The 60,948-nt window shown below is 47.9% G+C and overlaps 1 protein-coding gene across 4 annotated transcripts; it reads right to left on the bottom strand.

The window, feature by feature from the left end:
• Positions 1-2,077: 2,077 nt before the first annotated feature.
• On the bottom strand, positions 2,078-25,884 carry CBX3 (chromobox 3). 4 transcript variants are annotated; one of them, XM_040352892.1, is made up of 6 exons: positions 25,776-25,883; positions 18,354-18,427; positions 17,350-17,489; positions 12,217-12,382; positions 10,481-10,575; positions 2,078-2,648 (listed from the first exon to the last, which is right to left on the bottom strand). In XM_040352892.1, exons 2-6 carry the CDS (start codon positions 18,378-18,380, stop codon positions 2,522-2,524), a joined length of 555 nt encoding a protein of 184 aa, XP_040208826.1. In that variant the 5' UTR covers positions 18,381-18,427; positions 25,776-25,883; the 3' UTR covers positions 2,078-2,521. The 4 variants fall into 4 exon arrangements, with proteins under 4 accessions (XP_040208826.1, XP_040208828.1, XP_040208829.1 ...); XM_040352894.1 differs by having other exon boundaries at positions 18,357-18,427; XM_040352895.1 differs by lacking the exon at positions 18,354-18,427 and having other exon boundaries at positions 25,776-25,884.
• Positions 25,885-60,948: the final 35,064 nt, after the last annotated feature.

The following is a 60,948-nucleotide window of genomic DNA, read 5'->3' as shown; positions in this document are numbered from 1 at the left end:
GACGTCTTATTGGTAGGGATGAATAGGATCAAAAGAGAAAGCCTTTAAGGTCTTGTGTGCTGATGAACACCATGTAGGACAGGTGACTGATCCTATTCATCCTTTATGAGGTACATCTCTACCAATAAGACATCACCCGAAAGACCCGAGTTCGGGGTATCCCCACATGCTTACTAGACCACACTAGCAATAGTTGGTCCATATTTTGCAGCAAGTGCACATCTATGTGGGGCACCCGGTCTGAGCACCAGTCCATAGGAGATATCTATTGAGCACAAGCACCATATGGAATTACTACACGTTACCATTCAATGTTTAAATACGTATATATTTGTCTGCCAGTTTGTTTAATACCTTAGTGAATGATTTCTAGCGCATTTCTTTTTTCCTCTCCATTGATAAACTTACATTGTAAACAGTTTACTATGCTCAGTTATGAATGGTCAGATTCAGTGATCACTGACTGCATTCAGAAAAGGAAGGAGTCAGCAAATGAAAGATTTACCATCTCCTTCCTCCTCTCTCCATCCTGAAAGAAAGGAGGACCCAGAAAAAAGGGCCCAAGGGGTCAGTCAGGGGTGATCGGTGCAGGGAGTTACAAGCACTGATCTCCCTGTATAGCTTTTAATAAAGCAGCTGAAAGCCACTGGGAAGCGGCTGTCAGTTGCTTTATTGAAATCTATACAGGGAGATCAGTGAGGAAAGGGTTAAGTGTCCTAGGGAGCAATTCTAACTTTGTGGGGGCTGGGCTACCAGCGATACGTTGATCACTGCTCCTGATGACAGGGTGCAGTAGATCAGTGTCCTGTCACAAGACAGAACAGGGAAATGCCTTGTTTACACAGGAATTTCCCTGTTCGGCAGCTGACACGATTGCGGGACACAGCGTCCGCGGATACGGAGCTCGCAGCAGGGGGTGCAAAGTTGCATCCCTTTGCGCAGCTGTGCAATGTTGCCAACATAAATGTTCGTGCAGCAGTTGGCAAGCGGTTATACTTACCTGCTCTGTGCAATTGCTTTGCACAGAGCAGTTCCAACCCTCCTCTTGGGTCCTCTGCCAGCACTGTGGGCCCCTCACTCTTTCCAAGTGCCCCCACAGCAAGCCGCCAGCTCTGTGTTCAAGCCCTGTTTCTGCCCCACTGGCTGCGATTGACAGCAGGGTGAGACAAATCAGAAGCCTTGGCTCATGCACATTGCCAAATCGAGGTTGGGTTTAAGTAATAAAGGGAGCAGCTGGACATTTCGTTTTTTTTTAAACTTCATGCTTAGAATGCATGAAGGCAAACATTTCAGCCTTTACAACTACTTTAAGCTGGACAGTCAGACATGCCCCTTATAAATCCGAGTACAGATTTCCTTTAAAAGAATTGGTCCACCTTCAATAGTTTGAGGCTGCAGCGATTAAATGTATTTCATTTGTTCAGGAATATCTTTACATGTTCACTTGAAGTGGTTATAATCACTTTAACCTACAGGCAAGATTAAGGCTTACCTGTAGGTGCTTGAAATATCTCCTAAACCTACTTGTGGGAGTGACAGCATCACGGCTCTGGCCAATCACAGAGCCGGCACCAGCGATACCCAGGTCCTTTGTCTTGCAGGAGGTGCTCCCCCCCCCCCCTTTCTAGTGGGTTTACTTCTTCCAACTACACCCCCTTTGTTCTGACTTATTGTAACTGAGCCCCGATTCAAAGAATGCTCACCTAGAAATGTTTTTCCGGCAGTAGACACCAGATCAATTACTGTAGTACAGTGCCTGAGAGGAAATACAAATAGCTGAGCAGTCAATATATTAGCCTTCCTCTAGCAACCTCAGCCCTTCAGTGGCTGGAGCAGAAAGACATGCGACTTGTCATTTCTTTGAGCTTCTCATTGGTTTCTCTACCCGATTATATCACACAGCTGGAGACTAAACTGACTGGGAGACTCATGTTTAGACCAAAAAAGTTATGCAATTTAAAGGCATAATTCCTCTTCGCTGCCAAATGATTCAAACATACTGGGATTCCCTTGGATGCACTAGAAAGTGAGGGCAAATTAACACTTTAAATATGTTCATGATAAAAGAATCAGACAATTGAGAATATAAAACTATTTATTGAACACTGCTCACCAGTATTTACATTGAAGTAAACAATATACAGTCAGGAAACATTCCACATACTACAAAGTTCTCCAGACTGCTTACATTGAAGCAGAATCTGGTGCTAATAGCCTATGGTAATGGGAATAAAGCATTAACATGCACATCTTTTGAAGGCTACAAAACGATTGCAAGTTTGCATTAGATGCTCAGACTTCAGTTGTACAGATTTATAAAAAGCCTAGAGCAATACATATGTATCAAAAGCTCTATAGACCATATACATTGTGGGGCCACATTCAGCCGAATTACTGGTGTGGTTTATCAGAAAAATACTAAACACATAACCATAAGTTCAAGAGGCCAAAAGTCAATTAAAAAAAAAAAAAAAAAAAAAAAAAAAAAAGAACACAACAAAAATCCTACATCAGCAATAGTCTATTGCGCTTCATCCTCTGGACAGGAGTGCCATGTTAACCTCTCTTCATAAAAAGCAATTACAACTTGCGGACATTTCACATTTGCTTCTTTTGCTGGAACCAAATCTGCTTCATCAGAGTCTTTCCTGGAAAATAATTTGAGAGTTCAGTCTAAAGCAACAAACTCAAAAAGTTAAACTATCCAGATCTCCGTACTAAGCAAAGGTAAAACCCAACCCATCCATCAAAAGCGGTTGAAACACATGCAATACTACCTTACTCTGTGCAAGGTTATTGCACAGAGCTGCCCGAACCTCTTCTGGAGTTACACCTCCATAGGAAGCTGCTAGCTATGGAGCACACCTGCAGACTTGATCCCAAATCAGGCTGTGCGTATCTATAGTGTGACCCGCATGGCTCAACCCCAAAACCTCACAGGATTTGACAGCAGGAGCCATTGACTCCCACCTGTGTCCTGTAAGGACAGATAGCAGTACAACACTGGATCGAGATTTTTTTTTTACCTTAAAAAATAAAAATGTAGGCTTTAGAACCAATTACTTTTTTATTTCCTTTAATGCATTCTCTTTTTTTTTTATCTCAATGGAGAATGCATTAAAGGAAATAAAGTAATTGGTTCTAAAGCCTAAATTTATTTTATTTTTATCCAAGGTTAAAAAAAATAAATAAAAAAAAAAAATCTCGATCCAGTGTTGTACTGGTATCTGTCCTTACAGGACACAGGTGGGAGTCAATGGCTCCTGCTGTCAATCAAGTCCTGTGAGGGGTTGAGCCATGCGGATCACACTATAGATACGAACAGCCTGATTCGGGAGCAAGTCAAGATTGCCAGCAGTTAACCTTGCACAGAGTAGGTAGTATTAGGCGCTTTTTTTTTTTTTAAAGTCACCAGCAATGCAAGCAATCCACCACATAAAAGTATATGTATAGGAGTCTATTGTTTTTTCCCCCCCCATTGAGGGTAGTCATTGTATAGTAATCCTACTAGATCAGTGATGACGAAACTTGGCACCCCCAGATGTTTTGTAACTACATTTCCTATAATGCTCATGCATTCTGCAGTCATGGGAAATGTAGTTCCAAAACATCTGGGGTGCCAGGGTTTGCCATCACTGTACAAGACCATACTAGTACACAAGCTGAATATATGGGAGCATTTCAGAGACTTCAGGTGGCACAGTTTTTCTGCCTATGCATTTCTTCCTCATTACCAAAAAGCAGCATCACTACCCTTTTTAGGCCCCTTTCACACCGACACATTTTTCAGGTGGTTTAGCGTTAATAGTGCTGCTATACCACCTGAAAAAAAAAATCAGGTCCTGCAGTCTTCAGTGTGAAAGCCGCTCCACAAGTCCTGCTAGCCACATCTTTGGAGCGGTGTGTTTACCGCTCCTTCCCATTGAAATCAATGGGAAACCGCGGTAATAACGCCAGCAACACGTCTCTGCAGAGGTGCATTGCAGGCGGTATTAACCCTTTTTCGGCCGATAGCTGGGGTTAAAACTGCACCGCTAGCGGCCGAATATTGCGGTAAATAAGACGGTATATCAGCGCTAAAAAAATAAAAAAAAATCATTTTCATTTAAAAGATGCTATAGACCCACAATAACCGTGTTGGGAATTAAGATTTACACAGCAAAATGGCAATTACTGCCACTGAGTTAGTCGCTCCCTCCACAGTCCAGCACTCCAGTGAGCACTGGAGGGGCAGAGCACAGAGCCGGTGACAGAGTCAGCGCTCAAAGCAGACCCAAGAACTGAGCGATCTTGGCGTTGAGTTCTCAGCGTAGAGCCAGCAGGAGACTGCTGCAGCAGCCATCTAGGCGAGTGGAAAAATAGGATTTTTGTACTCACCATAAAATCCATTTCTCCGAGTTCATGGACGGACACAGCAGCAATTGACCTTAAGGGTATTATATCCTTCCAGGAGAGACTAGGCAGAAAAAAAACAGCACTTAAAAGTGTTAACACTTTTTAGTACAGCTCCTCCCAGGGGGCGTGGTCTCCCGGGTATAACCCACTCTGACTCAGCAGCTCCAGTTCGTAACAAGCAGTACAAACAAAGAGGGGTGGGTGCTGTGAACTCAGAAATGGATTTTACGGTGAGTACAAAAATCCTATTTTCTCTTCCGTTAATGGACGGACACAGCAGCAATTGAGCTTAGGGACGTCCCCAAGCAGTGTCAAAAAAATTTGAGGGGTGGGGGGGGGAAACAGTTCAACGGAGGAACTTCAACCTGAAACAGCCGCCTGCAAAACCTTGCGGCCAAAGGAGGCATCCGCAGATGCGCCCACATCCACCTTGTAAAACTTGAAAAGGTGTGGATTGACGACCAGATCGCTGTCTTACACACATGTAAAACAGACGCCTGATGGCGGAAAACCCAAGAGGGATCAACCGCCCTAGTCGAATGCGCCGTAAGCAGAAAGGGAGGCACGACCTGTCTGATCCACCTGAAAATGGAGGCCGACGAGCCCGCCAGACCTTTCTCAGTACCATTCACCGACATGAACAGTGAGTCCAATCTCCGGAACGGAGCCGTAGCAGACAAGTACGCCCATAGGACATAAGGATAGTAAAACAATGTCCTCATTATAAAAAGAGCCCTGCAAGACAAGGCTGCCAGATCAAAAACTCGTCTGTCCGAAGGAATGGCTACTAAGAAAGACCACCCTCTGGGACAGAGAAAGAATCTCCCGAATGTCCTCAAACGGAGCCCTTTTGAAGCACCGAGAGGAACGAATTCAAGTCCCATGGAGGCAGTGGAGGACACACAGGAAGGTCACAAGCCTGACCCCCTGTAAAAACGTACGCACCGGGGAGTGCGTCACCAACGGTCGCTAAAAATAAACAGCCAAGGCCGAAATCTGACCCACTCCCCGCTGTAGGAACAGCAGCATCTGGGACAGCACGTATGTGCGGGGGTGTCCTTTCATCTCTGCACACGAAGAGATGTAGGCCTTCCACGTACGATGGCAAATCCTACGTGAAGTAGACTTCTGTGCAAGTAGCATGGTAGAGATCACAGAGTCCGACGGACCTCCAGCTCCTGACTCCCAACAGCCATGCCGTTAAAGCCAGCGACTGTAAAGCAGGGTGAGGAAAAAAAAATCGGACCCTGCGACAGAAGATCTACTCTCAGGGGGAAAATCCAAGAGACGACTGGCACCAGGTCCGCGTACCAGGAAAAGAGCAGCCAATCCGGAGCGACCAGGATTGTTGGCATCCCCTCCGCTTCCACTCTGCGCAACAGGTGAGGGAGAAGCTTCAGAGGAGGGAAAGCGTAGATTTAGGCGATAGTGACCCCACGGTGCCACCAACGCGTCCGCCCAAGGGTCTCTTGAACTGGCCACGAAACGACACCTTCCAATTGAGACGGGACGCCCGAAGGTCCACGCCTGGCGTGCCCCATTTTTGGCACAACTCTGAAAACACTTCCTGGTGCAACGACCATTTTCCCTGGTCCAGTGTTTGTCGACAGGTAGTCGGCTTGCCAACTCTGCACCCCGGAATGTACACGGCCGACAGAGCCGGAGCGTACCTTGTGGCTCACCGAAGGATGTGTGCAACCTCCACCACCGCGGCCGAGCTCCGCTTGCCCCCTTGATGGTAGACATACGCCATGGCTGTGGTGTTGGACTGAATCCTGACCGAACGGTCCTGCAGACCCAGAAACCACTTGGGGAGACGCAGCCCGATAGCCCGGAGCTCCAGGACATTGACTGGCAGACATGACTCCACCTGAGTCCAACGCCCCCAGCCAGAGAGGTTGGCATCCGTCGTGACCACTGTCCGATAGCACGGCAAAAAATAATTTCCCGGTCCGAAGTACCGGAGATGTCAGCCACCATACTAGGGAGGACCTGACCAGGCGACTTCACCCAAATCTGGTAATCCAGAGACAAAGGGAGCTTGTCCCAACGTGACAGAATCTGTCAAACTCGGGTGTGGAATTGGGCATACGGAACCGCTTCGAAAAAGGCTACCATGGGACCCAGAATTCTCTTGTAAAGGCGAAGCGACGACCACTGCTGGGTCGCAAACCGCTGCACCGCAGATTGCAGTGTCTGGAGTTCTTCCGTCGGGGGAGAAAAAAAAAAAAAAAAAAAACGTGCTTCCGAGAATTCCAGGACCAACCCCAGGTATTCCAGTCGCTAGGACGGAACCAACATTGACTCCTGGGCATTCAGTAGCCACCCAAATCTTTTGGAGGGGCTGGCAGGTGATGAACCCATCCTCTCCTAAGTCTGAGCTTAAAGAAGCTCTCAGGAGATCCCACAATAGTGATTCCGCGCTGCCTTAGCACGGCCAGAATCGGAGCGAGCACCATTGTGAAAACTTGTGGTGCCGAAGGGGAGGGCCACAACTTGAAAATAGTCCTCTTCGACTGCAAAACGCAGAAACCTCTGGTGTTTTGCGCGTATGGGAATATGCAGGTACGCGTCCTGAGTACCCAAGGACGCCATAAAGTCCCCCTGATGGAGAGCCGCCACTACCGAGCGAACAATTCTATCCTGAATCTTTGAACTTTGACAAAAAACAGTTAAGGGCCTTGAGGTCCAGGATTGGACGGACCCCCTCCTTTTTTAGGGACAACAGATTGGAGTAAAAAACCCTGAAACCGTTCCCTTGAAGGAACCGGTATAATCACTTCCCTGACCAGCAGATCTTGACCAGCCCCCTGACAGGGCCACCCGGCATACTGGAGGAAGCTGGAAGGAAAAATCTGTTTGGTGGACAAGAGAGAAACCATCTTGTACGCCAAGGAAATTACCTCGCAAACCCAGCGGTCGAAAAGAGGATCTCCACCGAGCCGTGCATCCGCAAAGTCAGCTCCCCACCCGAGTGTCTGGCGGGGGCAGACCTAGAAGCAGGCTTGCGGTACCAAGTGCGCTTTTTGATCTACAACGGGCGCCTTCGCACCCTGGAAACGTTTTCCTGCCGCACATGGGGGCGAAAAAAATAAATAAAAAAATTGCTTGGGGGAGGTAAAGGAGGGACCCTGCTTATGACAAGGCTCCTTACCCTTCCCAGATTGCGGGAGCAGAGTGCCCTTACCCCCTGTAGCATATATAATGATGTCATCCAGGGACGCCCCAAAAGGCCGTACACCCTTCAAGAGCAAGTCCTCCTACGGACCTTTTAGAGGTTTGGTCCGCAGACCAACACGTTAGCCACACAAGGTGGCATAGTACCACCGCGGAGGCCCTGGAGAGCAAGAGGAGCATATCCAGGGCCAATTCACAGACAAACTGCAGGCCCTGCACCAGCCAGGCCCACACAGAGCTCAGGAGCATTATGCGCCTCCAGCTCCTGCAGCAGGGACTTTGCCCGCTCGGTAATTGTGACACTAGAGCTCTGGCCAAAACTGGTCTCACTGCCGACCCCACTACTGTGAACATGGATCAGGCCACAGCCGCAGCTCTCCTAGCTGCGGGGTCCATAAAGGCGAGAGCCCCTTCCACAGGTAACGTGGTAGACTTGTTCAGTCTGGACACAGGGGGGTCCGCTGACGAAGGACCTTTTTTTTTTTTTTTTTTTTTTTTTAAAGTCTTCCTCAAGAGGATAACGGACCGCAAAGTATTTTGGTACATCAAAAACTTTCTGTGGCCGATCCCATTCCTTGTATAATATTTTGTCCAGGTAAGGAACACAAGGAAACACTTTTGCGGTGCGGGGTGGCGTGCAGAACCCAAAAGGGACCGGCATCTGATGTCTCCGCCGTCCTCAAGTTTGAGTATCCCGCACCGCAGTAATAAAAGCTCCAAAAAAAACGCCTTATCAAGCGCTGAAGCAGAGTCATCCTCACTGACCGTGTGGGCTAAGCCTGCAACATCTGACATGACAGAACCAGAGCCAGCAGCAGGGTCTGGTTCCGTGTCAGAGCCGTCCCCAGAAGCAGGCGCTTGTCACTTCAATCCTGGCGATAAACGCCTAAGGGACTGCCGTATGGGCTCTACAGAGACCGCAGGGGCACCAAGGGTTAACTCAGGCATTGTTGGGGTAGAAGCTTCTGTTCAGACTCCATGTTGACCCACCGCTATGCCGCCCTAGTACTGCAAGGCAGAGACCCACAGGTCACCCTCCTGTCCACAAAACGGAGAGCAGGGGACCCCCAGGTAACTCACCGCCAGGCTGTAGTGCTGCTGAAGCGCTGAGAGTGCTGTCTGCTCTGCACCGTCCCTCAGGAAGTAATTTGCGGGCTGCAAAATGGCGGCCATACACGTGTTTAAAGCAACAGTGACACAGCAGAAAACACAGCCCAGAACACTAAGCAACTCCAGTACAACAAATTAATAAGAAGGGAGAAGCTGCTGCTCCAGGTGAGCACACCTGAGCAATCAATGTCCTCTCAGAAACAGGTGGGTGCCTGCAATGCATGAGGCAAAAACTTGAAGGCAGGGTATTGGACAGCCGCACACCAATGAATCTTAAGTAAGCCTTTAAATGGTGAAAAAGGAAAGGCACTACAAAAAATTAATAGCACCACACAGCAGCACAGCCCCCGTAGTAACAGAGCCCCTTACAGCCGCCACCCCAGCATGGGAAAGGAGGGAGAGGGAAGCAGGGCGGACCCTCATTCGACCTCCCCAGGAAAGCACCAGCCATACCACCTTGCCAGGGGGGCCACTACTTAACCTTCCTGCGACCACCGGCTGGAAGCATTCCGGACAGAACCAACATCCGCTAAACGGCATGGCTGTCGAACGAGACACACTGTTCGAAAGCCATAGAGACCGGTCATGTGTGCCCTGAAACATGTAGTTCCCCGGCCACCCCTGGAGCAACGGGGCATGTCGTGGATGACCCAGAGCTGAGCCAAGGGCCGGCACACGCTCGATGGCTGAGCATTGGGGGGGGTGACAGACTACAAGGATCGAGATCCAGCCTGTCACCCAGTCGGCAGTTGATAGTAGAATCTCAGGATTCAAAAATGCAGGAACAAAAAAAAAAAAAAAAAAAAAAGCGAAATTCCAGAGTACATGGACTCCAGAAGGCCATGTCTACTCCTGACGCTAGGCAGAAAAAAACTGGAAGCTGCTGAGTCAGAGAGTGGGTTATACCCGGGGGACCACGCCCCCTGGGAGAAGCTGTACTGAAAAGTGTTTTAACACTTTAAGTGCTGTTTTTTTCTGCCTAGTCTCTCTTGGAAGGAAGGATATAACACCCGAAGGTCAATTGCTGCTGTGTCCGTCCATGAACAGAAGAAAGTTTTTTTTTATTCCATACAACTAACTTGATTAGATATAACATATTGTTTTGGACAGAAAGGGTAAGAATTTGTATCTGCTGTCAGGTCTTAAAGTGGAGTTTCACCTAAAAGTGAAACATCCGATTCCCCCCTGGTGCCACAATTGCCACCTTTCGGGCGGGAGGCGAGGATACCAGTCTGACAGGTATCCTTTCCCACTTCCGGGAGTCCGGGCTGCTGTCCGTGACATCCTCCTCCTCTGGCTAAATGGGAGAGAGGAGCTGGGACTTGCTCATGCGCAGTATGGTTCCCGGCGTGAAGCCGAAAGGCTACAGAGTTCCCTTAACCGCAATGGCAGCACCCAACAGCTGATGGAAACATCAGCTGCGGGTGCCGACATTGCTGGACTACAGGACAGGCAAGTGTTCTATTAAAAGCCAACAGCAGTAGTATGTGTAGCTACTGGCTTTTAATTCTTTTGGGCAGAATACTGCTTTAAAGCCAAACAAAAAGGCAGCAGTAAAATTGACCGTTGCAGCAGAGCCACCCAGTCTAGAGTAGAGGCATAAGCAGCAATACTTGCCCAATTCCACACACATTCGAAAGGTTTTCCTGGACTTCCTGGTCTGTCACACTCCAATTACAGCAAAGTAGTGCATGAAAACAGAGCAAAGACGCAACACAATTTAACCCTTTCCCACTGCATGCAGTTTTGGAAGAGTTGTATTTTAATGTCAACTACAAAATTATCAAATCAATCTCACCATTTCATAAGGAACATCAGCTCTCCACTGCTGTCTGTAGCTCCAATTATCCTCTCTGGTTCCAAACTTCTAGAAAAGCCTCTGGGTTTATCAACCTGAAATAAAATGATCTGGTTAGAGACAGAACAGAAAAAACACCTCCACTTCACAATGCTGCCTTTAGACCATTTTCAATACAATCTGGGCACAAGACTAGAAGCAACACCTTCAATCATATTATGCCTATATAGTCTACCCCTCCCCTTCTGCCACCTCACTCTCCCATAGAGCCCTAACAAATAAAGCCTTCTGCAGCTTTCAGGTCAGAACCCTCACATGAGAGCACTTTGTGTTAATAAATCAGCAAGCACTTGTGTAAAATAATTTTATATAGGTGTGTGGACACCCCTTGACCACACATATCATGTGGCTGTGCAGGCAAGTATAAGTTATGAAGACCATCAGGTAAATTGGTTACTTTTACCTGAATGTGCAGTGCGTCTGCTCACGCAAGCCCCATACACACCATTAGATTTTCTGCAGATTTTTGTCTTCAGATTTACCAAAACTATGTAGTGCAAGAGCCTGCCCGATTGCATACAAATTGAAACTCTTAAGGTCCGACCTCATATGCCTTTGGTAAATCTGAAGACAAAAATCTGCAGAAAATCCAAGTGTGTATGGCTACTTTTACATTGTACAATCAGGGGAAAAGACATCGCTGGACAGACACATACAAAATCCTGGAGGTATGAAGCAAAAACTATTTTATAAAAAGTGATGGTAATCACCAAGGTTTACAGCAGTCTATATATAGAAGGTCATGCAGAGACTGAGATAAGGAGCTTGGAGACCATTACTGGACATTTAGTACTTTCACACTGAAAGTGCCCGGCGTTAGCTAAAACGACAGTAAATCGCCATTATGCGTTTCGGCTGCTAGCGCGCCACTTTTAACCCCCACTAGCAGCCAAAGCACTTTTCAGGCACTTCCCATTCATTTCAGGAGCATTGTATACAGCGCACCAGAACCGCCACAAAAATGCTGCTTGCAGGACTTTTTCCAACGTCCTGCAAGCGCACCGCCCCAGTGTGAAAGCACTCAGGCTTTGACATGTGCCATTTCTAGCACTAAAATGCCTGAAAAAAATTTGTGTGAAAGTAGCCTAACCATTTCCAACTGAAGCAATGTTAACCTTTACAATGCTTCCGATATATGAGCTTTTATATCAGGAATATGGCTTACTGAGATTCCAGGTTAGACATTTACTTTATCACCAAGAACCCCATTTACAAAATAATCTAACGAAAAGCTGTTCAAATTGGTCTGTTGCAGTTCAACCCAAGCACAAAACTACAGCTACCCTGACAGAGGTTCTTGCCAGCTCACTCCCCTCATGTAGAAAGCTAGCCTTCTTGGCCACTAAGCCTCCATATTAGCTTAGGACTATGATGGGCAAAAGTACTGGCTATGGGGGATGGGCTGGAACCCAAGCAGCTAGCCTTTCATGTAAATCAGAAGTCATGACATGCAGATAGTGGCGTCAAGGATCTACTTTCTCAATTTTCAAGTTGTGGCGGGTTTAAATGTTAAAAAGGTACACTGATCATATAAAAATAGATAGTGTGCCGATTAGGCTTAAAAAGTTTAAATTGGTTACAACATTTGGCATTCTTAATGCTGCCATCTTATAAAATCTGTTTTTGTACCATATGCTTTCACAATGCCACCCCCAGCACGTTCCCTATAATTATACCGATTCTCGCTTTTTCTTCGCTTTGCTTTCTTCAGATTCGCTGTCTGAAATGGACTTCCTTTTTCCCTCTGCGGGCTTTTCTTTGCCAGCCTTTTGTGAGTTGAGAAATGCTTCAATCAATTCTGGACAATCCAAGTTCTCTTCTGGTTCCCATGTGTTGTCTGCACTGAAAATATCAATACAAAATGTCAGCACACAAAAAAAAAAAAAAAAAAAATTTAGGGCTCATACACACCAGTCTCTGCATTGCAGCACATCAGCTGGTAGTGTGCAGAGATTACATAGTTGGTGAGGTGGGGAATAAATAAATATAAAAAAAAAAAAAAACACAAGTTTATCAAGTCCAACCTGCGTGTGCATTTTTATGTTAGGACATGTATATCCCGGTATGGTGGTAGTTTAGGTGCCCAATAGTTTGAAGTTATATATCAGGGATATGCAATTAGCGGACCTCCAGCTGTTGCAGAACTACAAGTCCCATTAAGCATAGCAAGACTCTGATAGCCACAAACATGACACCCAAAGGCAGAGGCATGATGGGACTTGTAGTTTTGCAACAGCTGGAGGTCCGCTAATTGCATATCCCTGTTATAGATGCTCCCAGCACAGCTTGTGGAAAAGAATTCCACATCCTCACTGCTCTTTCAGTAAAGAACCCTCTACGCAGTTTCCCTCCCCCCAAAGTCAGCAGCAACAGATGACTTTTAAAATAAGGACACTTACCTGTCCAGGGCACATGCAATGTCGGCACCCAAAGCCGAGCCATCGCTTAGCTCTCAGGTGCTGCCGCCGCCATCTTCGGTAAGGGAAACAGGAAGTGAAGCCTTGCAGCTTCACTTCCTGGCTCCCTACTGCGCATGCACGACCTGCTGTCTTCTGGGACCTGTGTGTCTCCCAGAAGGGGGGGGGGGTTTAGGGCAAAAAGGAAGTGTAGATACCTGCCGGTGCCTCGGTATCTATGCCCGGAAATTGGGGGGGGGGGGGGTTGGTTCTGAAAAGTGGAAGTTCCATTTTTGGGCGGAACTCTGCTTTAAGGTTAAACCGCTTTTCCAAATTTTAGTGAGTGGCTGCGCGTCTTTAAATTTCCTTGTGTATTCCTATTGTGGAGTCACCAGTACGGTATTTGTACATTGAAATCATAATATACAGGATTTATATAACGCCAACAGTTTGCGCAGCGCTTTACATCGGGGAAGACAGTTACAGTACAATTCAATACAGGAGGAATCCAAGGACCCTGCTCGTTAGAGATTACAATCTATAACAAAGGGTAGTAGCTGTGGGGGATGATCAGATGAAAATACAGTGGTTAGGGTAGGCCTCCTCTCTGAAGAGAAGGGTTTACAGGGATTGTTTAAAAGTTAGAGTAGGAGATGGACAGATTGGGGTCCCCTCAATAGTCTCTCCAGCGAGAATAAGTTCAGTGCTTGCAGTCTTTCCCCATAGCCGAGATCCTCCAATCCCTTGATTAGCTTTGTTGCCCTTCTCTGGTCCCAGCACATCCTTCGTGAGGACTGGTACATGGTTTATGGAGCCAATATGTTATGACCTCTCTTACCATTTATATAATTAAAGAATTTCTTTTTTTTTTTTTTAACTCTCCTCCGCTATGTGCCTTTCGTGTTCTATCTTAGGCGTCTTGATTGCACCCTTACATTTCTTATTGCATTCTTTGTAAAGTTGTAATGCTGATGAGGACCGCTCAGCCTTGTATTTGAGTCAAGCCACCCAGGACTTTTAAATTTAGTTCCCATTGGGATGCACTGGCTAATACCCTTATACAATATGCTCTTAAAAGCACATCCATTCTCATTGTTCCTAGGATTTTATCCCATTTAATATTTTCTAGCAAGGAGTGTAAAAAGTTGGCCTTTTTGAAATCCAGTGTCTTTGTATTTCCCCTTAGGTTTCCCATTTGTGCGATTTATACGGAAACAAATTGACCCGTGATCGGCGTTTTCTTAAACTGCCCTGCCACATCTGAGCAGGTCTATTGTTCGTAATCAGTAAGTCTAGTAACGCTTTGTTTCTTGTTGGGGCATTTACCCCATCTGAACCATTACATTTTTGTTAGCTCTTTTAATTTAATTTCCCATGGGGATTAGCGCAGTGATTATGCGCTGAGCTTGGCACATCACCCTTTATTTTTAAAATGAACAGTCACAGACTTCTCATGTAGTTCAATTGGCAGATGCGCAGTGTGGGCCAGCAGATTGCCTTGCACTGAAAAGTGTACTGCAAGCAGTACTTTTTTTAGGACTCTCCTGCAACCCAATGGTGTGAACCGTGCATATGGGAGATGAAGCATTTTGCCTTGTCCATGTGGTGGTTCTGCATTCACACATGGGCTGCGAACATACCCGAAACAAGTCTCCAGATAGTTGGCTAGCTAATCCACATTATAGCTTTCAGGACACTAAACATGTAGGATTCTCCAATATACAGAAGCATAAAACTCTCCCCGAGGAGTGCTCTATAGCCATTCCCAGAACAGCTTATCCTGCTTCCACCAACCTAAAATACAGCGGAAAAGCATCCCTATTTTTAGCGGCGCTTTACTGTTTTTGCAGGGGTATTTGGCCGCTAGCATGGCGCTTTAACCCCCCCCCCCCCCTGCTAGTGTCCGAAAAAGGGTTAGAAACCACCGTGCAAAGCGCTGCTGCACTTTGCCAGCAGTTCAGGCGTGCTGCCCATTCATTTCAATGGGCAGGAGCGGTGTACACACCACTCCAAAGATGCTGCCTTGCAGGAGTTATTTTTTGTATTTTAACGTCCTGCCAGCGCATCGCCTCAGTGTGAAAGCACTCAAGCTTTCACGCAGACTGCAGGGGAGCCATTTTTCAGGCCCTATTTTTAGCCCAAAAGCACCCCAGTGTGAAAGGGGTCCAAGAATTCTGTATTGCACTGGTTACAAGCTTTTTTCAGGTCAATGCCAATACGCACTGTCAGATCAAGATCTTATACCTTTGTCAATTGCACAGTATTCTAGCACAGGCGATGGGTCTTTCAACACAACCTGACCAGCTCAAGTTGTCAACTAAGACCCATCCTATGTACCATGCAGAGGGACAACTTTGCTTACTGTTCCTCATAAAAAAAAATTCTAAAGTTTTACAAGCTACCAACCTTTATAACATCCTGCTTTCCACAGCTGACAATTTCAGTACTGCAGGCATGACAAACACTACGTTTATTTTAAAGCCCTGTTTATTAAAATGATAAATTACTTTTTACATGCAGTAGTTCTGCTTTAAAAGCATGCAGGACACCATGCAGACACACAATTCCAGAATTGGGAGTTTGTTCAGCCACCACATGCTCTGACCAATGACAGCGTCACTGGTAAACCCCCTCCCAATCACAGCCTGCCTCTTAAACACACCCCCTGTCCAAGCACAGCCTACATCTTGCCTCAGGCAGAACAGACTATGAAATACAGGTACATTGTATTTTTGCACAGTGTCCTGTAACCCCCCCCCCCCCCCCAGGAAGAGGAGATGCATGGTCACGACAGAACTCAAACTTTTGTGGGGGCAAAACAGACCATTTCTATAATTGTGCAAAAGCAGTTATGGTGCCTGCATAGTTAGAACTATTAGAATGTGGCAACATTGTATGTTCATAACTACTTTAACCAGATGCTGCTGATCCTCCAAGTAAAGGTTTTCTTCAGGGTGCCAGCTGATCAAATCCTTAAGGGCACATTCACACTGTTGACCTTAATTTCCCGCAGTGGATGAATGCAGATCACACAAAAAACATTTGGTTCCTTATGTGCCCCATGCACACCAAAATGCTGGAATGATGCGCAGTGTGGGAAATGCAGCATATCTGCATTCTTAAGCACTGGTCACCGCCATGCAGCACGACTTCTGTGCTGTGACAAAACTGTAGTAAACCCCTGAAACAAATGTTATATACACTACATCTTACCAATCCCCTAGATGGTCGACTGCGTTTTTTTAAGATTCCCCCACACCTTATTTCACCTGGTGATCTGGGCAGCAACACTTCCTTGTCTCAAGGTGCATTGTGAAAGTAGTAAAGCAGACACCTTTGGATAGCATCATTGTCAGTCTGTAGAGAGGGTGCGTTAGACCAGCAGATTTAGATGGACTTTATTAGCTCAGCTGGCATTGGCATTTTTTTAATGGTTTCCCCCCCCCCCTTCTTTTGAATAAAGATTTAGATCAATGGAGAAAAAAAGCCGATCATTATAAGCACCTGTCAGTGGTATATTGCCTCAACCCTCTGCTACTTTGGACAGCTTGGTCTGTTAAAGGAAGAAGTTGAAAGACAGATCACCAGGTGAAAGGAAAAAAAGCCTGAAAAAAGGAACACAAATGCAGCCACCAGGTCTACAAAGTGGTAAGCTTCAACACTTTGCACTGCACAGAGTGAGCATTAGGAGAAGAAAAACACACAGTAGGCAAAGCTAAAATGGGAAAAGATTAAAGGGGACACGGTACACAAGTGCAAAAATTTGAGCTTAAAGAAAGTCCAGGGAAGGTGGTGTATGCGTGTTCTGGCACATAAAATACCAACTGCATATTTTTCTATTTACTGATCTTTATGTAGCAAACGTTTACATGCCATACATCCACTTAAAACAACTAGCGGAATTTAGATCTGTAAATAAAAAGCCTGATGGCCAGTTCACACCACATGCAGTCCAGTGTATTTCTTTTGGCATCAAAAACACGTGGAAAGTAGCACCAGTGCTTGCAGATCCAGAAAGGGAAAAAAAAAAAAAGAAGTAGACCATGCTGCATTTTTCCTCCACGGGAACACTAAAACACACAACGCACGATGAACATACGTCCTTGTTTACAGTAAAGAAAAAAATGCATCAGGCTGCACCAAGACGCACCAAAAATGCATAAAAACATCTGGAACGCATACAGACCGTTTGTGGCGTGAACTGGCCCTAAATGCTTAAAAAGTGGCGTTTAGGCGCCCCATGTGCAGGAGGTGTAAAACGTTGCGCCCCCCCAATTATAAATAGAATAGACAATTTGTATACACCTGAAGCATACCAGACTAAAAATGGGCTGTACAAACACCAGAGGGAGGCGCTGACCTTTCACACACAAGACAAACATTACAAATGAAGAGGAAAATAGAAAATCTTACTCAGTGAATCCTTTCCACTTGAGATAATATTCCACCTTCCCGTTCACGACACGTCTATCTAGAACCTTTTCCACTACAAACTCCTCAGGCTCGGCCTCCTCCACCTTCTTGCCTTTTCCATTCTGCTTCTTCCCCATTTTCTGTATAAAATACAAACACTCATCAAAAAGTTCACATTCATACAGTCACAGATAGTTACAAAATAAACAAACATCTTATAAGAAATGTCAGATTACACATAATGGACAGAACATCCAGACAGATAGGAGTACATGGTTCAGAGGACAAGCCTGGCAGTGTGTACAGATGGATGGATAAGGGGAGAGTAGGGGGATCATTCAGGTCTCAGTCTTTGTTCCATTACACAAAGGCGTGTTATAATTGGTGTGTGTGTGTGTGTGTGTGTGTGTGTGTGTGTGTGTGTGTAGGGAAGGAGGACCACCATGGATGTTCTCTATATACACGGGTCAGACCGCACTGAGCCGGGCAGCCGATGCAGTGGGGATGGGAAGGTATACAATGCAGGGAGCGGGATAATAGAAGGGGGGAGGGGGGAGGGGGGAGTTGCTGCATCTCTAGTATTGCCGCGCTGACTGCACAGAGCACACCGATCAGTAGGGGAACGTTTACATATGATGATGAGGTGGGGGGGGGGGTGGAGCCGCCGGCCCGGCTTACCGGAGAGCGAATGATTAAAGCGCGCTCCCGCGGTCACCGTTAGGATGTACAGAGCTTCTCTGATACGCCAGGCCAGGAAACGTGTAAGTCCGCCTCTCCCTTGCGTGGCTCCGCCCCGCGCATGCGCCCTTGTAGAGTGGACGGGACAAAGCTAAGCAGGGAGGGGGGGAGCGCCGCCCGCGGGCAGTGTGAGTGAATGAGAGCCTGCTGTGCAATGGCGGAGCGCTCCTCTTCATGCCTAGACAACATCTGAAACAAGCGCCCAGCTCCCTGGACCAAATGTCACTTATACAGCTTAATACAATGAGAAAATGTAACATTACTACTACCTGCATCTCCAGTCTGTCCTGCATTTAAATACCTATCTGGGGACCTTATGGCTCTGCAGCACTATGTAGTCCTGTGTATGAAATACATAAACCTTTAGTACATGAGAATGCTTCAATCTTATACACATCATCAGCTAGGAAATGTACGGTTCATTTACTACAGATCTTATTAGGAGGCAACTTATCACAGAAGAATCCCCGGCTACCCAGGCAGATTGCAGTATATGTGCAGAGGATGGGATGAGAGGGTTCCATAAACATGCATGTGCCATCCCAGCCCTGTGTGCATGTTTATGGTGAACATGGAGGAGGAGTAGAGCAGAAGCATCCCCACAACTGGGGATCATCTCAGGGGTGGAACAGCAGCAAACTGGTAAGATCCCAGACACACCACTATAAACCAGTCTAATTGGGTGCAGGTTTCACTTTGGGATAAAAACTCCCCAGTCCTCCAAGGCCGGGGTCACATGTGTGCGCTGCATTTTTTTGGCACGCTTCCACTGAAGTCTATTAGAGCGAGCATTTTCATCAACGTATATTAAAAGCCTGCATCTTTGCTGCGTTCACAAAAAACACATGTTGTAATATACATTGATGGGAGCGCACCTAAACCCGCACTGACCCATTCCAAGCCATAATCCCGCCCACCACCGGGTGACCCTTCACACCCATCCAATGGGCCTTCTGACACATCTGATGTGGCCTGCAAAGATCTTCCCATAGACAAGAATAGGCCGTACCCACACGTCCAGAGAACGGGCCACCACCTATCTATGGGACATCACCTGACAAGGTTTGGGCAACTGCAGGAGGCTGTCAGAAAACTTTACTAGGGACTCATGGGAGGCTTTTGGCTTAGAATATGTGAGGGGTACAGGGAGTTTTAAAACCAAAGTGAACCTGTCCTTTATGCCCGAGAGCTCATGCAGCTTCCTTAGGCCAGCCATATACTGTCAGGTCTTATAAAAGTAATGACGTGTAATTAAAGGTACATTTACATTAGGCAACAGGAATAAAAACAGATTGTCAAAATGTTTCTAAAATAAACCCTCAAGTTGTAAAGCGCTGCATAATATGTCGGCGCTAAACAAATCCTGTATAGCAGGGATATGCAATTAGCGGACCTCCAGATGTTGCAAAACTACAATTCCCATCATGCCTCTGCCTCTGGGTGTTATGCTTGTGGCTGTCAGAGTCTTGCTATGCCTCATGGGACTTGTAGTTCTGCAACAGCTGGAGGTCCGCTAATTGCATATCCCTGCTGTATAGTAATAAACCTTCCGTGATTTTATTTGAACACATTAATATAAACACCCCCCCCCCCCCAGTAAAGTGATACAATTCATATACCCCAGCACTCGCAGTTTGCAACTTTCAATGCTGATTTACTGAACTTCCATCCCTCACAGGTAAGAGTGGACAGTGCAGTCTGGTGTCAGTCTACTAGCCTGGAGGAGGAGCCAGGGAGTGCCTTACCATCCTAGACTATAGGGCTGTGTACCTATTGAGTGTAGATACAACTAGTCCCCACATGCAAGGGTGCTGCATTAGAAAGGAGTCATCCTGAAAACAGGAATGCTGGCAAGGCAGACATGGCACAGCTTGAACTGGAACACAGGCAAGGCATAAAAGATAAAGAAGCTGCACTCATTAGGCGATTAAAGAAATCCAAGTAGTGCATATTTTACATGGATACATTGGTCCAGCTTGAACCAATCCATACCTGTGGGGACCCCTCTAGAAGTTGGAAATTACAGCAAGACACCACGACTCCAGTCATCTCCACTTGATTCCAAGTCCCATGCCAAGTGGCTGCCCTGCTGAAATCCAAACACAGGTGGTCGGCAACTCAGCATGAGCCCTATTAGGGCCGCTTCACAGTAGAAATCACACAAATGTGCTGCGCGATTCACTGCGGTGCAATTTTTAGGACATTCCTTTTGGGCTCACATCTCCCTGCACCAAATTTCATGCAGGCACTACTTTTGGAAACTCATTGCAACTGGATCACCATGTGATCCAGAGGCAGGAAAGGCACTGCATTTGTGATCTGCATCTGGTGTGGAATTAACATTGACACCCATATGAACCAACCATTGGTTTAAAAGTCAAAATGTTTTTAACCTTAAAGGGTCACTAAAGGAAATATTTTTTTTTTTTTTCTGAAATAACTGTTTACAGGGTATAGAGACATAAAAGTTAACGGATTCCTTTTAAAAAATGATTATAAATAGATAAAAAATCAATCATATAATGTGCCTGTAGGTTAGTTTCACTTTTAAACTGTTTTCATGTTCCTGTGAACTACAGAGACACACAGAACAAAAACAAACAAATCCAGGGCAGTGTTTTGTTTTTAAAATGAATCTGATTGGTTCTGTTAAGTTTTAGACACACAGTAATGACAGCTTAGACCTACAGTAAAAAGCTCCCAGTATGATGGTTGTAAGGAAAAAAGACAACCAGGAAGTGTGGAGATCAGAGCAGAATTACAGCAACATCAAAGCAAAAAACGAACAATAAGGACATGAAACCAGTACTGCAGTAAGGTAAAGGAAGCTATTTAGCTAAAAAAAAATAAAAAAATCCTTTAGTGACCCTTTAATGCATTGCTTGCTGCCGTCAGTCAAATCCTGTGAGGGAGAAGGAGGCTTGGACAGCCTGGCTCAAACGCGTGCCCACACAGATGCCCCCATAGCACAGGGCATGTAATTGGGGGCAATCAACAGTGCTGGCAGGGACCCCAGAAGAGGTGGTAGGGGGCCGGTCTGTGCAACACCCTTGCACACAGCATACAAAAACTATTTTATTGGGGGGGGGGGGGACACAAGCCTTTAGTATCACTTTAAGAGAAAGCTTTGCATTCTCCAATTAGACAGACTTGACATCACCACCCTGCCTCTCCACCACGTCCAATCACAGAACATTTTGCTTCATTCAGAAAACCCATTCTCTAAAAATGGCACCCATGCTGTCCTCCTGTGTTTACAATGGAGCAGGGCAGCCGATCGCACGGGACATGGAAGCTAGTGGAGATCACTGGAGTTGCATTGTCTACCACAGGGAATTCCAGCTTCTAGAGGGATCCCACAGGTATGGCATATGCAGTTACACTGGTCCAAGCTAGAAATGGCCTTACCTGAAATTCTTTAAAATCAGCAAATGAAAGTGCTTCATTTTTTTTTTATATCACTTTAACCTGTACACTGTGTAAAGCTAGGTATATGGCTGGCCTTTGAATGCTAAGCTCAGAATAAAGTACTTTTTTCAATCAACAACAAATGTAAGCGGTTCTCCAACAGCAAATAAAATTTTAACTTAAATAAAAACACAACAACTAGAACAAACATCTAATTATCATTCTTAAAATATTCTGAAGCCATCAACCATGTGTAAGGCCAACATGTAATGCAGCCAAACGGCTCAGCTCCTTTGCAGACACGCAGGGCTGCCATTCATTCTTATGGCACCCCCACACATCTGAGAATGCAGCGCATTTTCAGTTGTGGGAAAATGCATGGTGCAAAAACTACCGAGCAATTTCCCTCCAGCTGCATTTTAAAACCGTGCAGGAACCTTTACCCTGCATAAAGCGCAGTCACAGCAGCCCATTCAAAAGGACTTGACTGCTGTGCCCACGCAAATGTGGCTGTCAGAGCCGCTTAGGTGTGAGCCTAAATGGCTGTCAGTTCCCCTCCCCCAATCCTCCACTTCGTTCTGCAGGTCGACAACACTAATATTGTGCTGTGAACGCAGTGTTGTCCCCCCATTCAGGTCTGTAGTCACATGGACATGCTGTATCACAGCACTGCCTACATTTCCAATTAGCCAATGGGTGTCCTGCATCTAGTGACCTTTTCCACTCCTGTCAGAAAAGCACTGCAGCCCTGGGTGATGACATCTAAAGAACATTCCTACTCATAACAAAGTCTTTATAAAATTGCTGGTAGCATTTACAGGGTGGGGGGTATGCTAAACAAACAATACAGTGCTAAAAATGTACAAAAAAAAAAAAGGGGGAAGAACCTTTAAAGTCTGTTTTCTTTTCTCACTATACAAAAAGTCTGTCAGTCATAGGGGGGCAAATATATGTGGTCCCAATACAGGCGTGTTATATGACATAAGTAGTAAACAAGCTATGGCCTTTAGAAGTCATCATTTGGTTAGTACATTTATGTGGCCACAGAACAAACATTTCCCACAAAGGTAAACAATCCCTCCCCCATGGATGCTCAGGACACACTACTCTATACACAGCTAAGGTCACAACACGCACACAACATCCTCATTCATAAAAGCTCCTTTTCATCTGAGTCCAATGGGATTTGAAGAAAACAGTCACATGGCTGAAAATAAGGAGCCTGGTCCTCATGCTGAAGCTTTATGAACAGAGCCTATAGGAGGGAAAGTTCTGGAAGAGGAGGAGCAGAGTGCAGGAGGCTACATTCCCTCTGATCTCCTGTGTTTGGATGTGTGAAGTCAATACAATGTATTACCTTCTCCTGAGTGTACAGAGGATCTTCTATTCTCTATAAATGTAGCCAAACTGATTGTAAACTATCATTACTTACATTTAGACCAGGTTCACAGGGGCGACCTCTGTCAGGTGACTTAGCTGCCTGACAAGTTGCGCTCCATTCTGCACAATGGAACTGTTCTAATAGCGACTCAAGTCGCTCCGACTTAGAAAAAGGTTTCTGTATTGTACTGGGTCTGTATTACTATGGGCGACTTCAGAGAGGCTTGCATTGACTTCTATACAAAAGTTGTTTTGCAAGCCGCACTCTCCGGGGCAGCTTCAGAGTCAGGTGACTTTCAAGCTGCTCCTGTGTGAACAAGAACTTAGGCCCAGTTCATACACATGCAGTTTGCTTTTGATATGTTCCTGCAGTGATTTTAGCGGAGCGTTTTTCTGCATTTCTGTACATGCATTTATTTATTTATTTTTAGGGGAGATACTTTTTTTAGGGCTAGTTCATACCACATGCATTCTAGTGCTTTTTCTCTGCATCCAAAACACATGGAGACCACGTTACATGGTTTCCAATGGCATAGTTCACACCAGTGCTTGCAGGTCCAGTAACAAAATTAGGGCATGATGCATTTATCCCGCGCAGAACTATACTGGGACATGGTTAAAAGCATTAAAAACGCACCAGACCCCAGTACAGTGTGTGGGCACCTGGAATGCACCCAGAAACATGCCAAAACACATCCAACGTGATCTGGGGAAGGTTTCCATAGTGTGAACTAGCCCTTAGGCTGATTGCAAAATGCATATTGAACCAAAAATGCATCATGTTGCATTAAAAAAAAAAAAGTCACCAGCACTCCAAGGATCTCGAGATTGTGCCCAACGTTTTTGTTTTTTTAATCGGCGATCACATCGTTACAGCAGACAGCAACGTTTCAGAGTCACACAGGACTCTGAAACAGGCATGTCCTGTGTGGCCCTGAAACGTTGCCGTCTGCTGTAACGATGTGATCACTGATTAAAAAAACGTTGGGCACAATCTGGAGATCCTTGGTGTGCTGGTGACTTTTTATGACTAATGCTGGTCATACACTAAACGGGAAATCGGCAGAACCCATTTTCAAAATCAAACATTCTATCGTGAGAGCAAACGATAGTGCCATCATGTAATGACCGATAAATCGTGGCCATTCATTTTTTTTTGTAGCTAGTGCAAACAGTTTGGACAGAAAACACATTAAAGCGGGGGTTCACCCGTACATGACACTTTTTTCCCTTAGCTTCATGCTCATTTTGTCTAGGGGAATCGGCTAGTTGTTTTAAAATATGAGCCGTACTTACCGTTTACGAGATGCATCCTCTCCGCCTCTTCCGGGTATGGGCTGCGAGACTGGGCGTTCCTATTTGATTGACAGTCTTCCGACGGTCGCATCCATCGCGTCACGATTTTCCGAAAGAAGCCGAACGTCGGGGCGCAGGCGCAGTATAGAGCCGCACCGATGTTCGGCTTCTTTCGGCTACTAGTAACGCGATGGATGCGACCGTCGGAAGCCTCTCGGAAGACTGTCAATCAAGAAGGAACGCCCGCTCCCGAAGACCCATACCCGGAAGCGATGGAAGAAGATGCAGCTCGAAAACCGTAAGTACGGCTCATATTTTAAAACAACTAGCCGATTCCCCTAGACAAAATGAGCATCCATCTAAGGGGATTGTTTGAAAAAAAAATTTTTATGGGTGAACTCCCGCTTTAACCTTTTAATTTATCGTTCGGCAGAAAATTTCCAAACTTGTCCTTCGATTTTTTCGGCTCAAAAACATCAACAATTAGGGATTTTGGGCCCATTAGCTGGCCATAAAAAAACAAACTGGAAAGATAAGCACATTTTGGGCGGCTTTTCATATAGGGTATTTCCAGCATTAAAACGGTTACAGACATTGGTCACTACAGCACCCACTCTGATGCACAGCAACTTCAACATGTGCGTTGGGATAAGAGAATTTAAAGGAAAAGTCATTGACCCATTCCAAAAATGCAGGGGCTGAAAAACGATTTTTTTGGAGGGGGGGGGGGGGGGGGGGGGTTGCATACAGGACATTGCACTGGAGAGTAGGCTTGGTGCAGACTACAATTGCACAGTGCAGACCTCCATTGATTTTGGGGGAGGGATAAAGAATTCAGTGCAAACCTCTATTGATGGGGGGGGGGGGCACTTAGTGCAGACCTCCATTGGGGGGGCACTCAATGTAGGGATCCATGGCTCTAGCCATAGACATGTGTGGATGATGGGGGGTGGAGGAGGTAGGATCCTCCTGGGATGTGTATGGACAGGTCCGGCCATTCATTCATAAAGCTCCCTCAGCAGCCTTCTCTCCATTGCCCGCCATGTGACCGATTCTCTCCCCCCTCCCCCCCCCCCCCGGACTCAGATGCAGAGGAGCCAACACTTCTGTGAATATAGATTGTGAAATAAAGTCGATCTGCCGCACAGGTCAGACAACGATCGACAAAATCTACCCAAGATGGCCGCCCCCCCCTTCCCCGATCATCCGGGGGGGGGGGGGTGTCTCGTACAATACCCCGATCCGGGCTGATCACACCGACTGGGGGTGTACCTTTCCCCTCCTCCGCCGCCGTATCTGGCCGTGTATGAACCCCATCACGCAGACAGGACCGACCTCGGAGGACTACAAATCCCAGCATGCATTGCTAGGCTCGCTGGGACTTGTCGTGCTCCGTCAGGTACACCCCTCACCCCAGTGTGCGCAGTACCTCGGTGTACAGACCGCCCTCACTCCGGTGTGCCGCACTTTCCCGCCCGCTTCATAGAACGCAGGAAAGGCACCAGACGGCGGGAAGCGCCTATCCGCCCGGTGCGTACACACCGGAGGGGCACCAGTTCTCTGCCTCTCCTCCCCCCGCACTATTCACACCGCTCGATAATTACCTCTCCGGTACAGTCAGGAAACGTCCGCTGCTCTGCCGTCCCTTCTGACCGACACTCGGCTGAATCCGCCACTCACAGCGTCAGAGAGCGCGAGGGGCGGGGCGAGTGACGCGCGAGAACAATGGGCTCTCCTCGCATTCTGGCGGGGATTTTACTGGCGCCAATCTTAACCCGTTCACTGCGGAGGAGTTAACCCCTCACTTCACAACCATCACCTACCATGTCACACAAAAAGAGATGGGGGGGGGTCTGCTACCATCCTTGTGACCCCTGTACCCCTGCACGTAAAGAACAAAGCTCTGCACGTGATTGGAGCCAACAGGTTCCCCACACATTCACAATTCACCTCACATCCAGACCCCTTTCACACTGAGGCACTATAACGCTAAAAATAGCACCTGCAAAACCCCCTGAAAGAGCAGCTTCTCACACTCCAGTGCAGTGGCCGCTGGTGCTCAAAATTTTTGGGGGTGCAAACAGACTGAAAAAAAAAAAACATCATTTGCAGCCACTATGCCCGTCAAACCCAGCCACTGTGCCCATCAAACGCAGCCACTGTGCTATCAAACGCAGCCACTGTGCCCATCAAACGCAGCCACTGTGCCATCAATTGCCGCCACTGTGCCCATCAAACGCAGCCACTTTGCCCATCAAACGCAGCCACTGTACCCAAATTGCTGCCACTGTGCTATCAAACGCAGCTATTGTGCCCATCAACTGCCGCTACTGTGCCCATCAACTTCTGCCAGTTTGCCCATCAACTGCCGCTACTGTCCCCATCAACTGCTGCCAGTGTGCCCATCAACTGTCGCTACTGTGACCATCAACTGCTGCCAGTGTGCCCATCAATTGCCACTACTGTGCCCATCAAATGCTGCCACTGTACATCCCCCGCTCTGTCACTTACCTGTCTCGTGGGGCCCCGGTCTTAAAAATATTTTTTTTTGGCTGGAGCTACACTTTAAAAATGTACCAGTTCAAAATTACAAACAGATTCTACTTAACAACAAACCTACAGTCCGGTCTTGTTTGCACCAAATGTATACTGCTGATCAAAGTGTATAGGGCCAAAGGGGCTGGTAATGACCTGGGGGGAGGGGGAAAACCATGCTATTTTTCTCAATGATTTTCATCCATATTGCAGGGACCAGACATTACATTAAAGCCGCAAGCAGTTTTAAATGATTTTTTTCTTATAGTAATGTCATTTTGTGCAGGGACAGTTCTAAACACGTGCCACTTCACAGGCATACTATAGATACCCAGCAGGTACGATATTTAAAGTAATTTTTAAATTTTTATTTTCACTTTAAGCATCATTAAAATCCCTGCTCCCGAAAAAACGTTAGTTTTTAAAACTTTTTTTTGCATTGATACATGTTCCCTGGGGCAAGACCCGGGTCCCCAAACGCGATTTAGGACAATAACTTGCAAATTAGCCTTTAAAATTAGCACTTTTGAATTTGAACATTCGAGTCCCATAGACTTCAATGGGGTTCTAAAGTTTGCGCAAACGTTCGGTCCGTTCAAAGGTTCTGGTGCAAAGGTTACCGCCGACGCACCCACCGCCCCAATGTGAAAGGGGCTTCAAAATTTACCTCAGGTTCCCAATTCACCTCACATTCACTCTGTTCCCAATTCACCTCACATTCACTCTGTTCACAATTCACCACACATTCAATCTGTTCACAATTCACCTCACATTCACTCTGTTCACAATTCATCACACATTCACTCTGTTCACAATTCATCTCACATTCACTCTGTTCACAATTCACCTCACATTTACTCTGTTCACTATTCAACACACATTGGCACCATTTACAATTTATCACACATTCACTCAGTTCACAATTCACCTCACATTCACACTGTTCACATTCTACTTCAAATTCACTCTGTTTGCAATTCATCTAACATTCACTCTATTCACAATTCACTCCCTTTTGCCGGCCACATGCTTTGCAGGTTTGGAGATTGCCACCACAGTAATCTGCTTCTCATCGTACCTATACTCTAGGCCAGAGGTCCTCAAACTACGGTCCTCCAGTTGTTTAGGAACTAGAATTCCCATCATGCCTAGTCGTGTCTATCAATGTCAGAGTTTCACAATGCCTCATGGGAGGTGTAGTTCCGCAACAGCTGGAGGGCCGTAGTTTGAAGATCCCTGCTCTAGGCACATCATGACTCGGCATTGGCCCTCTGATACTTTAGGGGCCAATGTATACTAGATGTGGGTCCCACAGATGATGACAACCCTCACCTGGAAACTTCTCACCATTCTTCCGGGTTAGCCTTTAGGGCCCACTTTAGGGGCCAATATATACTAGATGTGGGTCCCATCAGGTGCTGCCCCCCCCCCCCCCCCCCACACACCCTGGAACTTCTCACCATTCTTCCAGATGCCTTTAGGGCCAACGGTACTAGGGGGTTTAGGAGATCACAGTTCTGGGGTCAGGAGGACTTACTAAGGGGGAGGGGGGTCAGGTGGCCAAAGTATTGTGGGCAGCAGTCTCCAGTACAAAACCACTTTCCTGATGCAGAGCAGCACAGGGAAGTTGCTGTGGCAGATCTACGTGTTGCACTGATCCCCATCAGCCTACCTCACTCTTTTTTCCCCCACATGATGTCACCCACAAGCACCTTGGATGGACTGGAGAGGAAGGTCATTGGGGATCAGGGAGAGTACTCAGGCATGTTTAGACAACAGCCCAAACCCACACAAGCTATCCCGCCATAAAAGCTCTCAAAGCCAAAAGCAAATCATAGACAGCGGAGGCATCTCCACCCCACTGCAGCACGTATGCAAGGGTGGGGAATGCCTCCACTACCTAGGAGGTATGAATAAGCACTGGGCTACAGTGTGAAACGCGTCAGCTTCTGTTCGAATTTTTGCTGTGGCATGTATTTTTTGTGACCAGTTTTAATAAAAAGGAAAATTTTTTGGAGTGCGGCTGTCCACGTTTTCCTCCACATTTTTGCATTATCATTGCATTGCCAGCACCCAAGGTTTGGATTTAGTGAGAAGGCTCCTTGGTTTCATCTGAGCGGTTACCTTTTCCCCTACCTAGGATTGGCATGGCATATTTCTGGCTTAAGTGCTCAGGCATCAAACACATCTGATGCCGCGTACACACGGTCGTTTTATGCGATGTTAAAAAACGACGTTTTCTGTGAAGTAAAAAACGACGTTTTTGAAACTTCAATTTTCAAAAACGACGTTGCCTACACACCATCGTTTTTTCACAATGCTCTAGCAAAGCCTGGTTACGTTCACCACGTTTTTTCCATTGAAGCTCGCTTCATAACTAGCTTCTGGGCATGCGCGGGTTCAAAAACGTCGTTTGAAACGGCGTTTTTTGCTACACACGGTCAATTTCTGTGAAGTAAAAAACGACGTTTTGAAAAACGACACATAAAATTGAAGCATGCTTGAATTTTTTTTGGTCGTTTTTCAGAAGACATAAAACGACGTTTTCTCCCACACACGATCAATTAAATTGACGTTTTTAAAAACGTCATTTTTTTACATCGCATAAAACGACCGTGTGTACGCGGCATGAGCTTCTTACTTCCCTGAGCTGCTCTGGGGGAGGAGCATCTGAGGGTCAGCAAGTCAGGGACGCGGGCGTGATCTGCTTGTCATATGCCTGTGGTCAACGGCTAAATCACAATCAATAGGTTCCCACTCTAGGCTATAGTCAGACCATGGAAATCTAACTATTTATATATTCTTGTACTTCGGGCAAGGTCCACCTATTCAGTGTTGTCCTTACTATGCTTCTGGTTTAAATAACCAAATGATGCTAAACAACACATTATTTACTTTCTGCCTAAGGGCTAGTTTACACAAGCCCTCTAAGTGCCGGATCACACAGGGGCAACCCGACTTACAGCACGACTTTGCAAGGCAACTTCAGCGCGACTTCAGCGCGACTTGGAGCAACTTACAACGTGACTTAAAGTTGCCTCCATGACAGGCGACTTTGGCTGTGGCCAATCACAGAATAATCAGCTCTGTGGGAGGGAGGGGTTTGCCTGAGTAAACTATTTTCTCTTCCTGTAAAGTTGCTTCAGTTAAGATGGAGATCCGAATTTGGAGGCAACTTCCATTGAAATCTATGGGTACAAGTTGCCTAGAGAAAAATGTGGTAATACTGCGCTGTCAAGTGGATAAACAGGAAAGCAAATATGCATGCAGCTTTAAATGTGAGACACACACAAATAGGACCAATATACAATAAAATAAGCCCCGCAAATAACGTGATAATTCAAACATAAAACCAACTAGCATACATAATTATAATCATTGTGCTATTAATAAATTGAAATCACTTGAAATGAATGGGTTACCCTATTCATAAGACATTTCAATGAGTCCCAGTGAAAAAAAGGTTGACATTTTTTTTTTTTTTTTGAGAAAACCAATGTCCTATTTTCAAAGGAAGGAAGCATCAGATGGTAGTTTTGGTGGCTGAAAATACACTGCTCTCCTTTAAATAAAATGGTGACATCAAACCAAAGGGAACCATAGAACAGTGAACAGATAGAAAGGAAATCTTCCACCTTCCAAACAAACTGCCTCTTACCGAAAGGGAAGATCCCAACCAGAGATCTTCTGTTGGCGTGTGGCTTTCTACCCAGCCTAGGGGTCTATGCAGCAGAATATCCGGTATCCGATAAATCTCCCATCGCTCACAGATGATCAATAGTGATTATAGCCAAGGTGAGGAAGGAAAGAAGGCTGACATAGCGTAATCCAGTGAAAGAATTTAATGTAAAAATATTTAAAATCGCACTTACAATAAATAGATGTAGCGCTACCCCCTCAGGAGCCGCTGGTTAGATTTGGGATCGGCGTAATTATGTTACCTCTGTGATGTCTCTAGGGATGATGATGATGGTGAGAAGCAATAACGGAATGTCCAGATAGCAGGGTGACGTTTTCTGTGCTTTATTAATGGTCCAACATGACCAACAGTCAAACCGAGGTAGATAGAAGTAGGTTGGTGAAAAGGAGAACTTGCAGATTCAGGCCTTGTGGATAAACAGAAGCAGTCCTGCTTCTAATAGCAAATCTTACTACGTCGCCACTTCAGCCGAAGTGGGTAAAGTGCCCCTGGACAGGTCCCTCTCACAGGCCTGGCAGCCAGAGCGTTACTCAGAACTTCTGGGAAGGAACAAGTCTCTGCCAGTTGCCAGTGGCTCTATTAGTATTAGAATTAGTGATGAGACCTCTGCCACAGGCCTAGCACTTGAGAACATGGATGGTAGAGCGAATCCTCCCAGTAGATAATTTTCCTGAATCTCCCTCAGGTAGACTTCTTATCCTTGGGGTCACCGACTGACAGTTTGCAGCATACAACCTGTCAGTGTCCGGTCACCCAGATCCCCGATGGTTTTGTCTGAGTCCTATTGGATCACCTGCCTCCAGGTTTACCTCACACCGACTCCCCACCGAACAGCACAACTCGCTTGGGATCCTCTTGATAAGAGATGGGAACCCAGTAAGTTACTGGGGCCCCTTTGTAGCATCAGTTGCTCCGGGCCATGAGGGCCCAGAGTCAGGTACTCTGCGTAGCACGTGCGCCCCGGCCTGGTAGGCCATATCGCCAGGGGGCCGTGTTGTGCGCACACCCTGAAGGTGGGTGCCGCACCTGGAACCAGGAACCCGCGAGGGAAACACTCCTCTAATTGGCTGCTGGAGTAAAGCGGCTCCGCCTGGACCCCTCTGGCGCCACCTGCCATCCAGAGATGGGATTACATCTCTGGAGCACACAATAACCCACAGGTCAATCCAGGGCTGGCAACAGCCAAATTTAGACAAATCAACATAGATGAAAGCAAATAACTCTCTCATCCCACTAAATTTGACATAGCACCTGTACTGAAAAGTACACAGGCGCTACATAGATAAAAATTTGCATGTGAAAATATGTGGCCGGCTAACACAGCCCGTTCACTCCGGGACACTGTATGTAGTGGTGACGTCAGCACGCCGCTACCCTACGCCGTTTGGTCACAATTGACTTCGTCCTGGGGCCCCAGGACAAAGTCAATTGTGAGCAAACGGCGTAGGGTAGCGGCGTGCTGACGTCATCACTACATACAGTGTCCCGGAGTGAACGGGCTGTGTTAGCCGGTCGGCTACATATTTTCACATGCAAATTTTTATCTACTTATTGTAAGTGCGATTTTAAATATTTTTACATTAAATTGTTTTACTGGATTACGCTATGTCAGCCTTCTTTCCTTCTTCACCTTGGCTATAATCACTATTGATCATCTGTGAGCGGTGGGAGATTTATCGGATACCGGATATCCTGCTGCATAGACCCCTAGGCTGGGTAGAAAGACACACGCCAACAGAAGATCTCAGTGCTATAAAAATGAACTGATTACTGTGAAAATGACACTGGCAGTGAAGGGGTTAACCACTAGGTGGCGCTGTAAGGGTTAAGTGTGCCCTAGTGAGTGTTTCTTACTGTAGGGGGGATGGGCTGTGTGTGACAAGATGGTGATAACCGCTTCAGATTACAGGAAGCGGTGATCACTGTCATTGTCACTAGGCAGAGCGGGGAGATGCTTGTTTACATTAGCATCTCCCCGCTCTATCTCTCCGTGACACGATCGCGGGTATCCCCGTGGCAATCAAAACCACGGGACCCGCGGTCGGGTTCACGGAGCTCGCCCCGGGCACGTGCATGCGGCGTCACGCATGCGTGCACAATGGCGCTTCCTTAAAGGGGATGTATATATATATGCATTTCTTGTAGCGCTGTATCCTGGCCTAGGCCAACAAGGCCCAGGCCTAGGGCAGCACTTTGCAGGGGGGGAGCACAAAAAGAGTCCCCGCAGGCTTGCGCTACACTGTTATGCCCTGTACACACGATCAGTTTGTCTGATGAAAATGACCGTTTTCATCGGACGAACCGATCATGTGTGGGCCCCATCGTTTTTTTCCCATCAGTGAAAAATAAATAGAACCTGTTTTAAATTTTTCTTATAGTTAAAAAACCGATAGAAAAAAAACGATTGTCTGTGAGGAAATCCATTGGTCAAAAATCCACACATGCTCAGAATCAAGTCGACGCATGCTCGGAAGCATTGAACTTCATTTTTCTCAGCACGTCGTAGTGTTTTACGTCATCGCGTTGGACACGATCGGATTTTTAACCGATGGTGTGTAGGCCAGACTGATGAAAGTCAGCTTCATCGGATATCCAATGAAAAAATCCATCGGTTTAGATTCCATCAGATATCCGTTCGTGTGTACAGGGCATAAGTGTAGCGTCAGTCTTATGGGGCGGACTGGGCTGAGAGGCAAATTAGTCTAGCGCCCCCTAAAGCGGTCGCACTGCTTCCGTATGTGGGCAGCCGTCATTCCGCAACTTTCCAGGGGGTCGCTGCTTTTGACTGGACTATCATGCTGGGCCACAAACCTTCCTCACTGTGCTATGTTTTCTGCTGCACCATTAGCATGGTTATATCTTTTTTGTCCTCTCCATAAAATTATCAGAAATTTGTGCTTAAAGTAGAACTATAGGCAACACTTTTTTTTTCATTTTGGATGGTTATAGCCCCTGTCAGTTGATAGCCAAACAGGAAGTCAGAGGAAATCTATGCAAATTAAGGGAATCCATTGCCCCCCCCCCCCAGGCCCTCAGAACTAGTGTCCCCACTCAAAAATGTCAGGGTCTTAAACAGCAAGGGGTGTGGCCTTGACAGGAAGGGGTGGGTCATATTTAAATTAGGGGGTGCACAAGTTTAGTCAGGCCTAGGGCAGCACAAAACCTAAATACACTACTGATTTGTCTAGTACCTCGGAGTGTCTGACCCGGTAAGTCCAACAGATATAGCTATTCATGAAAAGTTGCCGATGTCTATTATCTCATAAAGGGCAAGAATATAGGGGATTAAAGAGACTGTACCCATGGGGTCCAGACTTCCCTGAACTTAAAATCGTTTTTGAAACTGAAATTGTCTTGTCTCTTATTGATTCTCCACTTCCCGTTATCCTTGGTTACCGATGGTCACAACAACACAACCCTTCTTTTGATTGGGAAAATGGAGAACTAACCTCTTGGTTTGTTTGTTTCAACCCAAAAGACTTTCTGGTTGTCTGTTGGCTTCCGTGGCCATCCCACCTTCCTTGCCTCACGAATACCATGAGTTTGCAGACGTATAAGCAAAAGGTAGAGGTTTTACCTCCACATCGTTCTTTTGACTACGCAATTAATTTGATTCCTGGAGGACGTCATCCCAAAGGAAGGACCTATCTTTGCCTAAACAAAAATACATGGAGGAATACGTAAAAGACAACTTGGAAAGAGGTTTTATCCGACCCTCTTCTTCTCCAGTAGGGGCAGGTTTTTTTTGGTTAAAAAAAAAGATGAATAGTCTATCGAGGGTTAAATCAAATCACCGTAAAAGACTCCTACCCTTTGCCTCTCATTCTAGAACTGTTTGATGTACTTAAAGTGGAGGTTCACCCGGAAATGATAATTTTTAACCTTAGATTCATGCTCATTTTGTCAAGGGGAATCGGGTAGTTTTTTTAAAATCGAAGCCGTACTTACCGTTTTAGAGGTACATCTTCTCCGCCGCTTCCGGGTATGGTCTGCGGGACTGGGCGTTCCTACTTGATTGACAGTCTTCCGACAGGCTTCCGACGGTCGCATCTATCGCGTCAAGATTTTCCGAAAGTAGCCGAACGTCGGTGCGCAGGCGCCGTATAGAGCCGCACCGACGATCGGCTTCTTTCGGCTACTCGTGACGCGATAGATGCGACCGTCCGAAGCCTGTCGGAAGACTGTCAATCAAGTAGGAACGCCTAGTCCCGAACACCATACCCGGAAGCGGCGGAGAAGATGCATCTCTAAAACTGTAAGTACTGCTCGGATTTTAAAAATACTACCCGATTCCCCTTGACAAAATGAGCATCAATCTAAGGTTAAAAACAATTTAAAGGTGTTGTAAAGGTAATTTTTTTTTAATTTTTTTAAATAACAAACATGTTATACTTACCTCCACTGTGCAGCTCGTTTTGCACAAAGTGGCCCCGTACCTGGTAAGTAAACGGGGGGCTGGGGGGCCGCTAATCCTCGGATGTTTTTTCACCTTAATGCATAGAATGCATTAAGGTGAAAAAATGTGTGCCTTTAAACCCCTTTAAAGCGGGGATTCACCCCAAAAAAATGTTTTCAACATTACATTCAGCCGAGTTGTCAGAATGACAATCGGCTGTTTTTTTTTTTATTTCATGAGTCACGAGTTGCCGAAAGAAGCCGAACTCATGACGCGCTTTATGCGCCGGTCGGAAGGATGTCAATCAATTAGGAACCTCAGTCCCGCACATTACATACCCGGAAGCGGCGGTGAAAATACGGTATGTACGGCAATGAAATAACAAAAAACAGCCGATTGTCATTCTGACATCTTGGCTGAATGTCATGTTAAAAATTTTTTTTGGGGTGAACCCCCGCTTTAAGGGAGCTGTTATATTCTCTAAACTGGACCTCCAAGGGGCTTATAATCTGATTTGAATTAGAGAGGGGGACGAGTGGAAGCAGGGCCGCCATCAGGGGGGTACAGGCAGTACACCTGTAAGGGGCCCGGAGATCCCCAGGGGCCCGGATGGCAACCCCCCCCTTTTTTCTTTTTTTTTAATATATATTTTTTTTTATTAAAGGGCCATTTTTTTTTTAGGGATCCGGAGGTCCCCAGGGGCCCAGAGATCCCCAGGGCCCCAGATGACAACCCCCTTTTTTATGTAAATTTTTTTTTTTTATATATATTTTTGTATTTCTTTTATATATATATATATATATATATATATATATATATATATATATATATATATATATATATATATATATATATATATATATATATATTATTATTATTATTATTATTAAAGGGCCCAGAGGTCCCCAGGGCCCCGGATGACAACTCCCCTTTTTTATAAAAAAAAAATATTTTTTTTATATTATTTTATTTCTTTTTTATTATATTTAGTTCTTTATATATATATATATATATATATATATATATATATATATATATATATATATATATATATATATATATATATATATATATTTATATTTATTTTTTATTAAAGGGCTCAGAGGTCCCCAAGGCCCCATGTGGCAAACCCCCTTTTTTTTTTAAATGTTTATTTTTTTATTTTGTTTATATATTTTTTTTAATTTTTAAAGGGCCCAGAGGTCCCGGATGGCAACCCCCCTTTTTTTGTAATTTCTTTTTATAAAAAATAATAATAATTTGTATATTTTTTTTATTTCTTTTTATTAAAGGGCCCAGAGGTCCCCAAGGCCCCCCTTTTTTATATATATTTTAATTTATTTCTTCTTTTTTTGTAAAGCCCCCCCCCGCTTCTCAATTTCAGGCGGGCAGCCCCCCCCCCCGGTTCTCTGCTCCAGGGGGCCCATGCCTGAAGCTGTGTAAGGGGCCCCATAATTCCTGATGGCGGCCCTGAGTGGAAGACTGCATTCAACACCCATAATGGGTTATGCCATTTGGGCTGTGCAATGCCCCTGCTGTCTTCTAAAGTTTCATGAATGACATTTTTCACGATTTCAGCAACAATTTTGTAATCATCTACTTGGATGACATTTTATTATTTTCCAAGACTCATTTAGAGCACATCTCACATGTTAAGCAGATGTTACAATGAGAGAAAAACACCTTTACGCGAAGACTGAAAAATGCAGTTTCCATCAAAGCCGTATTCCTTTCCTTGGATACATTATAAGTGCTGTCGGTTTCCGAATGGACCCTCAAAAACATTCTGCTGTCTTGCAATGGCCCCAACCGACCACTTTAACCGCTTGCCGACCGTGTCCTGCACATATACGTCGGCAGAATGGCACGGTTGCGCAAAGAAACGTATATTTACCCTGCTGCAAACTCGATGTCCGCCGGTGTCCCGTGATCGTGTAACAGAGAGGCAGAATGGGGAGAGGCCAGTGTAAACAAGGCATCTCACTGTTCTGCCTAGTGACACAACACTGATCGTCTGCTCCCTCTCATCGGGAGCAGTGATCAGTGTCGTGTCACAGTAAGCCCCACCCCCACACAGTTAGAATCACTCCCTAGGACACACTTAGCCCCTTCCTAGCCCCCTAGTGGTTAACCTCTACCCTACCAGTCACATTTATACAGTGATCTGTGCAATTTTTTAGCACTGATCACTGTATAAATATGAATGGTCCCAAAAAGTGTCCAATGTGTCCGCCATAATGTGGCAGTCACGATCGATAAAAATCGCTGATCGCCGTCATTACTAGTAAAAAAAAAATATTAATAAAAATGTCATATAGCGATCCCCTATTTTGTAGACACTATGGCCCAGATTCACGTAGCACTTACGCCGACGTATCTCGATATGCGTCGCGTAAGTGTAAATGTGCGCCGTTGTATCTGTGCGCCGTACCCACAGAACTAGATACGCCTGAAAATAGCTTCTTCCGACCGACGTAACTTTCCTACGCTGGCGTATCGTGGGCGCATATTTACGCTGGACGCATCTGGCGCTCCCATTGCTTTCCTAGACGATGCCCAATGCCTCATATGGCACGTCCGTGCCAAACACCCAGGGGCCAGCCACGACAGCTACATATACCGTCAAAGCAACATCCCCACAGAATTTGAACAGAACGTGTACAACAGGGACAGCTGGCTGGTTGGTGAGTGACATGGGTGTCAGGCATGACTGTCCGACCCCATGATGCAGACATCACGAGGGGCACATGCACGACTAACATCCTCCTGTCTTTTCCCTTCCAGGTGACTCTGCATATGCACTTGGGCCCCATCTCATGACTCCACATCAGAATCCCCAAACCAGAGGAGAGAGAAGATACAATGCTGCACACATACGCACCCGTGCAGTAGTGGAGCGCACATTTGGCCTCCTGAAGTCCCGTTTCCGATGCCTGGATATGTCCGGGGGGCCCTGTTGTATTCCCCAAACTTTGTGTGCCAGATCATCGGTGCATGTTGCGTGCTGCACAACTACGCCATGAGAAAGGGCCTGGAGATTGACATAGGTGATGACCTGACCCCCGACCCACACAGTCCCCCCCTGTTCGAGGCTACCCCTTCTGCTGAAGGAACAGCAGTCAGGAGTTGCCTCGTGGAACGCATCTTTGCACGTTAAACACACACATTCATCATGGCACATGGACAATGCACGCATGCACACCACTGTGGTCCCTAGCTCACACACACCACATCCACCTCACATTGGATTAGCCCAAGTCCACCATACAGGACTTGGGAGCAGCAACGCCACGCCAAGGCCCCAACGGTGTCGCTGTTCATTCATACCACAATCACATGGTCGTAGGGATAACCTCTCCCTGATGACCCAGGGTGACACACCTTGCTGGCAGGTATGTCACCCCCACATTCACACACCAGTCACACTGTAGCCTGCACTACTGACCGCGTGCAGTCACTACAAAATAAAAAAACGCTCATAACCTGAGCACATAACTAAAATAAAAACGCTCATAACCTGAGCACATAAACAAAACAAAAACGCTCATATCATGAGCAAATATAATAAAAAAAAAGGCAATCAATTGCCCCGTCGTGGGCCACGCCTGGTGCCACGGGTCCGGCTCCTAAGTTGCCTGGGTGGAGCATCGGGGTGGAGGGGGCTTCTGGAGGAGGCTCATCCCCAGGTCTGCCACTCCTGGCAGGTGCTGGCTGCCTGCCCTCTATTGCCAGGGCAATGCGGGTGAGGACCGCATTAGTTTGCGCCTGCATCCACAGCTGGCGGGTGGTGTTGTGCTGCTGGTGGCGCCTCGTCTGCCTCCCCTCCGCCTTGATGGCAGCAGTATTGGCCTTTACAGCCACTGCCAGGCTCTTGACCTCTGCCACGAGGCATGATGTGGTGGCCTGCAGCTCCGCAACGCAGGTCACAAGCGCAGCACAGTTCCCACTCACATCCTGCAGGCTCTCATTTATATGTGCCGAGGAGGCCAGGCTGTCTGCCACCCGTCTCAGGTCCCTGGCTACAGCACCCATATGGCGGGTCTGGCGGGCCTGATCCCTCGCAAGAGTTTCCTGGATGGACTCAAGAACACCCCTGGTCTTGCGAGTCGCCTTCCTGGGGGCAGGAGAGGCTTGGGGCCGTGTGGATGGGGAGGCCCTTGAGGGGCTTTCCCTGATGGGGGAGGAGGGTGAGGGACTTCCCCTGATGGTGGAGGAGGTTTGGGAGGGTCCAGAGATGATGGTATCCTCCTCAACGAGGTATAGAACTTCCTCCAGGTCCCCTTGCTCCTCCACTACTTCCTCAAGAGGAGAGGTGTGGGCACTCTCCTCTGGGGATGACGTGGGTCGTCCAGCACATGACGGGCCCGCTCCCTCCAGCACATCTGTGGATGACACAAAGCATTCACATGTTGGTGGACCCACACACTTGTCACATATTCCCTTCCACCCCCTCACATGCTACACACCAGATAGGGGATAAAACACACTTACCTGTCCTCATGGCCTGGTCATGGCCTCCACCTGGTCCGGCTGCAAACATTGGGCGATGACCTCCTCCTCATCGGTCAACTGTATAGCAGAGGCTGGTCCTCCTCCCGTGCCCCTGGCGTGCCTCCTCATCTTGTCCCAGACCCGAAGTCTCAGGTCATTAATCTTTTTTTGTACCTCGTCGGGGGTCCTGGTCTCATTCCCGGCGGTATTGACCTGCAGGGTGATCTCCTCAAGGATCTCCCTCTTACGTGCCCTGCTGGTTCGGGCACTGTGGGAACCATGGAGGAACTTGTCATATTTGGCTATTCCAGATATAATAATAGCCCTCTCCTGCGGGGAAAAATTCTTCTTCCTCCTCTCCTTGCCTCCATTTCCAGCTGCCACCATCGCTCAGCAAAAGTACCTTGCTTCAGGGGGGGAAATAAGCAGGATGTACTTTTGCGCCGGACGGGCGCATGGCTGGGCGTATTTATGAGCTCAGCATAAGCCGGTGGGCCGGTGTATCCCAGGAAGTTGCGCCGGCGTAGTTGTGAGCATGCGCACAGGGAAGCGCTCATAGAACACTGCCCCATGCTCGGACCATCATTTGCATAAGGTCACACCCACTTACACTTACGCAGGCTTACGCCTACGAAATTACGTTACGCCGGCGCAAGGTTGGGAGCATTTTCATTGTGAATATTGTGCTCGCCGCTCTGCACAACGTCGGCGTAGCGTATATTCGATACGCTACGCCCGCATAAAGATGCGCCGAGGTATGTGAATCTGGGCCTATAACTTTCGCGCAAACCAATCAATAAACGCTTATTGCGATTTTTTTTACCAAAAATATGTAGAAGAATATGTATCGGCCTAAACTGATAAAAAAATTGCTTTTTTTTTTTTTTTTTAACTGGGGATATTTATTATAGCAAAAAAATACAAAATATTGCTTTTTTTTCAAAATTGGCGCTCTATTTTTGTTAGCGCAAAAATAAGCATAGGTGATCAAATACCACCAAAAGAAAGCTCTATTTTTGGGAAAAAAAATTATGTCAATTTTGTTTGGGAGAGGGGGCATGGCCTAGCACGGGATGTACAGACGTGTTCCTGAGCAGCTCCGTTCTCTCCCCATACAATCCTGCTCCATTCTGATCACCCATTGCCGGCAGACGATTTCTTTCTTCCCTGATACCTCCGGGTGTGTCTCCTGCATCTCTGGAGGGCATTTTGGTGGATGGTAAAATGGCGAGGGAAGAAACAACCACCGCCAAAGATGAGCATCACCACTCGCTTCTGTCAAGATGGCCGCCGCAGCACCGTTCTCGGGCCTAGTGCATCCCCAGGCTCCACTCCAGATCTCTTTGGAGACAGCCAGGATGGGTCCCCACCACCCTCCCCGGAGTTCCAGGACCCCGCAGCTGTACCCCCTCAAGCGGCCCCTGGCCCGGAGGTCGTAGCGGACGCTAAGGAACCCACCTTGGCGGAGGTCCTGGCCACCATTAAGGTAAACCATGTGGACCTTGTGGGAAAGGTGGATGGGCTAAAAATAGACTTAAACATTATGCGGCAAGACATGCACAAACTGCGTGGTCGGGTCACTGAAGCTGAACAGCGCGTTAGTGATCTGGAGGGCACCATTACCCCTATCCTGCCTAAACTCAACTCCTATCGGGGGAAGATTGCCGCGCTGGAGGATAAAGTCGATGACCTCGAGAACCGGTTGCGCAGGAACAACCTGCGCCTGGTCGGGTTGCCTGAGAGGGTGGAGGGCTCTGATCCTGTTGCCTTCCTGGAAGGCTGGCTTGAACAAGAATTTGTCTGCGAGCAGCTCTCTCCTTGCTTTGGGATTGAAAGGGCCCACCGGGTCCCAGGGCGTAATCTCCCTGAGGGACACCCTCCCCGTACAATGGTGATCCGGCTCCTGAATTATAGAGACAGAGACTCCATTTTGGGGGCTACCAGGAGGAAGGGTAGTCTCCGAATTAATAATGCCGCGGTGTCCCTCTTTCCTGACTACTCTGTGTCGGTCCGCAACCGCAGAGCCAGCTACCAACGTGTCAAGCAGAAGCTCCTGGAACATGATATCCAATACTCCATGCTGTTCCCTGCCACCCTCCGGGTTGCCTACCAGGGGAAGGTCCATTTCTTCCAGTCCCCGCAAGATGCCCTGTCATGGTGGGAGTCACTGTCTCGTCCTCCTAAGTCTCCTGCCTGATGCTTCCCTTACAGTTTGAAGGTTCCGCTGTTGGAACTGTCGTTTCCTCATTATTCCACCTTTTTTGTTGTTTTCTCCATGCTTTTTTGCCATTGACTTTTTATTTTGTTGCCCTGATACTGCTGATGGTGGATGATCTACTTACTCTCCGAGGGGAGAGTACCTGTCCTCGGTCCCTGACTGAGGTCTAGCTGCCTTGGAGTGGTTCCCCCTCCACATTTTTTGTCTCTTATAGAACACTATTGCTGAACACTGACTATTTTTCCCTTTTTTGGATCTTCCTTTCTTTTCTTTGTTTTGCCTCTTACTGCAGGCCATGCACCCATTGCGTGGTACAAGTTTTGGGTATAGGCCCTCTCCTCCTTTTTGGAGCTGGGCAGGGGAATTGTTGCCCTTTTGGGCACTGAACATGTTACTGTATATAGTTGTTTGTTTTCCTGTATGTCTGGTGTATGTGTGGATGTTTGTGTGTGCAGCACTGCGACCATTATTTGCTCCTGTGGCCGTGACTGTGGATGGGGTTCCTCCGGGGTTCCCCCTCCCTCCTCCTCCCTTCCTTGACCCAGTGATCTTACTACTAATCCCATGGTAATCGTTTGCTCGTGGAATGTCCGTGGAATGAATTCCAAATTTAAAAGAGCGTCCTTTTGAGGCCCTGAAACATGCAGACATCACGAGGGGCACATGCACGACTAACATCCTCCTGTCTTTTCCCTTCCAGGTGACTCTGCATATGCACTTGGGCCCCATCTCATGACTCCACATCAGAATCCCCAAACCAGAGGAGAGAGAAGATACAATGCTGCACACATACGCACCCGTGCAGTAGTGGAGCGCACATTTGGCCTCCTGAAGTCCCGTTTCCGATGCCTGGATATGTCCGGGGGGCCCTGTTGTATTCCCCAAACTTTGTGTGCCAGATCATCGGTGCATGTTGCGTGCTGCACAACTACGCCATGAGAAAGGGCCTGGAGATTGACATAGGTGATGACCTGACCCCCGACCCACACAGTCCCCCCCTGTTCGAGGCTACCCCTTCTGCTGAAGGAACAGCAGTCAGGAGTTGCCTCGTGGAACGCATCTTTGCACGTTAAACACACACATTCATCATGGCACATGGACAATGCACGCATGCACACCACTGTGGTCCCTAGCTCACACACACCACATCCACCTCACATTGGATTAGCCCAAGTCCACCATACAGGACTTGGGAGCAGCAACGCCACGCCAAGGCCCCAACGGTGTCGCTGTCCATTCATACCACAATCACATGGTCGTAGGGATAACCTCTCCCTGATGACCCAGGGTGACACACCTTGCTGGCAGGTATGTCACCCCCACATTCACACACCAGTCACACTGTAGCCTGCACTACTGACCGCGTGCAGTCACTACAAAATAAAAAAACGCTCATAACCTGAGCACATAACTAAAATAAAAACGCTCATAACCTGAGCACATAAACAAAACAAAAACGCTCATATCATGAGCAAATATAATAAAAAAAAAGGCAATCAATTGCCCCGTCGTGGGCCACGCCTGGTGCCACGGGTCCGGCTCCTAAGTTGCCTGGGTGGAGCATCGGGGTGGAGGGGGCTTCTGGAGGAGGCTCATCCCCAGGTCTGCCACTCCTGGCAGGTGCTGGCTGCCTGCCCTCTATTGCCAGGGCAATGCGGGTGAGGACCGCATTAGTTTGCGCCTGCATCCACAGCTGGCGGGTGGTGTTGTGCTGCTGGTGCCGCCTCGTCTGCCTCCCCTCCGCCTTGATGGCAGCAGTATTGGCCTTTACAGCCACTGCCAGGCTCTTGACCTCTGCCACGAGGCATGATGTGGTGGCCTGCAGCTCCGCAACGCAGGTCACAAGCGCAGCACAGTTCCCACTCACATCCTGCAGGCTCTCATTTATATGTGCCGAGGAGGCCAGGCTGTCTGCCACCCGTCTCAGGTCCCTGGCTACAGCACCCATATGGCGGGTCTGGCGGGCCTGATCCCTCGCAAGAGTTTCCTGGATGGACTCAGGAACACCCCTGGTCTTGCGAGTCGCCTTCCTGGGGGCAGGAGAGGCTTGGGGCCGTGTGGATGGGGAGGCCCTTGAGGGGCTTTCCCTGATGGGGGAGGAGGGTGAGGGACTTCCCCTGATGGTGGAGGAGGTTTGGGAGGGTCCAGAGATGATGGTATCCTCCTCAACGAGGTATAGAACTTCCTCCAGGTCCCCTTGCTCCTCCACTACTTCCTCAAGAGGAGAGGTGTGGGCACTCTCCTCTGGGGATGACGTGGGTCGTCCAGCACATGACGGGCCCGCTCCCTCCAGCACATCTGTGGATGACACAAAGCATTCACATGTTGGTGGACCCACACACTTGTCACATATTCCCTTCCACCCCCTCACATGCTACACACCAGATAGGGGATAAAACACACTTACCTGTCCTCATGGCCTGGTCATGGCCTCCACCTGGTCCGGCTGCAAACATTGGGCGATGACCTCCTCCTCATCGGTCAACTGTATAGCAGAGGCTGGTCCTCCTCCCGTGCCCCTGGCGTGCCTCCTCATCTTGTCCCAGACCCGAAGTCTCAGGTCATTAATCTTTTTTTGTACCTCGTCGGGGGTCCTGGTCTCATTCCCGGCGGTATTGACCTGCAGGGTGATCTCCTCAAGGATCTCCCTCTTACGTGCCCTGCTGGTTCGGGCACTGTGGGAACCATGGAGGAACTTGTCATATTTGGCTATTCCAGATATAATAATAGCCCTCTCCTGCGGGGAAAAATTCTTCTTCCTCCTCTCCTTGCCTCCATTTCCAGCTGCCACCATCGCTCAGCAAAAGTACCTTGCTTCAGGGGGGGAAATAAGCAGGATGTACTTTTGCGCCGGACGGGCGCATGGCTGGGCGTAATTATGAGCTCAGCATAAGCCGGTGGGCCGGTGTATCCCAGGAAGTTGCGCCGGCGTAGTTGTGAGCATGCTAACAGGGAAGCGCTCATAGAACACTGCCCCATGCTCGGACCATCATTTGCATAAGGTCACACCCACTTACACTTACGCAGGCTTACGCCTACGAAATTACGTTACGCCGGTGCAAGGTTGGGAGCATTTTCATTGTGAATATTGTGCTCGCCGCTCTGCACAACGTCGGCGTAGCGTATATTCGATACGCTACGCCCGCATAAAGATGCGCCGAGGTATGTGAATCTGGGCCTATAACTTTCGCGCAAACCAATCAATAAACGCTTATTGCGATTTTTTTTACCAAAAATATGTAGAAGAATATGTATCGGCCTAAACTGATAAAAAAATTGCTTTTTTTTTTTTTTTTTAACTGGGGATATTTATTATAGCAAAAAAATACAAAATATTGCTTTTTTTTCAAAATTGGCGCTCTATTTTTGTTAGCGCAAAAATAAGCATAGGTGATCAAATACCACCAAAAGAAAGCTCTATTTTTGGGAAAAAAAAATATGTCAATTTTGTTTGGGAGAGGGGGCATGGCCTAGCACGGGATGTACAGACGTGTTCCTGAGCAGCTCCGTTCTCTCCCCATACAATCCTGCTCCATTCTGATCACCCATTGCCGGCAGACGATTTCTTTCTTCCCTGATACCTCCGGGTGTGTCTCCTGCATCTCTGGAGGGCATTTTGGTGGATGGTAAAATGGCGAGGGAAGAAACAACCACCGCCAAAGATGAGCATCACCACTCGCTTCTGTCAAGATGGCCGCCGCAGCACCGTTCTCGGGCCTAGTGCATCCCCAGGCTCCACTCCAGATCTCTTTGGAGACAGCCAGGATGGGTCCCCACCACCCTCCCTGGAGTTCCAGGACCCCGCAGCTGTACCCCCTCAAGCGGCCCCTGGCCCGGAGGTCGTAGCGGACGCTAAGGAACCCACCTTGGCGGAGGTCCTGGCCACCATTAAGGTAAACCATGTGGACCTTGTGGGAAAGGTGGATGGGCTAAAAATAGACTTAAACATTATGCGGCAAGACATGCACAAACTGCGTGGTCGGGTCACTGAAGCTGAACAGCGCGTTAGTGATCTGGAGGGCACCATTACCCCTATCCTGCCTAAACTCAACTCCTATCGGGGGAAGATTGCCGCGCTGGAGGATAAAGTCGATGACCTCGAGAACCGGTTGCGCAGGAACAACCTGCGCCTGGTCGGGTTGCCTGAGAGGGTGGAGGGCTCTGATCCTGTTGCCTTCCTGGAAGGCTGGCTTGAACAAGAATTTGTCTGCGAGCAGCTCTCTCCTTGCTTTGGGATTGAAAGGGCCCACCGGGTCCCAGGGCGTAATCTCCCTGAGGGACACCCTCCCCGTACAATGGTGATCCGGCTCCTGAATTATAGAGACAGAGACTCCATTTTGGGGGCTACCAGGAGGAAGGGTAGTCTCCGAATTAATAATGCCGCGGTGTCCCTCTTTCCTGACTACTCTGTGTCGGTCCGCAACCGCAGAGCCAGCTACCAACGTGTCAAGCAGAAGCTCCTGGAACATGATATCCAATACTCCATGCTGTTCCCTGCCACCCTCCGGGTTGCCTACCAGGGGAAGGTCCATTTCTTCCAGTCCCCGCAAGATGCCCTGTCATGGTGGGAGTCACTGTCTCATCCTCCTAAGTCTCCTGCCTGATGCTTCCCTTACAGTTTGAAGGTTCCGCTGTTGGAACTGTCGTTTCCTCATTATTCCACCTTTTTTGTTGTTTTCTCCATGCTTTTTTGCCATTGACTTTTTATTTTGTTGCCCTGATACTGCTGATGGTGGATGATCTACTTACTCTCCGAGGGGAGAGTACCTGTCCTCGGTCCCTGACCGAGGTCTAGCTGCCTTGGAGTGGTTCCCCCTCCACATTTTTTGTCTCTTATAGAACACTATTGCTGAACACTGACTATTTTTCCCTTTTTTGGATCTTCCTTTCTTTTCTTTGTTTTGCCTCTTACTGCAGGCCATGCACCCATTGCGTGGTACAAGTTTTGGGTATAGGCCCTCTCCTCCTTTTTGGAGCTGGGCAGGGGAATTGTTGCCCTTTTGGGCACTGAACATGTTACTGTATATAGTTGTTTGTTTTCCTGTATGTCTGGTGTATGTGTGGATGTTTGTGTGTGCAGCACTGCGACCATTATTTGCTCCTGTGGCCGTGACTGTGGATGGGGTTCCTCCGGGGTTCCCCCTCCCTCCTCCTCCCTTCCTTGACCCAGTGATCTTACTACTAATCCCATGGTAATCGTTTGCTCGTGGAATGTCCGTGGAATGAATTCCAAATTTAAAAGAGCGTCCTTTTGAGGCCCTGAAACATATTAAACCTGTCCTGTGCCTCCAGGAAACTCATCTCATGGGGTCCAAGGTGTTGACTCTCAAGAAACATTGGGTTGCCAATTACTACCAATCTACCTATTTTAATTATGCCCGGGGGGTTGCAGTCCTGATCCGCAAAGTGTTGCCCTTCATGTGTCACGAGTCATTCTTGATCCCAAGGGGCATTTTATCATCCTGCATGTCTCCATACATGGGACCCCCCTTATTCTGGCCATGGTGTATCTCCCTCCTCCAGTTACGGCTACAGTTTTCTCTCAACTCAAGTGTCCATTTTGCCACCTTACCTACTGCTCCTATGCTTATCCTTGGGGATTTTAACTCTGTCATGCAACCTGACTTGGATAGACTGAAACCTATGCAATCTGAGTCTAAGCTATTTCGTGCGTGGTGCTCTACTTATGGATATGTGGATCTGTGGCGCTGGAAGTACCCCACTGTCAGAGTGTACTCCTGCCAGTCTAGGTCCTATGCAGTGCTTTCCAAAATTGACTATGCGCTGGCCACGGGGGATCTCCTGCCCTGTGTACAGTTCATGGCGTATGTATCCCGAACGAAATCAGACCATTCTATGTTACAGGTAGGTTTGAAGCTGGGCCACAGGCTGTCGTTCTGGACCTGGCAACTCAGCCCTCTCTCGATTTCTACGCCAGAGATCTCTGAGGCGATCCTGACTGACATGGCCAGCTACTGGTCCCTCAATGCAGGTTCTGCAGCTCGGGGCTCTGTATGGGATGCCTTTAAGGCTGTTGTTAGGGGTTCCTATATTTCCTGCATTCAGAACTACAGATGTACCAAGCGGGCGGCAGGGGAAACTCTTCAGAAAGCTCTTGAGGAGGCCCGTGCCCGACATACGGGTGCTCCCACCTCTGAAACCCGGGGTATGCTGACATATGCCCACAGGGCGTTGCAGCTCCACATGATAGATTTAACTAAGAAACAGCAGCTATATCTCTCTGCTCGTATCCTTGAGCATGGGGGGGGGGGGGGGAATGGTAGGCTTCTTGCATATCTTGCCCATACGGAATTTCAGGATTCCTCAATAGCCACAATTCAGCTCCCGGACTGAAGGTCCACTACGGATGCATTAACCATTAACCAGACCTTTGCAGACTTGTATTGTACACTGTACAGAGTTGAGGCAGTCCCGGCAGAATCTGAATTTGTGGGCTTTTTTTAAACTCTTAATTTCCCAAAACTAAGTGGGTCCCAAAAATCTATACTAGACAAACCCATTACTCTGAAGGAGGTTGTCGAAGCCATTCACCTCCTACCTTCCAAAAAGACTGCAAGCATGGATGGTCTTCCGTCGGAGTGGTATCGGACGTACGTAGAGGAACTGGCCCCTAAGCTGCTCAGAATATATCAGGACTCCCTTGCGTTGGGGAAGCTACCAGATTCTATGAATGAGGCCCTTATTGTGGTTATACCTAAACCTGGTAAGGACAGGATGCAATGTGGATCTTACCGGCCCATATCGCTCCTGAATAATGTCTCCAAAATTCTAGCAAAAATACTCGCCCTGAGACTTCAGACGGTCATTCTATCCCTTATACCGCCCGATCAATCCAGTTTTATGCCTGGCAGGAGTACATATGACAATATCCGTAGACTGTTCTTGCACTTCCACAGGGCAGCACGCATGAACTGTAGTGGTCTAGTGCTCTCTTTGGACATATTAAAAGCTTTTGACACTGTGAGCTGGGCCTTCCTCTGGAAAAACTATGGCTCGGATGGGGATTGGCCAGAGCTTTATTAAATTGGCCCGCTTGTTATACGCAGCTCCGAGGGCCAGGGTCCGCACGAATAAGGATATCTCTCGTAATTTTTCTCTGGAAAGTGTCACCAGGCAGGGATGCCCTCTCTCTCCACTTCTGTTTGCATTGGCCATTGAGCCATTGGCTTTGGCGGTGCGGCAGGCGTCTGGGATTGGGGGCATCCGATCTGGTCTGCTGGAGGAGAAGATTTATAGAGAGCTATGCAGACGATGCCCTGGTTTATCTTGAAGGTAAGGAAATCTCCTTTCATGCGCTGTTACAGGTGGTCGAAGAGTTTGGTGCGGTCTCAGGGCTTCCGGTGGGCTGGGAGTAGTCCCAGGCCTTTACAATCGGCCCCCGTTTCCAATTGACAGGGGTCACGCATTCAATTGTCGCAGTCCTTCAAGTATTTGGGTATTCAGACCTCTCTAGATATGAGGAACTTTACGTTAACCCTATCTCTCAGCAAATGACAGATAAATTCCGTACCTGGACGTCGTTGCCCCTTAACTTAATTGGTCGTATCAATATATTTAAAATAATTTTTTTACCAAAGTTTCTTTATTGTTTTCGTGCCTCCCCGGTTTTTCTCACCCACATTTTTTTTACGAAACTAGATTCTATTCTTTTCCGTTTTTTTATGGAATGGTTGTCACCCTCGTATAGCCAGGTCTTCCCTTCAGGCGGCCAAGGCCGTGGGTGGCCTAGCCTGCCCGAACCTGCGACATATTTTCTCGCCTCCCAGCTCGCCTATGTCCATGACTGGCTGCACTCTGACCCCCTGACTCCGGCTACTGCTCTCTTGTTGTCCTTGTTTGAACCTCCTACATCCCTGCGGGATGAACTGCATAGGTTCCAGAGGTCTGGGGGCTCCAGGCTCGTTCCCGTTGAGGTCTGTTTTATGGCCTGGGGGGAGAGTGGGAGACTGCTGTCGCAGGCCACATCTGGCATGTCACCGCAGACTCCTCTATGGCTGAACCGGAATATTCCAGAGCTCTTTGGTCACCCGTATTCGGCATGGTGGGCCCGTTGCAGAATAACGCATCTCTCTCGAGTCGTAGTGGAGAATACGCTACTGTTATTTGAGACACTCAGGCCCAGATTCACGTAGATCGGCGCATCTTTATGCCGACGTAGAGCAACTTATATGCGCTACGCCGACGTAACTTAGAGAGGCAAGCACCGTATTCTCAGAGCAAATGCGCCTAACCTTGCGCCGGCGTAACGTAAATTTGTTGGCGTAAGCAGGCGTAATTCAAAGTAGGAAGGAAGTGGGCGTGATCCATTTAAATGAAGCGTGACCCCATGCAAATGAAAGGCCAAACGAACGGCGCATGCGCCGTGAAGTGGTCGTATGTCCCACACCCCTCTGCGCATGCTCACAACTACGCCCGGCGTAACCCCTGAGATACGCCGGCCTACCGCTTACGCCCAGTGCATAAATACGCCCAGACATGCGCCAGTCGAGTGCAAAAGTACACCCGTTTGGTTTTTGGTGGTGTAATTACTTTTGCATTGTGCCATGTCTGCTACAGCATCATGGAGGGATAAAAGCAGGAAGAAGAAGAGGGCCATTGTGATCTCGGCCATGGAGAGGTACGATGCTCGCCTCCATGGGGCAGAGATTAAAACTACCAGTAAGGCCAAGAGGGATGAGATTCTAATGAAGATCACCACACAGGTCAATGCCCTTGGGCATGAGGTAAGGACCCCCAAGGACATTAAAAAAAAATGAATGACCTGCGTCGGGTGGTCAAAGAGAAGCTTGGCACAATGAGGAAGCATTCCAGGGGCACTGGAGGTGGACCAGCCTCTGCTCTTAGGCTGTCTCCTGAAGAGCAGGTGGTTGCCTGGTGTCTCTAGAGGGAACAAGTGGAGGGAGTGGAGGGCTATGACTCCATTGAACCGGCCTTGAGGACAGGTAAGTGTGTTTTATCTCCTATCTGGTGTGTAGCATGTGAGGGGGTGGAAGGGAACATGTGACAAGTGTGTGGGTCCACCAAGATGTGAATGTTTTGTGTCATCCACAGATGTGCAGGAGGGAGCGGGGCCATCTTCTGCCTGTGGCCGTCCCACACCATCATCCCCAGAACATCCTGAGCCTGACCCCCTGGGAAGCCAAGAGTCATTGGTGGAGGGGACTGCCCAGACCTCCACTAAAGAGGTGGTTGAGGAGGATGTGGCCCATATGGATCAGGAGGTGTGCCTCTATTTGGAGGATTCCTCCCTATTGGCTGGGCCGTCTCACACTTCCACCCCCATCTCGTAAAGCCCCTCAGGGTCCATCGCCATAAGATCGAGCCCCTCAGGATCCTTCGCCATCAGGTCCAGTCCCTCAGGGGCCTCCCCATATACAAGGCCCCAAGCCTCTTCTGGCCCCAGGAAGGCAACCAGGAAGACAAGGGGGGTTCCTGAATTCCTGCTGGAACATTTAGCCAGGGAACAGGACCGCCAGACCCGGCATATGGGGGCAGTTGCCGTGGAGAAGCGTCGTGTGGCAGACAGCCTGGCCTCCACGGGACACATAAATGACACACTCTTGGATGTCAGTAGCAACAGTGCAGCGATGGTCACCTGCCTGCGGGAGCTGCAAGCCACAACGCCTAACCTTGTGGCAGAGGTAAAGTCCCTGGCAGAGGCCGTACAGGGCAATACAGCTGCCATCCAGGAGGAGGGGAGGCAGGAGGGGAGGGGAGCCAGCCAGGGAGAGACCAGGAGATGCTCCTCCACCTGATGCCCCACCGCCCCACCCGAGGCTCCCACCAGACAATTAAGGGCCCGTGGCCCTAGGCCTGGCCCACGACAGGGCAATTGATTTTTTTTCGTTTTCCTTATATTTGCTCAGGTGATGAGCGTTTATTTTATTTTTTTTGGCTCAGTTGATGAGCGTTTATTTTTTTGCTCAGGTGATGAGTTTGTTTTATTTATTAATTACTGCACACGGTCAGTAGTGCAGGCTACAGTGTGACTGGTGTGTGAATGTGGGGGTGACATTCCTGCCGGCAAAGGGGTGTCACCCTGGGTCGTCGGGGAGAATTTATCCCCACGACCGTGTGAATGTGTTATGAATGGACAGCGACATAATTGGGGCCTTGGCGCGGCATTGCTGCTCCCAAGTCCTGCATGGTGGACTTGGGCTAATCCAATGTGATGTGGATGTGGTGTGTGTGAGCTAGGGACCACAGTGGTGGGCATGCGTGCATTCTCCTTGTGCCATGATAATTGTGTGTGTTTAACGTGCAAATATGCATTCCACGAGGTAATTACTGACTGCTGTTCCTTCAGCAGACGGGGTAGCCTCGGGCAGGGGGGAATGTCTGGTTCGGGGGTGTGCTCTATGGCACGGGGGGGGCCGTAGTGCCACATGTGTGCAATCAATGGCCCCCACGGTGCGTGGGAATCTTGCAATTCTGACAAAATCCTGCATTGCTTTCTGCCGCAGATGCTCATGGGTGGGTCTGATGATGTGGTGGGACATGCGTCTGAGGATTGCGGGGACAACCTGGTGCACACATCTGCTCATGGTGGTTTGTGACATTCCAGCCACGACTCCACTTGTATGCTGGAATGATCCACTGGCGAGGAAATGGAGTGTTACCAGTACCTCCTCCTTCTACGCGCCTGTGAACACACTAGTAGTGCTATGACCATGCCTGCCCCTGGCATGTTGGCAGCTCGTCCGTAACGGTGCTGCTGCAGCTGCTCTCCAGCTGACTTGCGCACGTCTGGTGCAAAGTTACCCCTGCTTTATGAGGGGTAACTTTAGACCAGATGTACAGCTTACGCACACCGCGCGTAGCCTGCGCCGGCCAAACGTACGTTTCTGAATCGGTGTATCTCCCTCATTTGCATATTTGAATAGAAAATCAATGGGAGCGCCAGATGCGTCCAGCGTAAATATGCGCCCACGCTACGCCGGCGTAGGATAATTACGTCGGTCGGGAGAAGCCTATTTTCAGGCGTATCTGGTTCTGTGGGTACGGCGCATAGATACGACGGCGCATATTTATACTTTCGCCGCGCATCTAGAGATACGCCGGCGTAAGTTCTTTGTGAATCTGGGCCCCAGAATAAATTATAGTCTGGACAATACATTTTTCTTTAAGTAACTGTTATTGAGACATGCCCTCCGGACACAGTTTGGGTCCCTGACCATAGTGCTCTCGAAGACTTCTATTAACCTTGCCAAGTTGGTGATGACCTTCTATGGCTGCCTTTAGAGGGTGGGGGCCAATCCCTTTCAGAACTCTCATCGCAAATGGCTGATGTCTATGCCTGAGCTTTCTGAAGAAGATTGGGAGGAGGCTACGGAGGTGTGTTTTCAGGATATTATTAGCACTGCTGATATGTTAGTACAGTTTAAGTTTGTGCATCACTTACACTATACACCTGCTAGGTTGGTTTAAAAATGGGTCTGGGACAGGATGCAGCCTGTTGTAGATGTGGCACAGTGGCTGCTGACTGGTTTCATATGTTCTGGACGTTTCCAGGACTCTCGACATTCTGGAAGGATATATTTGCCTTTTTTGCTGACGAGTTACATTTACAGGTGCTTGGGAGTGCTGAATGACCATATTCCCCGATCTCACCCCAGGACTCTGTTACGTATTTTGTTATTCTATGCAAGGAAAACGATCTTGCTTCATTGGAAGGAACGTGGCCCCGCTCTTGATTCGTGTATTCTTTAATATTGTTCATAGTCTCCTCCCCAAATTTAAATTGGTGTACAAAAGTAGGGAGTGCCCTAAGAAATTTCATGAAGTATGGCAGCTGTGGCTGGATGTCTCGAAGAACTTCTGGAGGGGGGGGGGGGGGGTCCTCTCCTCACAACTCTCCCATTGAATTGGTGATGTTGAGGGACGGTACCTCCCAGGCGGTCATTCCCCCCCCCCCCGTTTCTGCCCCATTTGGGCGACGACTGATCTCTATGCAACGTATTTCCTTTTATCTGTATTTCAGGTATACTACAGTTATGTGTAAAACGGGGGTATTCCTGTGCTATCGGCGCATCTTTATGCCGACGTAGAGCAACTTATATGCGCTACGCCGACGTAACTTAGAGAGGCAAGCACCGTATTCTCAGAGCAAATGCGCCTAACCTTGCGCCGGCGTAACGTAAATTTGTTGGCGTAAGCAGGCGTAATTCAAAGTAGGAAGGAAGTGGGCGTGATCCATTTAAATGAAGCGTGACCCCATGCAAATGAAAGGCCAAACGAACGGCGCATGCGCCGTGAAGTGGTCGTATGTCCCACACCCCTCTGCGCATGCTCACAACTACGCCCGGCGTAACCCCTGAGATACGCCGGCCTACCGCTTACGCCCAGTGCATAAATACGCCCAGACATGCGCCAGTCGAGTGCAAAAGTACACCCGTTTGGTTTTTGGTGGTGTAATTACTTTTGCATTGTGCCATGTCTGCTACAGCATCATGGAGGGATAAAAGCAGGAAGAAGAAGAGGGCCATTGTGATCTCGGCCATGGAGAGGTACGATGCTCGCCTCCATGGGGCAGAGATTAAAACTACCAGTAAGGCCAAGAGGGATGAGATTCTAATGAAGATCACCACACAGGTCAATGCCCTTGGGCATGAGGTAAGGACCCCCAAGGACATTAAAAAAAAATGAATGACCTGCGTCGGGTGGTCAAAGAGAAGCTTGGCACAATGAGGAAGCATTCCAGGGGCACTGGAGGTGGACCAGCCTCTGCTCTTAGGCTGTCTCCTGAAGAGCAGGTGGTTGCCTGGTGTCTCTAGAGGGAACAAGTGGAGGGAGTGGAGGGCTATGACTCCATTGAACCGGCCTTGAGGACAGGTAAGTGTGTTTTATCTCCTATCTGGTGTGTAGCATGTGAGGGGGTGGAAGGGAACATGTGACAAGTGTGTGGGTCCACCAAGATGTGAATGTTTTGTGTCATCCACAGATGTGCAGGAGGGAGCGGGGCCATCTTCTGCCTGTGGCCGTCCCACACCATCATCCCCAGAACATCCTGAGCCTGACCCCCTGGGAAGCCAAGAGTCATTGGTGGAGGGGACTGCCCAGACCTCCACTAAAGAGGTGGTTGAGGAGGATGTGGCCCATATGGATCAGGAGGTGTGCCTCTATTTGGAGGATTCCTCCCTATTGGCTGGGCCGTCTCACACTTCCACCCCATCTCGTAAAGCCCCTCAGGGTCCATCGCCATAAGATCGAGCCCCTCAGGATCCTTCGCCATCAGGTCCAGTCCCTCAGGGGCCTCCCCATATACAAGGCCCCAAGCCTCTTCTGGCCCCAGGAAGGCAACCAGGAAGACAAGGGGGGTTCCTGAATTCCTGCTGGAACATTTAGCCAGGGAACAGGACCGCCAGACCCGGCATATGGGGGCAGTTGCCGTGGAGAAGCGTCGTGTGGCAGACAGCCTGGCCTCCACGGGACACATAAATGACACACTCTTGGATGTCAGTAGCAACAGTGCAGCGATGGTCACCTGCCTGCGGGAGCTGCAAGCCACAACGCCTAACCTTGTGGCAGAGGTAAAGTCCCTGGCAGAGGCCGTACAGGGCAATACAGCTGCCATCCAGGAGGAGGGGAGGCAGGAGGGGAGGGGAGCCAGCCAGGGAGAGACCAGGAGATGCTCCTCCACCTGATGCCCCACCGCCCCACCCGAGGCTCCCACCAGACAATTAAGGGCCCGTGGCCCTAGGCCTGGCCCACGACAGGGCAATTGATTTTTTTTCGTTTTCCTTATATTTGCTCAGGTGATGAGCGTTTATTTTATTTTTTTTGGCTCAGTTGATGAGCGTTTATTTTTTTGCTCAGGTGATGAGTTTGTTTTATTTATTAATTACTGCACACGGTCAGTAGTGCAGGCTACAGTGTGACTGGTGTGTGAATGTGGGGGTGACATTCCTGCCGGCAAAGGGGTGTCACCCTGGGTCGTCGGGGAGAATTTATCCCCACGACCGTGTGAATGTGTTATGAATGGACAGCGACATAATTGGGGCCTTGGCGCGGCATTGCTGCTCCCAAGTCCTGCATGGTGGACTTGGGCTAATCCAATGTGATGTGGATGTGGTGTGTGTGAGCTAGGGACCACAGTGGTGGGCATGCGTGCATTCTCCTTGTGCCATGATAATTGTGTGTGTTTAACGTGCAAATATGCATTCCACGAGGTAATTACTGACTGCTGTTCCTTCAGCAGACGGGGTAGCCTCGGGCAGGGGGGAATGTCTGGTTCGGGGGTGTGCTCTATGGCACGGGGGGGGCCGTAGTGCCACATGTGTGCAATCAATGGCCCCCACGGTGCGTGGGAATCTTGCAATTCTGACAAAATCCTGCATTGCTTTCTGCCGCAGATGCTCATGGGTGGGTCTGATGATGTGGTGGGACATGCGTCTGAGGATTGCGGGGACAACCTGGTGCACACATCTGCTCATGGTGGTTTGTGACATTCCAGCCACGACTCCACTTGTATGCTGGAATGATCCACTGGCGAGGAAATGGAGTGTTACCAGTACCTCCTCCTTCTACGCGCCTGTGAACACACTAGTAGTGCTATGACCATGCCTGCCCCTGGCATGTTGGCAGCTCGTCCGTAACGGTGCTGCTGCAGCTGCTCTCCAGCTGACTTGCGCACGTCTGGTGCAAAGTTACCCCTGCTTTATGAGGGGTAACTTTAGACCAGATGTACAGCTTACGCACACCGCGCGTAGCCTGCGCCGGCCAAACGTACGTTTCTGAATCGGTGTATCTCCCTCATTTGCATATTTGAATAGAAAATCAATGGGAGCGCCAGATGCGTCCAGCGTAAATATGCGCCCACGCTACGCCGGCGTAGGATAATTACGTCGGTCGGGAGAAGCCTATTTTCAGGCGTATCTGGTTCTGTGGGTACGGCGCATAGATACGACGGCGCATATTTATACTTTCGCCGCGCATCTAGAGATACGCCGGCGTAAGTTCTTTGTGAATCTGGGCCCCAGAATAAATTATAGTCTGGACAATACATTTTTCTTTAAGTAACTGTTATTGAGACATGCCCTCCGGACACAGTTTGGGTCCCTGACCATAGTGCTCTCGAAGACTTCTATTAACCTTGCCAAGTTGGTGATGACCTTCTATGGCTGCCTTTAGAGGGTGGGGGCCAATCCCTTTCAGAACTCTCATCGCAAATGGCTGATGTCTATGCCTGAGCTTTCTGAAGAAGATTGGGAGGAGGCTACGGAGGTGTGTTTTCAGGATATTATTAGCACTGCTGATATGTTAGTACAGTTTAAGTTTGTGCATCACTTACACTATACACCTGCTAGGTTGGTTTAAAAATGGGTCTGGGACAGGATGCAGCCTGTTGTAGATGTGGCACAGTGGCTGCTGACTGGTTTCATATGTTCTGGACGTTTCCAGGACTCTCGACATTCTGGAAGGATATATTTGCCTTTTTTGCTGACGAGTTACATTTACAGGTGCTTGGGAGTGCTGAATGACCATATTCCCCGATCTCACCCCAGGACTCTGTTACGTATTTTGTTATTCTATGCAAGGAAAACGATCTTGCTTCATTGGAAGGAACGTGGCCCCGCTCTTGATTCGTGTATTCTTTAATATTGTTCATAGTCTCCTCCCCAAATTTAAATTGGTGTACAAAAGTAGGGAGTGCCCTAAGAAATTTCATGAAGTATGGCAGCTGTGGCTGGATGTCTCGAAGAACTTCTGGAGGGGGGGGGGGTCCTCTCCTCACAACTCTCCCATTGAATTGGTGATGTTGAGGGACGGTACCTCCCAGGCGGTCATTCCCCCCCCCCCCCCCCCCCCCCCCGTTTCTGCCCCATTTGGGCGACGACTGATCTCTATGCAACGTATTTCCTTTTATCTGTATTTCAGGTATACTACAGTTATGTGTAAAACGGGGGTATTCCTGTGCTATTATGGGTAAATAAAGTTGCTCAAGGGTGCAGCAAACACCGTAAGGGTCAAACACTACCCACGAAAGAATCACAAAAAAATCAAATAGTGGTGTTGCGCTCCCTCATGAAATAATATATAAACCTAAATATATGAATGTAGAGAGAATAAATTATATAAAATTATATAAATAAATATATAGGGCCGGATTCACAGACAGTTTACGCCGACGTATCTATTGATACGCCGCGTAAGTTCTAGGATGCGCCGTCGTATCTATGCGCCATATTCAGGAAACAAGATACGCCTGAATCTTGGATTAATACGACCGACGTAAGTCTCCTACGCCGTCGTATCTTGGGTGCATATTTACGCTGGCCGCTAGGGGCGCTTCCGTTGATTTACGCGTTGAATATGTAAATGACCTAGATACGCGATTCACGAACGTACTTGCGCCTGTCGCAGTAAGCTACGCCGTTTACGTAAGGCGTACGTCCGGCGTATAGTTATCCCTCATAAAGCAGGGGTAAGTCATGTTATGGTATGGACGTCGGAAAGCCGTCGGATTTTACGTCGTTTACGTAAGTCGTACTTGAATGGGGCTGGACGTAAGTTACGTTCACGTCGAAATCATTGAGCCGACGTATCATAGGGAGTATATGCGACGTGATTCTGAGCATGCGTGCGCATGCGCCGTTCGTACGGCCATGCATTTACATGGGTCACGATTCATTTTAATACAACACGCCCACTGCCTTGCTACTTTAAATTAGGCGGGCTTACGCCAGCCAATTTACGTTACGCCGGCGCAAGAAAGGGAAGGAACCACCGATGTGTGCGCAGTAGTGTTATTTTGGCAGAACATTTCGATTTAGTTTTAGTCTTATGCCCTGTACACACGATCGGTTCCTCTGATAAAAACGGACCGTTTTCATCGGACGAACCGATCGTGTGTGGGCCCCATCATTTTTTTTCCCATCGGTGAAAAAAATAGAACCTGTTTTTAAATTTTCTGATGGTTAAAAAAACAAAAAAAATGATCGTCTGTGGGGAAATCCATCGGTCAAAAATCCACGCATGCTCAGAATCAAGTCGACCCATGCTCGGAGGCATTGAACTTCATTTTTCTCTGCACGTCGTTGTGTTTTACGTCACTGCGTTGGACACGATCGGATTTTTAAAGGGTTTGTAAAGGATTTTTTTTTATCTTAATAGCTTCCTTTACCTTAATGCAGTGCTGTTTTCATGTCCTCATTGTTTGTTTTTGCACTCAAGTTGCTGTAATTATTCTCTGATCTCCACACCTCCGGGTTGTCTGTTTCCTGATAACCACAGTACTGGGAGCTTTCTCTCTGTGGTCACTAATCAAGGAGGTGTGATTACTGTTAGGTAGATTCACTTAGAGATGCCTAAACTTGCGGCGGCGTAGCTTAGCGTGTTTAGGCTACGCCGCCGTAAGTTAGCTAGGCAAGTACATGATTCACAATGTACTTGCCTGCTATGTTACGGCGGCGTAGCCGAAAGCGGGCGGGCGTAAGGGCGCCGAATTCAAATGTGTGTAAGGGGGGCGTGTTGTATGTCAATTGTGCTTGACCTTACGTTTTTCAAGTTTTTTTTTTTACTGCGCATGCGCCGGGCACCTACATTTTCCAGTGTGCATTGCGGCTAAGTATGCCGTACGACATATTGATTTCGACGTGGACATAAACGACGTAAATCGCTATTCGCGGACGACTTCCCAAACGACGTAAAAATTTTGAATCTCGAAGCGGGAACGGCGGCCATACTTTAACATTACTATTCCACCTAATAGATGGAATAACTTTAGGCCTGATAATGCCTTACGGAAACGGCGTAAATGTACTGCGACGGCCGGGCGTACGTTCGTGAATCGGCGTATCTACTCATTTACATATTCTACGCCGACCGCAATGGAAGCGCCACCTAGTGGCCATCCGAAATATTGCAATCTAAGATAGGACGGTGCAAGCCGTCGTATCTTAGATATGTTTAAGCGTATCTCTGTTTGAGCATACACTTAAACATAAGTCGGCGTAGATTTTGAGTTAGGTCGGCTTATCTACTGTGTAGGCAAGACTGATGAAAGTCAGCTTCGTCGGATATCTGATGAAAAAATCCATCGGTCCGTTTTCATCGGATGAACCGAACGTGTGTACGTGGCATTAGTCTTAGGACTAAAAGGGCATTTTAGTTTTAGTCTTCTGCAATTGTTTTAGTTTTAGTTGTATTTAGTCGACTAAAATTTCCAGTACATTTTAATCGACTAAACAAATTTTACTTGTCTAAACTCTAATGGGTGTAATTAAATTGTAATGCATTAGTTAACATTTCTTTACAATTTCTAAACTTATTATGTACTGCTGGAGTGAAAAACTAAAAATGTATTATCAAATACTTACCGTAATTTTCCTTTCCTGATGGACTCCATGGCAGCCTACATGTGGGTTAACCCCGCCTCCTCTCCAATGCTATAGGACCCCCTTCCCTATAAGTTTGAGCTCACCGGCAGAGACTGCGTTCCGTAACTAGCCTACTCTTGACCGATTGGGGGAACTCCGACTGCCATGGAGTCCATCAGGAGAATTACGGTAAGTATTTGATAATAAATTTTCAGTTTTCCTGACAGACTCCATGGCAGCCTATGTGTGGGAAATAACTAGCCAGTCCACACGGGTGGGTGTGCTGAACAGAAATAAATTTAATTTGACCCGTCAACCGACAGAAATGTGACATAGAAGTATTAATGCAGGCCCATGAGGCCGCTTTGCAGATAACGTCTGGAGCCACCTACCAGGCTGCCGCCCCTGAAACCGCTGTGACCCAGGTGGAGTGTGCCATCACCACCTACAGGGGAGCCCAGCCCTTTGTTCTACAGGCCTGTTGGATGGACTGGACGATCCAGGCCGCAATCGTTCTGGTCGAGGCTCGATTCCCTTTGATACTGCCAGAGTGTAAAGCAAACAGGAAGTTATAGCGTGCAAAAGGAGGAAGAGACTTGCAGATATACTTTTCAGAATTTTAGTGGACCCTGGGGTCCTGAATGCAGGCAGGACGATTTCTGGGTTCTCATGGAACACTGAGACAACTTTTTTGTATTTGAGCCGAGCATAGAAATAAGGACCACCTGGTCGGAAAGAATGTCAGAGAAGGTTTTTTCGTAACCTAGTTAACCGGCCTCCAAGACCTTCTTAGCTGAGGTAATGGTTACCAGGAAAGCGACTTTAGCCCAACAGTCTTAACAGAAAGCGGGGAGGACCTTGTGTTACTAAATTCAGACAGTGAGCTGAGAACAAGGGGAAGATCCCATTTGGGGAACCTTGGACTTCTTTGGGGCCTGAAACTTGATGCCCCACGCAAGAACTGCCAGATTAAAGGGTGAATGGCCCATGAAGTAACAGAGAAGACCGACAAGGCTGGGACTTGGGCTCTAAGAGAGTTGATGGATAGATCTAGGCCAGAATGAAAGAAGCCAAGGATACCCTGAGCTTTTGTATTTCT

This window comes from Rana temporaria, chromosome 5, assembly GCF_905171775.1.
Source record: "Rana temporaria chromosome 5, aRanTem1.1, whole genome shotgun sequence".
Lineage (NCBI taxonomy): Eukaryota > Metazoa > Chordata > Amphibia > Anura > Ranidae > Rana > Rana temporaria.
The sequence above is the reverse complement of the archived record's forward strand: the minus strand, read 5'-3'. Positions and strand labels throughout refer to the sequence as shown.

Coding starts and splice junctions, on each gene's coding strand:
- CBX3 (XM_040352892.1), bottom strand. CDS start 18,380: ATGCAGGACAGACTGGAGATGCAGGTA. Junction 17,490..18,353: donor ACAGACTGGAGATGCAGGTA/GTAGTAATGTTA, acceptor TATTTTATACAG/AAAATGGGGAAGAAGCAGAA. Junction 2,649..10,480: donor CTGATGTTCCTTATGAAATG/GTGAGATTGATT, acceptor ATTATTTTCCAG/GAAAGACTCTGATGAAGCAG.